General features: G+C 48.2%; 2 non-coding genes across 2 annotated transcripts; both read left to right on the top strand.

The window, feature by feature from the left end:
- Positions 1–40,477: 40,477 nt before the first annotated feature.
- On the top strand, positions 40,478–40,549 carry Trnaw-cca. The gene has a single exon. It is a non-coding gene; the product is annotated as a tRNA-Trp (tRNA).
- Positions 40,550–55,789: 15,240 nt separating this feature from the next.
- On the top strand, positions 55,790–55,861 carry Trnaw-cca. Its single transcript has one exon. It is a non-coding gene; the product is annotated as a tRNA-Trp (tRNA).
- Positions 55,862–72,089: the final 16,228 nt, after the last annotated feature.

Below are 72,089 nucleotides of genomic sequence, written 5' to 3'. Positions count from 1 at the left end.
ATATACTTTTCATGGTCTCTGAGATATTCTGCACCATCACATATCCATACTCCTAGATACTTGTATTTACTAGCTCTCTCAACTGTAATATTCTGTATCTTCAGCCTCTCAACTTCATCCTCGTTAAAAATCATGACTGCCGATTTTTCGCTACTGAATTCTAAACCTAATTCCTCTCCTTCCCTACCACAGATGCTCATTAATTCCTGCAACTCTGTCCTGTTGTTAGCCATTAGTACAATATCGTCCGCATACATCAATCCCGGTAAGGATTGCTGAATTTTTTGGCCTAGCTTACTGTAAGAAAGGTTGAACCCAAGCCCACTCTTCTCTAGTCTATCCTCCAATCCTCTCAGATACAACATAAACAGCAAAGGCGATAACGGGCACCCCTGCCTAAGGCCTCGTCTTATCTCTATTTTCCCTGTCGCCTTTCCTTCCCATGTTATAATCACCTTGTTATCTTTGTAAATGTTCCTTAATAGTGCTGTTAGTCCTTCATCTAGGTTTAAGTTCTCCATTATGTCCCACAGGTTTCTTTGGTTCACATTGTCATAGGCACCCTTGATATCCAGAAATGCCAGCCAGAGCTGTCTGTTTTCTTTTTGCGCTATTTCTATACACTGTGTTAGAGAAAATAAGTTGTCCTCCAACCTTCTTTGTTTTCGAAACCCGTTCTGTAACTCGCCCAGTATGCCCTCGCAATCTACCCATTCCTCCAGTCTGTTCTTTATAATCTGCATTACCAACCTGTAAATAACCGGTGTCACGGTTATAGGACGATAATTCCTAATATCAGACTTATCTCCCTTTCCCTTATATATCATACTCATCCTACTAAGCCTCCATTCATCTGGAATATTTCCTTTTGTTATCATGGTACTCACTACCTCCCTTAGTTTTGCCTTAGATTTAGGACCCAAATTCTTCACCAGCTTGATAGGGATACCATCTGTGCCTGTCGACGTGCCACTAGGGACTCTTCGTTCCGCCTTTTCCCATTCTCTTTGTCCAAAATCCGCGATGTCACAAACTGGACTGCTACTTCCTTCGGTTCTCCTATCTTCCACATGTACCCGTTCCCGAAATTTCTCCTCCATCACTGCTCCTATATATTGTATCGCATCATCTCCCTCTAATTGATCTCCCTGATGAGAGAGTATAAACCTCTGTCTAGCTTGCGTTGTTTCACCGAGTGAGTTCAAGTGCTCCCAAAACTTCTTGGCAGCATTTCTATCTTTCTTACTTACATTACCCATCCATTCCTCACCCTTTCTCTGAATTTTCGCATTGATCAAACTGGATGCCTCTCGGCGACATGTTACAAAATTGTCCCATTTTCTTTTTACTTCCGTTTCGGACTCCCCACTACGCTTGGAATACCTGTGTTCTCTAGAGGCTTCCTGACGTTTTTGTATCGCTTGCTTCACTTCTTTGTCCCACCAACTTTTTGGTCTATGTCCTTGCTTCCCCTTTCGTTTACTCTTAACTTTGTCTAGTTCTAGAGCAAAAAGCCTAGTTAGGCTCTCATAGGTCCAATCTGTATGCCGTTGCCCTGAAACTGCTGCCTCTATTCTTTCAACAACAATTTCCAACTCTTTGTCGCTGCAGAAAGTTTGCTTTGAATTATGTTGTCTAGTTTCAGGATTTACTTCTCTGGCAAAATTCAGCTTAATACGTTTGTGATCACTACCAAGACTTTTGGAACCTTCTTCATCTATTTTCATTACTTGTAACTTACCATATATTTTGTGTGACATGAGTACGTAATCTATAGTTGAATGCAGATTGCCGGTTTCCCAAGTTATGTGCCCGTCACACTTCTGACTGGTATTACATAAAACTAAGTCATGTTTTTCCACCAGTTCTAGTAATATGCTTCCAGTTGAGTCCGTATACCCATCCAGACCCTCAATATGGGCATTCATGTCTCCCATAATAATTATTTCGGAGCCTTCCCCTAGTTCACTAATGTCTCTTGATATGCAATCAATCATTTTTCTGTTTTCCTCTTTAGCACCTGTCCCTGTCCATAAGTAAACCACTCCAAGGACTGTTGATTCCCCAGCGACTTTTCCTTTCAGCCACAAATGTTCGGCGCACTCCTTTCTGATCCTTTGAAAGTTCATATTCTTCTTAATGAATGCACCAATTCCACCTCCCTTCCTCGTTCCCTCCATTCTGTTGCATTCTTCCCACACATAGTCAGGGTTGCAAGGTGGCTGCTCCATGTCTCTGAGATGTGTTTCCACAAACCCATACACCATTAAATCCTCCTTTCTTAGTTGCTCCTCTACCTCTTCCCATTTTAACCTATTTCTACCACCCTGCATGTTAATATATCCAATGTCTGATTGTGCTGATTTTTTATACCTGTTCTTACGTTTTCTCCTCTTTTTAACCCTGGGTGCCTCTCCTGACTTTGTTGGGTTTTCAGTTACTTCAGTGCCCCCAGGGCCCTCGGTCCCCCCAAAAAAGCAGTCACCGTGCGGCCCATCCTATCCCCCACCCTGTAACCCGTGGCCTCACTGTAGTGAATGCCATCTGCAAAAGGGCGGGAGCCAGCCTCGTACACTTCTCTGTTTACTTCCATTACGTCGTACCGAAGCTGTCGACTCATACCCTTAATTACTCCGTTGGCTTCGACAACCCTCCTCTCCGTTAACCCGGACTGCCCCCGAACTTCTGGAATGGTGCACACAACCACATGCACATTCTCAGACACGTCCCTCAGCTTACGTATTCCCACGTTTAGCTGCTTTCCGAGGTTCTGGCTCCTACCCTTCAGCACATCATTAAGCCCCGCGTGAACTATTACTAGGTTCCTTCCCTCCCGGTTATCCCACACCCCCTCACGTGCTGCGGTCATAGCATCCACCATACACTTCCCTGGCTGGACCTCTACGGTTACCCTCTGGTCTCCCTTCACCCTGTTATGTACACCCCTCCTAACCCGTGCTACGTTAGAGCTCCCCACTACCAGTACCCTAGATCCCCCTGGTGCCTGCGCGCCTTTGTCCTGCGACTTATCTCCTGTCACCTGACAGGAGAGTCATGTAACGGGCGCCCCGCTGCGGCGAGACGCAGAAACACACTATACTTTTCTTTCTCCTCTTGGCGAGGGTATACATGGAACGCCACCCCTTCCCTGTTCCTCCGTTTCGGTTTCGTCTGTTTCGTTCGCGCTCACAATTGTGCGGCAAACTGCCAGGGCTGATTGATTACAGATTACAGATATTGATACACGGGAACAGCGTCGAAAGGTCAGTAGCAAGATGACGACGGCGACGTTGAGAGGATGACACACCGGGCGACGGCGGTGCCTCAATCTGAGCCCTGGGCCTCAGTTTCTCGGAGGCGGCAGCTTCTACTTTGGCTGGGCTACATCCTTGGAGTCTGATGCTTCGACCCCAGTGGACCCCAGTGAGCAACAGCGCCATCATTTTCCTGGGCTTCTTCATGCACCATTTGAACAGCGTGCCAGATCCCAATGGCTCGCTGCTGACCCGCCCAACCCACCTCCACGATATCTGGACTTCTGCGAATCGGACTAGCTGCCATCCTCCCCAATACCAACAACCCATGTCGTCGTCATCTTGCATGTATATACTCATCACATAATCATGTTCAGTATACGCAGCACCGCGGGCCTCCATAGTACGGGCTGCTGCTTTTCCGCGGTGCCTCGGCTCTCCAGGGCCAAAAAATAAAGACTAAAACTATCACATGCTTGGCGTTTTCGGCGGTCCATGCGCCATGGGGCACACAACTGTCAAGACAACGCATATGGTCCTGAGGACATCCTTAGCTGGTCGAGACATCTTCGTCCCGGCGACGTCTTTGTCGGGACGTCCAGAACTAGTCGGGACATTCTGGTCCTTGCATAGACGTCTTGATAACGTTTTTAGGTTTCCTTACTTAGGAAGACCAAAAGAGTCTTCTCCCGAATGATTTACAATAGTACAAAATGTTTCCATGCCGGGAAGTGAAAACGAAACCAGAATGAGTAAAAAAATAAGAATGCGTTAAAGGATATTGCCGTGCGCGCAGCTGGCCAAGTAGGCAGCGTGCGCGTGGCCTAACGGTTATCGTGCCTGCCTCCCACGCGAAAAGCCAAGGTTCGATTCCTGGGAGCGACGCATCTTTTGTTATTCCTGCAATTTAGTTTTCTGGTAAATTTGAAAATCCTGTTGCTTGTTCGAGATCCGAATGTTCTACGCGTCGACCATTCTACGCCGACTATTCCAAAAGCTCACGCATGTACAATCGGCACGAAATGAAACCCGAACGCCGGAACGCGTGGCCATCGAGACAGGCTGCTCCACCTGGTGGGCCCTGAGAACTAATGAAAATGCGCCTGGAGTTCGAGGGTGCGGGTCCTATTAAGATGTGCTCGACCCTCGCGCGGCGCGTCTGGGACTTCCTCGTTTCGCCGGTGGCGCGCTGTGAGCGCCGTCACTCAGGGTGATTCTTTTTTTGGGTGACTCAAGTCACCCAAAAGGTCAAGAGCGCACCACTGAAGTTGTGCGATACTCTTGACTTCACCAAATTACGAAAATATATAAAGAATAGTAAGGAAGACCACCTAAAAGTTTTCTTTTCCGTTAAAACTCATAAGGTGGACTCACCCTTCCGGGCCGTTGTAACGGAAAGGGGGGCGTGGTAGAAACCGGTTAGCCAGTTTCTCCTGTGTCATCTTAGTACCCTAGAGCTCCGGGATCCCTTTTTAGTCAGAAATTCACGGGTGATTGTAAAATATCTTAGTGCAGGCGAACACGCAGACGCAGCGGCATTCTCTATGGATGTGGAGGACCTTTTCTACTCCGTATACCTCACTAGGGGCTTTTTATGTCGGTGCGGGAATGTATTGATGAAAACGGTGTCATCGGGTTTCAAAATGAGTGTGGTGTAGGAGTCGATAGTTTTATGGAACTACTGAAGTTTTATTTGCAGTCGACATTAATCATGTACGACGACGGCTACTATGTACAAAAAGAAGAAAATTGCATTGGCTCTTGTGTAGCGCCGGTACTTTCTGACATTTTTTTGGCTAAATGTGATCGGGAAATCAATGAAAACTAAGATGAGGAGTGTGTTAACAAAGTTTTTAGATACGTCGACGATTATCTAGTAGTCACAAGAAGGTCTGAAGGTGCCCCTGAGGACAGGACTGTAAAAGCAGTGTTGGATGTGTTCACTCAACATTCTGGGGGGCTAAGGTTTATCCATGAACTACAGGATGGGACACACCTCCAATTTTTAGACCTTAGACTATATTTTGAAAAAAGTCACGTGTGTTGGCTTTACCAACCACGCTCTAAGAAGGGACTTCTCCCTTATGATTCCGCCCACTCTAAACTAGTAAAAAGGAGCATTGCGCCCTCGTGCCTCCAGACCGCATTAAAAAGTCCTGCTACCATTCAAAGTCAGAAAGTTCTAAGATGCAGGTACAGCGGCGGACAGATGCCGCCTTCCCAGCGTCAGTTATTCTGGCCGTGGCGCAGACGTTGCTAAAAAAGATTAAGGGAGGGTCAAGTCAGAAAAAAGAGAGACACACAACCAGACCCCAGGTACTCCCTTACATGCACAAACTCTCGCACAATTTGAAAAAGGTAGCTAGGCGGTTTGACGTCCCTGTTGTTTTTTCGGCACCTCGAAAGTTGGCGCAACTCTGCCCTAGAATTGCGGATAAGACTGGGGGCGAGAGCCAATGTGCCGTAAGGCACAGGAACAAGTATTTTGATTGTGTGGTTGGGGTGGTATACAGGATACCACTAAGCTGCGGAAGAGTGTACATCGGCCAAACTAGCCGCTGCATTAATGACAGGGCACGTGAACATGACTGGACACTCCGGTCGACCGCTGGGGGTCACTTGCCTCTGCATTGTGCTGCCTGTAAATGCCAGCCCCACTTCCATAACATCACCATCATCGGGAGGAACACAGATAAAACTACCAGAGAATTATTGCAAGCGTATGCAATAACAAAAGAGGGGCAAGATGCAAGGGTCAGCCAAACATCGGGTTTTCTTCACAAAAAAGAAATTGCCTATCTTGACACGTGCTGAAGCGATAGTGCGGTTTACTTCGTTGTTCTTTCAATAAATGTTTAGTGGTAAGTTCAGCGCTTGGGTGTCGTTCGCACCTTCCTTTCGCCCTTGTGTATTTTTTGCGCGCTGTTTATTTCCGTTTACCATGAACCAACTCGCCTACATCACGACACTAAGCAAGTTCAAGAAATGCTGAACGACGACATAATTCAACCTTCAAGCGGTCCTTGGGCCTCTCCAGTCGTGCTGGTTAAGAAGAAGGACGGAACGCTTAGGTTCTGCGTGGACTACCGGCAGCTGAACGCAGTGACAAAGAAAGACATCTTTTCACTCCCACGCATCGACGACACGTTAGACCGGCTGCGCCATTCTCGATACTTTTCATCGATGGATCTGAAGAGCGGCTACTGGCAGATCGAAGTCGACGAATGGGACCGAGAGAAGACAGCCTTCGTCACACCGGACGGGCTCTACGAGTTTAGGGTGATGCCCTTCGGACTATGCACGGCTCCAGCAACTTTCCAGCGTGTGATGGACACAGTACTGGCAGGACTGAAGTGGCAGAGCTGCCTCGTCTACCTCGACGACGTCGTAGTGTTTTCCGACGACTTCGACGAGCACTTGCGACGACTCCGAGCTGTTCTCCAAGCAATACGGACTACCGGACTCACCCTCAAGCCGTCAAAGTGTCGGTTCGCTTATGACAAACTGAAGTTCCTAGGTCACGTGGTTAGTAACGAAGGCATTCGCCCAGACCCAGAGAAGACTCGCGCCGTCGCAGCCTTTCCAGCGCCAAGAGACAAGAAGGACGTGCGAAGGTTCCTAGGGGCTATGTGCCTACTATCGGCGCTTCGTTCGAGATTTCGCAAGGATTTCCGCACCGCTCACAAACCTCACGAAGAACGCCGAGAAGTTCAAATGGGCCGAAGGGCAGCAGCAGGCATTCGACAAGCTGAAGCGACGACTGCAGACTCCTCCTGTTCTTGGACATTTCGACCAAGATGCGGACACCGAGATTCACACGGACGCAAGTAATGCAGGACTTGGCGCGGTACTGGTTCAAGTACAAGAAGGCACCGAGCGAGTCATCGCCTACGCAAGTCGGACATTGTCCAAGGCGGAGAGAAAATTACTCCACGATATAGAAAGAGTGCCTTGCGGTTGTCTGGGCAGTTACGAAGTTTCGTCCATACTTATACGGGAGCCCGTTCCGCGTAGTCACGGACCATCACTCGCTCTGCTGGCTTGCGAACCTCAAGGACACGCCAGGGCGCCTCGCGCGATGGAATCTTTGACTACAAGAGTTCAACATGACCGTGGTCTACAAGTCAGGCCGTAAGCACAGCGACGCCGACTGCCTGTCCAGAGCTCCCGCACCTTCCGGCGGCAGCGACGACGATGACGACGAGTATTTCCTGGGCGCAGTAAACACCGACGACATGGCCCGTCATCAACGAGACGATCCTGAGCTGCGCGCACTAATAGAGCACCTGGAAGGGCGCGGGAGTGCAATGCCACGTGTTTTTTCACGAGCCCTGCCGACCTTCGCCATTAGACAAGGTGTACTCTACAAAAAGAACTTCGAGAACAACAACTCGCCGTGGCTGCTGGTAATCCCTACCGACCTTCGGGAGGAGATCTTTCAAGCCTGCCACGACGACCCGACGTCCGGACACCTTGGTTACAGCCGGACAGTGGCCCGTATTCGTGAAAAGTATTACTGGCCCAAGCTCCCCAAAACCGCTAGGATATCGGACAGGGGGCTAGGATATCGGACCAGTGTCCGATATCCTAGCCCCCAGCGATAAAAATGGGAAACAATAATTTCAAACGCAGGCTCTATAGACCTATAGACCAGTGTCCGATATCCTAGCCCCCAGCGATAAAAATGGGAAACAATAATTTCAAACGCAGGCTCTTGTATAAAGAGGGGGGGGGGGGGGGGGGGGGGCTGCGCATAAAACAATATTTTTGCTTTTTACAACGCTCTTGGCGTCGGTGCGGTTCTTGGAGCTTTGTGACTGTGCATTTCTTACCTTCTTGCACTATACTTCGTTTCACCTTATGTCCGAACGCGGACGATGTTATGAGCCGAAGGGCCAATCAAACAGCGCAAAAAGCGAACGTCATGGCGTGCTCCCTGCGCTTGATAGGACTAGCCGGCAGAGGAGCATGCAAAGAGGGACGGCGAATACCGGCTATTCCTATCAACTGCAGAGAGCACACCATGACGTTGTGCCTTTTTCGCTATTTGATTGGCCCTTCGGCTCATAACATCGGCCGCGCTCGGGCCTAGGCTGAAACGAAGTATACGATATGGGCAAAGGTTTCTAAAAGAAACTGAGCCTTTCAAATAACGCAGCCCCCCTTCTGTGTCATGACGTCAGCATAAACGAACATGGCGGCGCCCATGGAACAGAGCAGACACGATCATGCCATGAATGCCAGCGACGAAAGAAACCTCCAACGAGGCCGGCCGGATTCTTGCAGTCAATTCCTCCGCCAACAGCACCCTTCCAGCAGATCGGAATGGATATATACTTGGCCCTTTTCCGCCGTCGATGTCGGGAAATCACTGGATCATTGTCGCCACAGATTATTATTATTATTATTATTATTATTATTATTATTATTATTATAATAATACATTTATTTTCGTGGACTATACTCATGAAGCTGTCAGGTTCGTCAAAGCCGACATGGGCTTGTGTGACTGAACCCTTTTAGGTAGAATTGGTAACATAATCGGTCAAAAAGAAGAAAAAAAAACGTTAAGACACTAGAAGACCACAGCAAATGTCCACTTCAGCGGTACTAATCAATATAAATTATTTGAAAAAAATAGGAGAAAAAAAGAGTTAAAATTGGTTTGTCCGTCTGGTCACAGGACATTAAAAGAAAATCGACACAAAACTTTGAGGCACAGAACTTCGGGATGAGGAGTCTAGCAGAATGAACAAAAAAGGGCGTACTCACAGGGCACATCTGTTCACAGCACATTCAAAGATCGACACAAATTATGAGGGACAGAACTTCCAGGTGATGAGTCTCTCGGAGTCACAGAAACATACACCACAGAAATGTGAAAAAAAAAAGACAGTTATCCTTTTTCTTTTAGTATATCCATATGACGGAGGCGCTTTTCTAGTTTTTTCTCTGACGTAAGGTTCCAGAGATCTGATGGTAATTGATTAAAAATGTCTGGAACGTAGAATGAACGCATAGTTTTGCCATACCGTGTGTAGCATTTCGGGACGAGATATTTGGAAACGTTCTGTAGTTGCCGTGAGACAAGACGAGGAGATTTAAAGTCGTCAGACCAGTAGTGATTGATCACAACTGTTCTTAAAAAAAGAGATCTAAAGTTCGCCATTGACAATGTCTCAAGAAGGTCTAAATGAGAATAATTGAGGTTATACCACACGTTTTTCAAAATCCCCTTTAAAGGGATACTGAACCGAAATTTGGATTTCGCAAAGTAAGGCTGCAGATGTGTTGAACCGAACGCTACGAACCCCAAAACATCACTCGTACATCGATAACTCAAACGGATGGCCGTACTTTTGGAAAAGAAGGGCGCTATCAAGCGAGTTCTTTGACGTAACTGTCCTCCGGGAGAATTTGAGATTGAGGAGAAGCGGCCTCGCTTCTCTCCTCCTCGCTTCGGTTCACCAGCTTGACGGGACGTAGCAAGGAGGAGAGAGAATGGGAATCGTGACGTGTCTTGCCTTGTCGGCCCCGTCGGCCGGGTTCAATCGCCGCACTTCTTTTCCAAAAGAATACGGCGGTCCGTTAGATATATCGCCGTATGAGTGATATTTTTTAGTTTTGCAGCTTCCCGCCTATCCGCCCGGCCTTGTTTAGTGAGCTCGAAATTTCGGTTCATTAAGATATTGTCTATTTTCGTTTGCCATAAATTCGAGCATGAACCGAAAACAGTTATACCATAGCGCAGGTGACTATAGGCTAACGAATAGGCAACGCGTTTGCGTAAGCCGAGGGGCATGAAAGTTTTGATGTTCTAAAGCAAACAAGAAACGCTTCTCAACTTCGAACATATTTTCGTTAAATGAGAATTCCACGAAAGGTCGGAGTCGAGGTGTATACCAAGGTATTTTACAGAGTCGGAATACGGCACTTCAGCACAGTGGCACGAGCTACAGTTTGATGTGTGTAGCAAAAAAGGAATATTTAAGGACACTACTTTCAAGAGATTGCGAAAGCAGACGAGTTTTGTTTTCGACATATTTATAGAAATCAAGTTCCGAGAAAACCAGTCCATGACTTTGTTGGAGGATTGCTGGGGCATCTGAAGCGCTTCTGGGTAGGAAGTATGACGTGTTAATAAAAGGGTGTCGTCTGCATATTGGTAAATAATGCAGTTTGAAACCACGCTATATAAGTAGTTGACATAGATGTTAAACAATAGTGGAGAAAGAACGGACCCTTGCGGAACGCCAGATTTTAAACTATAGCTGTGGAACTTTGCACAATGTTCACCGAAACCAACTGTGTGCGCCCAAGCAGAAAATTTCCTAAAAGTGACAAGAAAGGTCCACGAAATCCTATGGCTGAAATTTTGCTATGTAGTATAGAGTGATTAACAGTATCAAACGCTTTTGACACGTCAAGGAAGCATGCGCAAGTGAACAAGTTATTCTCAAAGCCATAATTTAAGTCATCAGAAAACGTGTCCAAGAGAGGTTGTGTTCCTCGACCAGCTATAAAGCCATACTGACTCGGAGACATAACCTTATATTTATCAATAAAGGATGCCATCGTCATATAAATATATTTTTCTAATATTTGTGCCAGACATGGCAAAATCGATATTGGGCGATAGTTTTCTACCTTACTTCTCTGACCTTCCTTAAATAGGGGTTTGACAACAGCAGTTTTTAATGCACGGGCTATGACACCAGTCTCGATTATCATGTTGAAAAGTAAAAGGAGTGTATCCTTAATGTAAGTGAAATTTCTTCGAAGATCACTAAGGCGTATTTTATCTATTCCATGGGATTTGTTCAATTTGAGGCTCAGTATTATAGATTCTAAGTCGCTTGCTGTCATGTAAGGGAGAAAAGCGGAAACAGGGTTCGAGTTAGGAATAGATGAACACATTGAGCTTTTTTTGGCTGCTCCGGAAAAAGAAGCAAAGAAATCGTTAAAACGATTTGCAGCAGCAAGTGAGTTAATACCAAAGGTGTCTTTTATAATGCTTCCTTGCACGCGCGGGGAGACACCGCGCAATTCGTTGATCCATGACCAGGTTTTAACAGCGTTGCTACGAGATTCAGAAAACTGCTTTTGAAAATAAGCCCGTTTACCAGAGCGAATGAGTGCGCCAACTCTGTTGCGGATAGATCTCAATCCTACATGCAGGCTTTGGTTGTGTGGTGAACGCCGGCAGCGTTTCCAAGCAATTTGTTTAAGTTTAATTGCAGCTAATATGTCACTGTTAAGCCAGCGTAAATTGGAGTTCCTCTGCTTTAAAAAAATTACTTTTTTTGATGCGTTAGCAAACTTCTGGAAGAGTTCAACAAAGGAAGAATATATTTCTGAAGGACATACTGACCGTTGGCATGTTACCCAGTCATAATCGGAAACATGCTTGTCAAATCTCTGACGGTCAACTATTTCAATCTGGCGGATTTGAGTATTGGGCACAGCACCCACTACACCGGGAAATTCCAACTGACATGCTATAAAGTAGTGGTCTGATAGTTTCTGGGCTATAACGGCTGATTTTATTGTTGAGAAAGGTGCCCTAAGGTTAATGTGATCAATGGATGAGCTGACAGGTCTTGTGTTTAGATATTCTTCTCTTGTCGGGGATTGAATAGATGGTTCTATTCCGCAGTCGGCCAATAGAGTGAGGTATTCACAGACTATAGATTTGGAAGGCTTTAAGAGGTCAATGTTAATGTCTCCTGTAAGACAAGGAGGTGCAGTGAGTGGCAACGACTGTATACAGCAGCGAAGTTCGGAGAGAAAGTCAGGAATGCTATCCGAAGGGGGTCTATACACCAACTCATGTTTACAAACAAACCGGAGCGCCCCTAGCGGACGCCACCGGCGCCGCGCATGCGCGATGGGGGTGTGGGCAAGAAGCTCGCCGTCGCCCATAAACAAACCATTGGGATGCGATGTTGTCGGCGTCGGTGGGAGTCCCCCTGCCCTTTTTCGCATTCGAATTGTTGATTCTACGTCTTCCTGACGATGTCTGACTACTTGAGCGGCATCAGCGAAATTATTGAGGCTCGCTACACCGCGAAACTTCGCTTGAATAATGTGACATGTGGCGATTCATTCCGCGTAGACGCCGCAGTATGTACGCTAAAGCATGATTCGCATGATGCGATTTCGCTCGCAATTTTCAGTCGCGACGCCGCTCGGGCTGCAAAAGCGTGAACCGTAGCTGAGATAGTCGACGTCGATACTGAAAATACCAAGCACAATCGGACCAAGTGAATTAGGGATAACAAGTCGGTGATGGTCACTGGTAACAATGATCAACATGTCCTTGTATCTACTGTTTACATCGAGCCTGCTTACCAACCTTCAAATTTAACTCTTTTGAGGCCTGCACTCACTTCTTATTGCAAGTACCGGGCCAACATTAGGTCTACGAACCGGCGGCGTCTAAGAAAGCAGACGACGAGCAGAAGCGTTTGAAAGAGCAGACGACAGTTCGAACGATCAGGCGGCCGTTTGAACTTGAAGACGCACTGAACGTAGTCCGCAGGTGGTCCGCAGAACTTGACGGTTTTCTGGCGTTCATGTTGGAACAAAACAAATAAATCTGATGGCCACCAGTATCCGTGAATTCAACCCAAAGTGCTTCCCGCCCAAGCAATCGTTGTCCGACAGCGTCTGCTTTTCCCTTTTTACGGCACATATCCAGATTCTCGGACGAACCCAGCACGTGAAAACTGACCTTCAAACCTTTCTCGACACTTTTGGTACGGCCCCAGTCGCGGCGTTTTGACGAGAAGGCAGGTTTTTGTCTGGTTCCTTTCAAAACAACGCAGAAATACACGTCCGGCATGGGGACTTCTGCCCACAGCCCCAGACCGGAAGTGCGACCGACACGTCACCACCGCGCCGTGACGTCACAGAGTTGAGTTCGTGTATAAATTGCCAGTAGGTAGAGTTCATATGTAGAAGTAAAGACACGTAACACCAGTGACTCACACGATGGGAATGATACAGAAATTTCCGAATAAAACAATGTGGATTTGAGAAAAACAGCAATACCACCACCGCGCTTTTTATCGCGAGTATAAAAGAAATTGTTGAATCCGGGTGTCAAACACTGTCCAATGTCGTCACTAAGGATATTAATCTCTGTGAGAATGAGCACATCAGCTATCGGAAGCACGCTATCTACGGTTAATCTAAACTCATCCCAGTGCTTGCGCAAGCTCCTTATATTGACATGGAATAACGTAAAAGATGTCCCTGGGTTCACATTAAAGTGTTCAGAGCAAGACTTGAGGTCCTTAAACTGAGAAAATTGAGCCATTAAGGTCTACACTGCACTTAAAGTAAAAAAAAAAAATGCGCCATTAGAGTCTACACTATTTGCTCCGAATCAACAACATTCATAATGCGAAGCAAAGTTGATCCTTCGCATTTTTTGGCAAAAATGTGTCCATGTCGAACCCACACAAACTTATAGCCCTTTTCCTTTCCTCTGGTTCTCGCCATCCAGAAGAGTTTTTTGTTGAAGTCGGTAAGATTGTCATTGAAATAGATTCGAGGCTGTGAGTCTCCGGAAGGAATGGAACTCAAGCGGCCACGACTCATCATCCAGCGTTCTTTTAGTGGAGACGATGAAAAACGAACCAGTATGGGGGGCACGGCATCACGTCTAGCAGGCAGGCGATGTGCTTTCTCGACATGTGCTGGCTGAAAGCCTTCAATGCTCAACTGCTCTGCAAGGTTAGTGAGAATGCCTCCAAGATTCTCATTTGGTTGAAAGGGAATGCCATGTATTTCAAGGTTGGACGTACGATTGGATTGATCGGCGTCCGTACAGCTCTCAGTTGCTGTATTTCAAGCGCCTGGTCCGATATTAATGACCTCAAGGCCTTGGTTTCTGTCTGAAGCTTTTTGACAGCTTTTTCATGGGCTTGCGTCAAATTCACCAGCGAATCATACTGAGAAGAAACAAAATTCAGGGATGCTTGCATCTCATTAATGGTGTTGCGCATAGTATCGATCGTGAGTTTCAATGACAACAAGGCATCACTTTTTGGGTGCATTTCTTGAAGATTATCCACGGCGTTTTAGAGAGAAAGTAGGCGATCAAGTTTCTGGTGCACCGTCGATAGCTGATCCAAGAAACCAGGTGGCTCCACTCGCGAGGACGGGGAGTTGGTGCTTAAGTTGGGTTTTGCTTGTCCTTCACGGCATGCGAGGCATCGCCACTTTTCAAGTTTGGCTGCGCTCATACCTTTAAACGTGCCGTCGGCAATGCCAGAACATTTTTTACCTAAATGATAGTGGCTAGAACAGTCACTGCACTTCATGTTTCTGCCGTCGGTTGTCATAGGATCGGAGCAAGCACCACACACTGCAGGATTGGCCATGACCACAAAACAGCGACGACAGAGAAGTGGCACGACGCGGTGCAACGCAAATACGATTAAGAAGGACAATCCAATATAAAAAAATTCCAGGCTCACCCGCGAAATTAAATGCACCTTGGCGGCTTTGCACGTGAAGCACCGGCGTCTGTCGCAGCTGAGCACCCTCTGCAGACAGTGCAGGAAACGTTCTGAATGTCCGCGGGTTTCTTTTCGAAGCCGTCGAACTCAGATGGTCCCGATGAGGCTCAACCACGGCGCTACAGCTTTCGTTGACAAGAGCTGGGTCTGATGTGGTTTGGTGGTGAGCCTTGAGAGATTATGTTGCGCCCGGGCACACGAAAGCGGTCTTAAAAAAAAAAAGAAAAAAAGAAAAAAAAGACGGCCGTTGAATAATCAAGGCGACCATGCAGGTGAGCGAGGGATCACCATAGACCATTTCTCTGCCTTGCACATAACGGAAGGGTGTTGAGCGACTTCCATAGGCGCTGTCTTCGTCTTGGGTTGATAGAAGGACGTCGAAAAAGGTCTTCAATCGGCGAAATCATTAAACTTTTCGAAAATGCCGCGCCACGGTAAAAACCAACATCCGACCCGGATGTTGGTTTTTAATAATAATAATAATAATAATAATTATTATTATTATTATTATTATTATTATTATTATTATTATTATTATTATTATTATTATTATTATTATTATTATTATTATTATTATTATTATTATTATTATTATTATTATTAATGATAGATTTATCTACCATGTATAAGCATGGTGGGGGCTGAGGAAAAAAGCTGTCCAAGCAGCTTGACTGGTCTCACGCGGTACGCCGAAACAAAAGCCCTTCCTTCCGGAACTGCTGTGGAAGTTGCCGAGTTTTTCATTGAATCCATCGTCCTCCGGCACGGCGCTCCCGAAGTCCTGATCTCAGACCGCGGATCCTCGTTCATGGCCCAGCTGACAGAAGTGCTTCGTCTCAGCCACACCAGCCATCGGCACACCACGGCGTACCACCCGCAGACCAACGGGCTGACGGAAAGACTCAAGACCATCGCCGACATGATAGCCATGTACGTCGACGTGGAGCACAAGACATGGGACGAGGTGTTGCCGTACGTCACCTTTGCTTACAACACGGCCGTGCAAAAGACCACCGGGGTTACACCCTTTCAACTGGTTCATGGTCGCAAAGTGACGACAATGCTGGACGCGATGTTACCCCACGAATCGGCTGTCGAAGGAAGCGACGACGCCCAGGTGGTTGCCAAACGGGCAGAAGAAGTCCGTCAGCTTGCCAGACTCCGGATTCAAGCCCAACAACGTGTCGACACTGGCCGCTACAGCTTTCGTCGTCGGGACGTCCACTTCCAGCCCGGAGACCGGGTATGGGTCTGGACACCGATTCGCCGTCGTGGTCTCAGCGAGAAACTCCTGAAACGGTATTTCGGACCCTACAAGGTACTTCGTCAACTTAGAGATCTGAACTACCAGGTGATGTCCGACGGAGCAGGAACATCATCACGCCGCCCACCACGACCTGAAGTCGTCCACGTCGTGCGCCTGAAGCCGCACTACGCTCGATAGGACATGTGGACCTTATGTGTTCCAAATTACTCTTTAGTTCATCGTGCTTCTTATTTGCTGTGTTTTGTGTTGCATCGGGACGATGCACTTTTTAAAGGGGGGAGTAATGCCGCGCGCGCAGCTGGCCAAGTAGGCAGCGTGCGCGCGGCCTAACGGTTATCGTGCCTGCCTCCCACGCGAAAAGCCAGGGTCCGATTTCTGGGAGCGACGCATCTTTTGTTATTTCTGCAATTTAGTTTTCTGGTAAATTCGAGAATCGTTTTGCTTGTTCGAGGCCCGAATGTTTTACGCGTCCAACATTCTACGCCGATTATTCCAGAATCTCATGCATGTACATAAGGGGCTCCGCATGGCCAGCCGCAGTCGGTTTCGCCGACATCGACGCCTGCGACGCTCTCCTGCTTTCTTCTGTTATCTTTTCCTTTTATTAATTTGGACACAAGTTCGCCCCATTAAACGTCATTTCTTTTTAGAGCTTTCAGGATTTTATCTGTGTTCTACTGCTGTTAGCATCAGTGGACAGTTCTTTATACAAAAATCTGGTGTTTGAATTGGTTCTTCCGTTGCCCCTGTTTTGTGTAACATTTTTTTAGCATCGTTGGACAAGTGAATCTCTGAAGGTCTTGCACAATTACATACATGATATAGTAAAGGCGTATAAGTATGTTGACGATTTCCTTGTAATTTTAAATACTGATCTTAATTTGGATAAAGTTGTTGTGAAAATTGTCATAGCCTTCACAGAGGCATCAGGAGGTCTAAAGTTCACTTCGGAGATGCCAGATGGCAAGCGTATCCAATTCTTAGATCTTAAGATAAGATTTTCTGGAGACCATTTCTGTTGGATGAATAAACCGCGGTCAAAGAAAAGCCTAGTGTCGTTTGACAGTGCTCAGTCTATAACCTGCCTCCAGGCAGCATTCGCAAAAAGTTGTAATCACCAAATGTCGACTAGCTTTGATATACAGATAAAAAGGCTACGGAATGCAGGGTTCCCTTCATGGCTGATTTCTAGTGTCTGTGAAAGCCTGCTTCAAAAAATCAAACAAAAGAATAAGCAAAATAATAATACCCCCCCCCCCCCCCCCAAAAAAAAAAAAAAAAAGAGTACATGTCATTCCGTACATACACCGAGTTTCACGCAACATAAAAAATATTGCCGAAAGATACAATGTTAACATTGTTTTTTCTGCGCCCTGCAAACTGGCTAAGTTTTGTCCGATGATGACTAGAAAAAAAAAAGTTCTGTGCTTCAAGAAGCATGTAAGCCAATATACTGATTGTGTCACTTACGTCATTTATGAAATACCGCTTAGTTGCGGGAAACTTCATATAGGACAAACAGGACGTTGTTTCAATGACAGGACAACAGAACACAAACTATCTGTACGCAACGATTCGGGGGGTCACCTGTCTGAGCATTGTAAGCGTTGTGGCTGTGGACCGCTTTTAGAGTCAATGACATTCTTGAAAAAAGCGATAGAAAAAACAAAGCGGAAGATTATAGAGGCTCTCTTTGTTAAAAAGAAGAATGACAAGGGCAACCTCGCGCCATCTGTTAGCCTATAGATAAAGTGACTTACCTAGATGGGTGTCTGTAAAGTGTTTTTATTGCCTGTTGGCGCTGTTTGAAATGTAAACGGTAGATGAGATGTCTTTATAAACGTCGAACGGTCTTGTAATAAATCATTTGAGAGTAGCGCCTTGTTCCTGTCGTTTGTTATTTTCTATTGTCCCTGTCTGTTTGCGCTTTTAAACCTTATACCTTTAGGTGCCCGTTTCCGGCTTGAGCGGCGTAACCGTGACGTTAGGTGACCCCCGTGAAGTCACGTGACCCCGGTGACGTCACGTGACCCCTAGTTTTCAATGCCACGAATTCCAAAGAAATACCCTCTAACTGGCACATATTTTTGTACATCCGATTGTAAAACGTTCCAAGCTTATTATTCTGTCAACACTCAGCAGAATTTTCTCTTATAACCGAGCGCGAAGAGAAAACACATTTGTGTTTTCCCATAGGAATACATTACCGGAAGTCAAAATTAGACTGCTTGCTCTCTGCTTCAAAATGCAAAAGCACACTAGCGCCACCTGAACCTCTAGCGTTTATTGTAATAACACTATGGATTGGTGAGAGTCGCTGATGACGAATTTCCACAGAAGAAAACAAAGCTCACTTTTTCTGTTTTCTTCGGCGGAAATTCGTCAGTCACTCTCACACATCAACATCTAATCTGCGTTTGCTACGTTGTTGAAGTCAGTTCTTTCTCCCTAATCGCCGTGGGAGTCAAAAAAGCGCAACACAGGACCCCAGGAGTGCGGGCTAGCTCGTGCTTGCAACATTGGAAGCAGTCTCAGCTTAAAGCGAACGGAGTATAATAGGGACTTTTAGTCGACCGTACGGTAGAGCTTTTTTACTAGCGAGAGTTCGTGCGGTCACTTCGAAGCATGGAGATGAGCAAGCGCCCGTTGGGCCCTCTTTTCTCAGGGTACGATCTACCAAAACTCTCTAATAAGACAACCCGTCACACGTTCTACTAGGTCACCCACCCGCATCAGGATCTCTCCCGGGAAGGCGATGTACATGAGCTGCCTCCCGGTCCACTCCCTGACGTGGAGGGCTGCCCCGAGAGTGAGTCCCAGGATGACGGTGATGGTACCCAGAGCGCTCTCCCTGTGCCGCCGCTTCCGGAAGCGGTGCAGCAGGCCGGACATGTTCATGGACGCCGTCCCCGGCATCCTCGTCCTTGGGTGCAGTGAGTTCCGTGCAGAGGCGTTCTTCCACGGGACGGACAGCCGCGAACGGTTCTCTACCAGTTTTTCGGCAAGAATGAAAGGCTTCGGCTGTGCACGCGGTCTTCGTCTTCTTTACATCTTGTTTCATTTACTTTAGTCTCCACCAAGTAGTTAGGGTGACCACCCGTCCCGCGACTCGCGGGAATGTCCCGCATAGGGGGCCCGTGTCCAGCGTCCCGCAAGAAATTCTAAAATCTTCAAAATGTCCCGCATTTCATACTGTAGTAAAATTAACTCTGCAACTCATGGCGCTGCCGAACAACGGGGCACGGGGAAGCGTGTATGTCGCTGGTAATCGTGTGAATCGCAATGGTACACCATTTGCTATCCAAGCATTGTGGGAACCAACCGCAGTGATGTGATTGGCCTAAGCCGTTTTGGAGCAGCTTTTGGAGCAGCCAAAACAGTGTTTTGGAGCAGTAAAAGTGACCTTTGGAGCAGCCAGAATAGTGTTTTGGAGCAGCAAATGTGGCTTTTGGAGCAGCCAAAACAGTGTTTCGGAGGACAAAAAGTGGCTTTTGGAGCAAATATTGTTAGAAAAATAAAAATATTTTTTTTAATTGCTGGACAAACAAAGGGCACTTTGTGCTGTGTTATGACGGAACTCGCTGTTTCTGGTTTTACTAGCGAGACATCCCACAAGTGTACAGTGCTGTAGGCATTGCCGAGCGATTCCGAAAAGTACGCTCGCCACCATTTTACTGGTTCCTGGTTCCCGACGTGCCAGATTTTCGTTAAAAGTAAGCGAACGCAAAAAAATGGATTGCAAGCGCCCCGGCTGGTGCTCTGTCGTGCCGTCATGTTCACAAGCACGTGAGGCCAAATTCAGCAAGCTTGAGTGGCACGTGCTTCGTCGCGCGAGCAGAGACAACGGCTGTTAAACCGAAACAATGCCACTCCGCTGCGTCGCCAACTGGATCCCAAAACAGTATGCAAAATAAAACTGTCCAGCATTCGACAAAAAAAAAAAAAAAAAAGTCCAGCGGCGCGTGTTTGCCAGGTCGGCAGACGAGGTACAAGATAAACAGAAAGAAAAACAGAACCTAAGCGCATCGATGCATAACATCGCGAGCCAGGGTCAAAAGTTTTTTGGAGCGCTCTGAGCAAGGACTGAACTCGAGACAAACAAGCGCGCTGTGTGGGTTCAGCGTGCAGACATTGCCTTCTTTACTTCAGCTCACTTCTTTTCACCAACGTTTTTTTTTTTTTTTTTTTTTTGCGGTAGACTTTTCACGTGGTGGGGCGCGCCGAGAGAAATCTAGGTAATAAATATTTTGACGAGCAGTCCTTGAGTTAAAGAGGGATTTTTGAGAAGAAGAGGAATGTCGATGAACAAGTTTAGAAATAAGACCAAGAAGAAGACTCGGGCATCTACAACAATCCCACCAACGCCAAACCAAGGACCTCCTCGCAAGCCCGCTACCTCTACAGATGAGCTCAAAGCTACAGACGTATCTTCCCGCACGGCCAACAGGCGCACATACAACGACGTTGTCAAAGCTCATAAGCGTCCCCAGCAACCTGCACCTTCCGTATTCTGCTCCATGACAATTGGCGATATCATCTGCCTTGTCTTCTCTGCCCTACGAAGTTTCACGACTAGATGGAACAGCGCGGAACATAGGACAGAAAGAACAGGACAACACGAGCGCTGTCCTATGTTCCGCGCTGTTCCATCTAGTCATGAACCAACTAGCCCATCAAAGCACACTGCTGAAGTTTCACGGCACAACTACCACCATGTGCCTTCAAAAGCATTCTGCAAGGAATCCTAGTATTCGAACCCGCAGTTATCGCGATGGCAGGAAATTCGCATCAGAATAATGGTTGACGTTTCGTCATTCCAAGAGAGTCTTAAAAATGCGACCGTTTTTCAGTGGAACGCGAGAGGACTTCGTCCTCGGCTTTCCGACTTCCGACAGCTTATGTTCAAATATCACTTTCCTATCTTAGCTATCAGCGAATCACGCGTTCCATCCGACTTTCGACTTTCGGGATATGAAATATTTCAGTCGGTTCGTCCTAATGGCATTAGTAGAGTTTTTCTTGCGCTCCGGAAAGACCTAACCTATGTGTCACATGATATCACCCCTCATCCGGACAATGAGTATGTGAGTGTCACAGTTCGAAAGGGGAAAGTTACATTCACCGTTATTGCTGTATACATAGCTCCGGCCTGCGGCTTCGATATCTCGAGATTAGATAATATTATTCGACAATGCAAATCCCACATTTTGTTAGTGGGTGATTTCAATGCCCATAATGTGGCGTGGGGCAGTGTAAGGACGACGCCACGGGGACGAGAGCTACTCGATCTGGCGGACTCTTACGACCTATGTCTCCTGAATGATGGCTCACCAACGTTCATTCGAGGTAGTCGCTGCAGTAGTTGTTTAGATGTTGCGTTCATGTCGCGCGAGCTCCTGTCCCAAAACTCCTGGCTTGTTGATATAGAGACTCATGGCAGTGACCATATGCCTACCTACATAACGGTCAGAGGGTTCCAAGCAAATTATTATAATTATGTTCTCACTTCATATATAGATTGGCCATGTTTTCGAGACAATGTGGAACTGCGCCTGCAAGGAACAAGCACTTACGAGAAGTTTGTCTCAACGATAGAGCTATCAGCGACGGAAGCGACCAGGACTGTCCGTCTCCCAGCCTCGCGCACCGTTGTGGATGCGGAATACGAAAAACTTCGAGCGATTCGTCGACGGGCAGAGCGTCGCGCTCGACGAACCAAAATAGCTGCTGACGTAAGAGTAGACAGGCGCACTCAAAAACATATCCGCCGTCACTTGGATAAACTAGGTCGGAAGAAGTGGAGAAGAACATGTGCTTCCTCATTTGATCCCCGTGCTCCACTGTCAAAAATATGGCACGTTGCTCGCGGACTAAGATCCAAACCGCAACAAAAAACGCCTTTTCTTGCGTTATCACTCCACACAGGTCGCTCGCCACGTGACATCGCTGAAGAGTTTTGCGCTTCACTCGTTCTACCAGCCTTAAACGACGATGTTTCACTGCATTTAAGCGCTGAACATACTTCTTTTTCAGCTCCCATGAATGCCATCTTCAGTGCGCCAGAACTAGATGAAGTTTTAGCCTCCCTTGATCACTCTTCTTCGCCTGGTCCAGATAAAATCACTTACGGTACACTTGCCCACCTAGGACCAGCAGCTCGCCAGCTGCTGCTTCAGATATATAATGACTCATGGACAAACTGTCGTGTTCCACAAGCGTGGAAAATTGCGAACATCGTTCCTGTACTCAAAGCGGGTAAGTCTCCTCTTGATTTGAAGTCTTACCGGCCAATTTCTTTAACTAGCTGCGTCGGCAAATGCATGGAGCGGTTAATTCTGTCACGGCTGGAGTGGTTCCTCAAATCAAGCTCAGCATATCCAGCTACAATGACGGGGTTCAGGCAAAGCCGTAGCTCGATTGACAACGTCATCGATCTTGTAGCCCATGTTGAAGACCAGAAGCTTCGGGGAAAGTTTACTATAGCAGTGTTTCTCGATGTACGTGGAGCTTTCGACAATATCCGACATTCAGCCGTTCTACAAGGACTCCAATCCGTTGGAATTAGTGGGCGACTGTTTGACTGGGTTGCTGACTACCTCCATAATCGAACAATCTACATGCACACCAAAGAAGGCGACACCTCATATCATGTTTTAGCGAAGGGCGTACCCCAAGGGGGCGTTCTTAGTCCGGTTCTTTTTAACATCGCACTTATCGGGCTTACGAAGGCTGTACCAGATTCCGTGCACCTTACACTTTATGCCGACGACATCTGCCTATGGGCAACCGCTGCCTCTCTTAAGCAGGTACATGCTCAACTACAGAAGGCACTTTTTCAAGTATCCCAATTTCTTTACGATCGGGGGCTTGAAATTGCTCTAACAAAATCAGCAGCTGTAGCTTTCACGAGGATGAAAATGAGCCGTTACCCTCTTTCCCTCCATGGTACAGATATTCCTTACACTCCAAATCATCTTTTTCTCGGAGTTTATATAGACAAGGGCCTAACATGGAATCCGCAACTAAAACATCTTAAGACGAAGCTTTCAGCATTTATTAGTTTAGGGAGGTTTATAAGCGGCACAACCTGGGGGACATCCGTAGCTGGACTTCTGCGTTTATATAACAGCTTATTCGTTGGCGTTCTCCGCTACAGCTTGCCAGTTATGCATGGTTTAAGCCCCACAAACATGAAAAAGCTTGAATCTCTTCAAGCACAGGCGCTCAGAGTATGCCTTGGGGTACCTCGTTCAACCTCGACCATTGATACAATAGCTGAAACTCACTGCCTACCTATCAGAGCCATTCGCGTTCAGGAGACTCTACGAAATCACATAACGCACCTTACACGGCATGACTCGCACCACCTAGCGGACATACCGGAGAGGTGTTTCTACAGCCGCATTGCACAGGCCATTATTGATCACAAAGAGAACATTCCAGATGCATATCAGGACTCTCTCATCCTCGCTACGCCTCCTTGGTTGTTGCCCCCTCTTGTGCTCCACACAGACATCCCAGGAATAATTTAAAAAATCAGCGCTCCCTCCAGTTGTTCTTCGTCAGCTTTCTTTGTCTGTTTTATATACGCGGCACTCTTCCTCCTGCCATTTATACACAGATGCATCGACTACACCTGAAGGATCATCGATTGGATTGGCGTCCCCGGCGCTCTGTCTGAGCGCGGGCCACAAGTTGTCTCACAGAATGTGCTCCACTGCGGCAGAGTTGGTAGCCATTCGTGAGGCGCTTTCTTACATATTAGATGTGTCTCCTCGCACTTGGACAGTTATTACTGACTCTAAGTCAGCTCTCCAATCGCTGCAGTCTCCACGTAGAAAGAGTCCAAATAGGCAATTAGTTCTACAAATTCTGAAAGTTCATGCAGATGCTAACCTTTTAGGACATTCAATTTCTTTCCAATGGATACCTAGCCACTGTGGCCTACAAGGAAAGGAAATGGCTGATGCTATGGCTGCACGTGGCCATGACCACGTTCAGCAAGTTATGGCTCCATTTACAAGATCAGACATTCGTGCAGCTGTGGCACTCCTGGGGAGGTCTACTGCAGCGCGTCATTGGAAAGCGGTCGCCCACCAGAGCTCGTCCTTAAAAATAATTGACCCAAATTTAACGTTCCAAGTTCCACGCGGTCTCAAGAGGCGACGGGAGGCAGTCCTTCATAGAATGCGCCTAAAAGTGTCTTACACAAACTACTACCTTCATCTCATCGGAAAGCTCGAATCACCCAACTGTCCCCTATGCGGAACCATTGAAGACATCAAACACGTATTACTTGAATGCCCTAAGTATACTGATAATCGGCACCAGCTCTACGAAGACATTCATCAGACAACTGGATCAGCCCTCACTCTTCAACATCTTCTCGGACCATGGGATGACGAAAGCCACGCTGCGAAGTCAACGAATGCCCTTCTAAAGTTTCTGTCAGCAACAGGCCTTGACAAAAGACTCTGACCTAAGGTCGCAAACGTTGACCGCCTTTTTTTTTTTTTTTTCTAATTTATGTACTGCGCGTGCGTGTAAGTGTGTGTGTGGGCCTGAGATGGAACGCCTTCTTTTCATACTTATATCTTTCATTCCCTAACTCCCCTCCCCACTCAGAGTAGCCAGTCAGGAGATCAACTCCGGGCTAACATCTCTGATTTCCTTTCTCTACATCAAATAAAAAAATAAAAAAAAGTTTAGAAAGCGCCATATCTGCAGCGACGTGGGGACGGTAACACCCGACGTCGCACGACCACGGTGACCCAGTGGTCGCGCGAGCGTTTCAGCTCACAAAGTAACTCTCGCCGCGCAAAAACGTGGTTTTGTCTCACAGCATGATGGCATAGCTGGCACCCGGCACACTAGCGACGGAGTGTCCGCACATCAAGAAATGTAAAACGAAGACGCGAGACGAGATTCCCGTGACGACGAGGGCAGCGAGGGCGCGAAACGCGAGACGGCGGCAAAAACCATGCATGCAAGACCGGATGGACGATTGATGCCGGGTACTTTGTGTCGGCCGGCCGCTTGCGCCACCTATAGCTCACGCATGCTCAATTACGGTTCTCAGTTGAGTTTCGGTTTTGAAAGGCGACCGAAATTGGACCTTTGGCGTAGGCTTGGCGCAAATTAGCCATATTTTGGCAAAATGTAGCAAGATGTAGCAGGGTTAGCCCCTTGGCGCAGTTTGGCGCAATTGGCGCAGCAATCACATCACTGCAACCGTCGTTCTTGCAGGAAAAACGACGTGCATGCTCCGTTGTGCTTCTTCCCTTGGCAAAATATTCTAAGAAGAGTTGCTCATCAAGAGTTTGAATATAAAATATTGTAATTATTTTGAAATCACTGTGTCAACGCGACAAGGTTGCTGTGGATTTTTGTTTTAGTGAAGACAGCCATACAAGAGAAAAAGCCTATACCACTCGCAACGGTCGAAAAAGAATATAATGTTAAAAGTTTGTTTAGGACCATGTTGATAAAAGTAAGCGTTGACAGGAAACAATAACCCGAAAAAGATTTACTGTTTCTTATTTCCAGTTGATGCATTGAGTTCTGCTACCTCGATTTTTATAATTTCAACTTCGACATATTAATAACACATTTAGCATAAACGATATATCACTGAGTGAAAATTAATTTAGCTTAATAGGCGCAATACAATTAGCGGATGTATTAACAGCACAGGATATTAAATGTGTTAACGGAGCCTGGGTTCGTGGTGCATGTGTTTATAAATTTCCTCGAACCCCCCCTTGCCTGTCCCGCATTTCGCTGGCAGGTAGGTGGTCACTCTACAAGTAGTTCTGGTAGTGGCAAGAGCGGCGGCCACCGCGTGAAGATTTTGCGCGTAGACGACACCGTAGCACTGCTGTTCTGAGCCCTAGAAACTGTGGCAAGAGGCTTGAATAAAGAAGAACGAAGCGCCGGCGACACACGCGGTTCATGTCTAGAGCCCAGCTAGCCCAGCGGACATGGCCTCCTCGTCGTCGGCGCTGCTCGGCGTGCACTACTGTGGTTCGACTGGAGCTTTTCGCGACGCAGAACAATCGCTAATGTGAAAAATTATGGGTTTTCCTTTGCACTAATGCCTCTAAAGTGTGTGCTATCCTCTACTTTTATTATTCGCGTGTTTTTGATGGAGATCATTTGATTAATATCGACCCCCTTCCCTTTCCCAGTACTGACAGGTCGTTCAGCAACGCTATCACTTGGGCTGCACGCATAATAGCTGCGAAAGACACCACGCGATACTGATAAAATAAGAAAAAATAGACAAATAAATCTCAATAAATTTCTCTCTTTTAATGGTGAGAGGAACACTAAACTGGTGTATGGTTTTTGGTCATCGTGTTGCTGATGCGGGGACCAGCGTTGTGTAAAGGCCCGTTCACTCTCTTGCAACCGAGTACGACCGAGAGAGACCAAACCGGTTGTTAAGCCTTTTGCGACTCCTTAGGACCGGATGCGCTGCAGCGCGGAGCTGGTCCTAAAAGATCGCAAGAGGCTTAAAAACCGGTCTGGTCTCCCTCGGTCGTTCTCGGTCGCAAGAATGTGAACGGGCCTTTAGGTGCAAGACTGTTGTGTATTTAATCTTTACATAATATATACATTACAGCATACAGCGGGCACAACCGACCGGGTTGGGGCCAGAGCAGTCGAACGTCTCGTGCATGCGCGCGTGCACTAGTTCACCGGCATCCCTGGATATCCTCGGTTGCCAACACACAACATCCCTCCCCCCTAGGTCACATAGTCCTTTAGGTAGTCGGGACGTCGCCGTTGTCGCTGGGGACGATTTGACTGTTCTAGCGCAGGCGCTGAAGTTGGCAACACTGTTTGGTGCCTCGGTTCATGGGGTGAAGCAGGTGAACGTTGTGGGGAAGCTGGAGGTGTTGCCACTGGGTTTGACTCCTCAGGGAAGTCCGCTTGACTCGTAGATGGTGGGCACTCTTCCACCGATTCATTCCTAAGCGATGGCTCGCTTGGTAAGGAGAGCTGCTGAGGTGACAGCTCTGTCGTAGGCTCCTCCTCGTCCAGGTATGTGCTCCACTCCCGTCTCCGGATTTGGTCGACGCGCCGCTTCCAGAAACGACCGTCGATGGTGCGAACCTTGTAAGACACCGGACCGGTGATCTCAGTGATGATACCGGGTAGCCACTTGGGGCCTGCTAAATAATTGCGGATTAAGACTGGTTCTCGCGGCTCGAATTCGCGTACACCTTGTCTTCCCCGCAGCGCTTGTTCCTCTTGCTTGTCCACCATCTCTGCTTGTAGGTCTGGGTGAAGCCGGTCCAGTGCAGTACGGAGTCTCCGACCCATCAACAATTCCGCCGGACTCTTTCCGGTCGTTGAGTGCGGGAGAATATGCTGACTCAAAAGAAATCGGGCCAACTTGGTGGCCATGTCGCCTCCTTCCATGCGCCTGAGGACTTGTTTAGTTTCTTGGACCATGCGCTCCACTTGGCCATTTGACGATGGATGATATGGCGCCACCTTAACGTGCCGGATCTGGTTTCTCTGCAAAAATTCTTCAAATTCTTGTGAGACGAACGCTGTCCCATTGTCCGAGACTATAGTGTCGGGAACACCGTGTGTTGCGAACAGCACTCGCAGCCTTTGACAAACTGCTGCTGACGACATGGATGCTATCTGGATGACTTCCAGCCATTTCGAATGCGCATCCACCACCAGAAGAAAAACCTTTCCTTGGAAGGGTCCTGCAAAATCGATGTGGATTCGGGACCATGGGTTTCTGGCAAATTCCCACGGATGCAGTCTTGCACGTGCAGGTTGCGGCCTTGTCTCCTGGCAGGGCAGGCAGGTTCGGACCTTCCTTTCGATATCTTGGTCGATACCCGGCCACCAAACTGTGCTTCTGGCAAGCGCCTTCATGCGGACGATCCCGGGATGCGTGGTATGCAGCAGTTCCAAAACCTGGTCTCTCGCTTGCTCTGGAATGATGACTCTACATCCCCACAGCAGGCATCCCCGATACTCCGACAACTCGTGCTGCCGTCGAACAAATGGCTTGAACTCGTCCGGCAGCCTGCCTCGAGGCCATCCAACCCCCGTCCAATGTCGAACTCTGGACGAGGTTGGGTCGTTCCGGGTGCATCGGGCAATCTTCTGGGCATCCCACGGAATCTCCGGCGCAGTCTCCAGCATCCGGACTTCAAAAAGTTTCTCGTCAGTTGAGCTGTCTTCCACAGTTAGAGGCAGTCGACTCAGTGCATCCGCGTTCCTGAGCTGATGAGCAGGCCTGTACTCCAGCTCGTAGTCGTAAGCCGACAACATTAACGACCATCGCAACATCCTCGGCGACAGCACTTGAGGCATCGGTTTTGCGTGATGCAAGAGTCCCAGTAGAGGTTTGTGATCGGTCACGATCCGAAAATGCCGACCGTAGATGAACTTGTGGAACTTTCGTATTCCAAAACCTATCGCCAGAGCTTCCCGGTCTGTCTGTGCGTAGTTCCTTTCGGCAGCTGTCATAGTTCGAGAGCCATAGGCTACCGGTACCTCCCGGCCTTCGCTATCAACGTGGCTGAGTACCACCCCAAGTCCGTACGGAGAGGCATCACATGCCATGACTAGTGGCTGGTGGACACTGTAATGGGCAAGGACGTCCGAAGACTGCAGTAGCTGCTTGGCCCGCAGAAAAGCCTCTGCTTCCTGCGTAGTCCATCTCCACTTATGGCCGTTGTCGAGCAGCCTGTACAAGGGCTCCAAATTGTGTGCCGCTCCCCGTAGGAACCTGTTGTAGAAGTTGAGTGCCCCTAGGAACGCTTGCAACTCCTTGCATTTTGGCTCGGGTGCCCCATGGATAGCCTTGACCCTGTCGTCTGTCGGCTGTATTCCTGCCTTGCTGACCTTGTATCTGTGACAAGCATGTAGCGCCCTCTCCCGTCCACCCGCCGATGGCCGCCAGCCTCGGTGGGCAACATTCTTCACCACACGAATAAACACCGTTGAGCGCACGCCGCCAGCCGAATGCAGCTCCGGAGTTCCCGGGTGGGCCGATAGGGGCGCCGCATCGCTGGCTTCTCTCTTGTACGTCCATCCAAAGAGCAGATTCGTAGGTCTACCCAGCCGACTCCGACCAAACTGTTATGCTCATATTCACCGCTATGATTTTGAGCGCAGGCGACGTGTATATGATCTTCGCTACCGAAAGCGAAGCACTCTGGGCTCTTCCGACCAATCAGTAAGAGCGAAGGGAAACGACCGTTTTTGTCTTTTTTGTTTTGTTTGCGCTCGCTCGTCACTCCAAGCCATTTGTTTGTTTTTGGGGTGTCCTAGCCAATCCTAGCTTTCAAACCGTTCCGCGCGTGCTAAAATCGAAAGTGCGGATTTTACGGCAAGTACGGTGCGACGCTGCTGCGCGCTTATAATAATTAGAGATGTACGTCTCTAATTTGACAGAGATTCTGCCGAGTGTTTTGCTTGCCTCATGACGGCGTTTTACGGAGTCTACAGCGCGGCGAAGTAACTCGGAGTGCTCATTCTTCCGCTTTCCAACAGACGACAGGAGCGTTTGAAATTCGATTTTTCCATCAGTGCATCGAAATGGATTGCGTATGCAAATCGCCAGGACTTTGGAAGCCTGCCCGGCTTGCCGACGAGCAAGCTGCGCCAGCGTTGTTTGTGCAGCGAGCGCTTCGGCGCTACCGTGTTTGCAAGTTGTAGGAAGATTCGTTTGTGGAAAAACGCGTGCCCCACCGTTCTTGTTACGAATCCGTTGCTGCAAGGACTTGCTCCTCTGGGTGAGTTGCTGTCAGAGCAATTTTCAGTTAATTTGACAGCTTTGTGTTTATATGTTAGGATAGAGTACCGATAAAGCACCTACAGTCAGAGATGTAGTCACTCCAAAACAGTAGTTGTTTTCTTTCTTTCTTAATTGCATTGCCTATTAGCGAGTTTGTTTATGGTTTATTTATCGTTTATTCTTATGAAGCTCACCTGCAAGCCTTTTCCTTTATTTCGGGGTTGATTTGTTTGTTTGGGTATTCAGAAGTTCAGTTTGTGGGAGTTGTTTATAGAGCCATTTAGATAATTCGATGATAAGTGCTTTTCTCTTAGTTTGTACGTTGAAGTAATTAATTTCGTTTTACATATTTGACAACTTTACTGTGTTTAGTGCCTACTACAGTTCTTGATTCCCCTTTGAGGGCGGTGGACTGCCAACGGAGTTTGTATAGATACGGGTTTGAAATACCGCAACTCATTTGAATGGGGTTCAATAAAAAAATGCATTTCAATGAACGTGCTGTTTCTGTTTGATTGCACTGGTATTATCACGTGAAGCGCAGTTGTTGTGAAGTGTATCGCGCGCGGCTCGTCTGCTAGACCGGTGCCGTGCTGGCCGCTCACAGCGGCCGGCGCGGCACCAGTCTAGCAAACAAACCAGAAAAAAAAAAAAAAAAAGAAACCGGGGGAGAGGGGGGGAGGAGGAGGAGGAGGAGGACGCACGGCGCACGCCAACGGCAGTGGTGGCGCCATCTGGCAGTCTTTCGAGTCCAATTTTAATCTCCGACCAGACGTATGTTCGCCTTCCTGCCACTAGCGCCTCGTGGCGCTAGTTTTTCCTTACCATGGTGGAGGCTACAGCTGCACTCGGCTGACGCCGCTCCGGTCAGTCATCGTCCACCCTCAACCAGGCTGCGTGTCGTCTCTTCTCGGCGGGTGCTTCGGCCCCCTTCGTCCACGTTCCAGAAAGTTCGTGACACTGGCGACGAGGAACCGTGGCACTGGAGGCCACCAACGTGCACGGTTCGGCCCACGCCGCCGAGAGAGTCGCAACACCGCCGCCCGCTCCTGTCGCCATGCCGCTCTACGGGAGGCTCGAGCCGTTCGACGGAGATGGGTCCGCCTGGCCAGTCTACGAAGAACAAGTCCACGTGTTCTTCCGGGCGAATGACACGCCCGAGGGGAAACAACGGGACATCTTCCTGGCCAGCTGCGGGACCCGTGTCTTCAGCCTCCTGCTCGACCTCCTCAAGCCGGCCACGCCGCACGTCAAAACGCTGGGTGAGCTGCCCGCCACGCTGCGCTCGCACTTCAGCCCGGCGCCGTCCACGCTTATGGAGCGGTTCCGCTTTAACAACCGGAGCCGCCAGGACGGGGAGACCCTCGGGCAGTTCGTCGCTGCGCTACGAGGGTTAGCGAGCACCTGCGCCTTCGGCGACCAGTTGGACTCGCTACTCCGGGACCGGTTCGTCTGCGGCATCAACAACTCCGCCATGCAGACGAGACTCCTGGAGCTCCCCGACCCCTCCCTGGACGACGCGGTGAAGGCAGCGCTGGCGATGGAAGCAGCAGCGAAAGACGCCAGCGAGATAGCGCGTGCGGCCGGCTCACCGTCGACGGAAGCGGCGGTGAACAAGATGGCGGCAAGGAGCGGTGCCTGCAGCCGCTGCGGTGCTGCCCACTCCCCCTCACAGTGCCAGTTCGTCCAAGCACAATGCTTCACGTGCGGGAGAACTGGGCACCTCGCACGTGTCTGCCGAGGGGGGAGGACGAGCGGCGGCCAGCAGCAGCAGCCTGGTTCAAGCCCGGGTTCCAGCCAAGCCCGCGGCCAGGGTGGTCGTCGCAAGAGAACGCGGCGGGGACGAGCGGCACCAGGCCCGGGTTCGTCGTCAGCTAGGGTCCACGTCGTGGCCGACGAGCCGCAGATCTTCGACGTGTGGCATTTGAATAAACTTTCGTCTGTGCCACCTTACTTGGTGTCTGTTGAGATCTGCGGCCACCCCATCACCATGGAGCTGGACACGGGGGCCAGCGTGTCGGTCATGCCCGGGAAGCTGTTCAAGCGGACCTTCCCCGGCGTGTCCATCGAGGCGTCTGACGTCATGCTGCGCAGCTACTCCGGGCAGCTTTCCCAGGTCCAGGGTCGGGCCCAAGTCAGCGTTCGCCTTGGCGACAGGGAGGCAATCCTTCCCCTTTACTTAACCAAGGGGTCGTCGCCGACGCTGCTGGGCCGAAACTGGATTCACTCGCTGGGTGTTCGGCTGCCGGAGTACCAAGAAGCTGCGCTGCAAGACGTCCCGAGCCTCCTGACCGACTTCCAGTCCCTGTTCCAGCCGGGGGTGGGCACCTTCGCCGGCACGACGGTCGGCATCCACATACCCGAGGGAACCCGGCCTCGATTCTTCAAGCCGCGTCCGCTGCCGTTTGCCCTGAAGGACGGGGTCACCCAGGAGCTGCAACGGCTGCAGCGAGAGGGTATCCTGGTGCCCGTCAAGTCTTCCGAGTGGGCTGCACCGATTGTTCCAGTCCTCAAGCGAGACGGCCGCGTCAGGATCTGCGAGGACTTCAAGGTCACCATCAACCCCGTCGCTACCGTCGAGAAGTACCCGCTGCCTCGGGTAGAAGATCTCTGGTCGGCTCTGTCCGGGGGACAGAAGTTCACCAAGCTCGACCTCCGAGATGCCTACCAGCAGCTGGTGCTCCAGGATGCCGCCCGGAAGTATGTCACCATTTCGACTACCATGGGACTCTTCCAGTACACACGCCTACCGTTCGGCGTGGCCTCAGCCCCAGCCATCTTCCAGAGAGAGATGGACAACCTCTTCAGGGGCATGAGGCACGTGGCGGTGTACTTGGACGACATCCTGGTTACCGGTACCGACGACGGGGACCACCTGCAGAACCTGCGCAAAGTCCTGACACGACTACAGGACGCCGGTCTCAAGCTGAGGCTGGACAAGTGCGTGTTCCTGACCCCCAGCGTGGAGTACCTGGGACACATCATCTCCCAGGCTGGCCTGGCCCCGGCACCCCGCAAGATTGAGGCCGTGCTCAAGGCACCGAAGCCCAAGAGCAAGAAGGAGCTTCAGAGCTACCTCGGCCTCATCAACTTCTACAGGAGGTTCCTGCCCAACCTTTCGACGCATCTGGAGCCGCTGCATCGACTGCTTCGTGACGGTCAGCAGTGGGCCTGGAAGAAGGAGCAGGACTTGGCCTTCCAGCACAGCAAGGAGCTGGTCGTTAAGGCTCCAGTGCTGGTGCACTTCGACCCGGCCAAGCCTGTAGTCCTCACCGTGGATGCGTCGCCGTTTGGGGTAGGAGCCGTCCTGTCGCACCGGGGTCAGGATGGTCAGGAACACCCTGTGGCGTTTGCTTCTCGTCGGCTTCATGCGGCGGAGCAACGCTACAGCCAGCTCGACAAGGAAGGCTTGGCCCTCATCTTCGGGGTCCAGCGCTTCCATCAGTACCTGTGGGGCCGGCAGTTCGAGGCAGTCACGGACCACAAGCCGCTGCTGGGGCTGCTGGGACCTGACAAGGCGGTCCCAGTGCAAGCATTGCCTCGTGTGGTACGCTGGGCCTTGACGCTGGCAGCCTACAGGTACAAGCTGGTCTACCGCCCTGGAAAGGACTTGGGACCTGCTGACGCTCTGAGCCGCGTGCCCCTGCCGGAGGTGCCTGCTGCCGTTCCAGAGCCAGCTGACGTTTTCCTGCTGGAGCGGGCCTACCCGGGGGTGCTCACCAGGACTGCGGTGGCGCAGGCGACCAGCCGGGACCCGGTCCTGTCTCAGGTGGTCAAGGCGGTTGCCCGAGGGGAGGAGCTGCGTCACCAGGCGTACAGCCACAAGACCGCCGAGCTGAGCTTGGAGCAAGGCTGCCTCCTGTGGGGTTCCAGGGTGGTGATTCCACAAAGTCTGCGGGCCAAGGTGCTGCAGCTGCTGCACGCGGGGCATCCTGGCATTGAAAAGACAAAGATGGTGGCACGGTCGCACGTTTGGTGGCCTGGCTTGGACCAGGACATCGTGCACCAGGTGCAAGGCTGCCAGGTCTGCCAGGAGAACCAGCGAGCCTCGCGCCACGTGGAAATCACCCCCTGGCCGTTCCCACAGAGGCCGTGGTCCCGCTTGCATGTGGACTATGCGGGACCCTTCAAGGGCCACTACTTCCTGGTGGTAGTGGACGCCTTCTCCAAGTGGGTGGAGGCACTGCCAGTCACCAGTCCCTCGGCAAGCGCGACCATTGCGGCTCTGCGGCAGGTCTTCGCGGCGCAGGGATTGCCGGACATCGTTGTGTCCGACAATGGTCCCGCTTTCGCTAGCGCCGAGTACCTCGACTGGCTGCAGAGGAATGGGATCCGCCGGATGCTGGTTCCGCCGTACCACCCCGCTTCAAATTGTGCAGCAGAGCGGGTGGTACAGACCCTCAAGAACAAGCTCAAGAGGAGCCAGCCCGGGGATTTCCGGACGCAGGTGGCCCGGGTACTGTTCCAGTACCGGACCACACCGCATGAGGTCACTGGCCGTGCCCCCTGCGAGCTTCTGCTGGGCCGGATGGTCAAGACCCCCCTGGACGTCTTGCATCCAGACCTCCGGTCCACGGCGCTCCTTAAGCAGCTGAAGCAGAAGCTGGCTGCTGACCGAGGGTGCCGTCCCGGGCCTTTGCCGGAGCCGGGAGCGTCGGTGTACGCCAGGAACTTCCGTCCTGGCCCACCATGGTCTGCCGGGCGTGTGGTTTCACCAGCGAGTGCCTCGTCGCTGCTCGTCCGCATGCCCGACGGGACCACCTGGCACCGGCACGCCGATCATGTCAGGCCTCGCCTCGGAACCTGGCTTCCACCCTCGGCAGTCGCTTCTGAGGACCAGCCTGCAGGGGGCCCAACAGCACCAGTCGTGGCCAGCGGAGCGCCACCCACCCCGGAGGCGACAAGCGTCGCCACTCCTCAGGCACCCGTTGGACCGGTGCCAATCCCTTATCCGGTCCCTGCAGCTCCACCGGGTGGAGCGCGACCGGTACAGGCAGCGCCCGGCGTTGCCCCACCTGGCCCATCGACTCCAGTGCCCAGGCGGAGTACGCGGCAGCGAAGGCCACCTGACCGCTACTCGCCTGGGTGATCTTCGCCGTCGACCAGCCAGGACTTGGTACGAGCAGACGCCGAGTTGGTGTCGGCGGTGTGTTTTTTTTATATATTTTGTTTTAGGAAAAACAAACTGGGGGGGAGGGATGTGACAAGCATGTAGCGCCCTCTCCCGTCCACCCGCCGATGGCCGCCAGCCTCGGTGGGAAACATTGTTCACCACACGAATAAACACCGTTGAGCGCACGCCGCTCCGGTCAGTCATCGTCCACCCTCAACCAGGCTGCGTGTCGTCTCTTCTCGGCGGGTGCTTCGGCCCCCTTCGTCCACGTTCCAGAAAGTTTGTGACAGTATCCTAGGAATACAACTTCATCCACTCCAAAAACGCACTTGTCCCTTTTTAGCCGGACACCGTCGTCTTGAATTCTTTGAAGCACAGCTTGCAGACGGGTGTTGTGCTCGGCTTCATCTTTACCGCCTACCAGGATGTCATCGAGAAAAACTTGCACCCCTTCCAGCCCTTGCAGCAGCTCTTCCATGTACCTCTGAAAAATAGCGACTGCAACAGCTACTCCGAACTGTAGGCGCGTGACACGGAAAAGTCCACGGTGTGTGGTGATGGTGAGAAGGTCAGCTGTCTCACTGTCAACTGTCAGCTGCAGGTACGCTTGGTCTAAATCAAGCATGGAAAACCTTGCACAGCCTGCCAGCTTCGCGAAAAGTTCCTCAGGTGTGGGTAGGGGGTAGCTTTCCCAACGGACCACAGGGTTTACCGTACTCTTGTACTCGCCACAGATTCGCACTGTGCCATCTTTTTTTACCACAGGTACTATTGGAGTCGCCCAACTGGAATGTCGGACCGGTTCCAAAATGCCTTGCCTGATGAGCTTGTCCAAGGCTTCATCCACTTTTGGTAGTAAGGCAAAGGGAACTGGACGCGGTTTGAAAAACTTGGGCTGGGCAGTCGGTTCCACTTCGACTCGAACTGGTGGTCCCTTGCTCTTGCCTAGACCTGGTTGGAAAACGTCGGCGTGACGACTCAGCACTGCTGCGCTGGACGGGCTCTGATTGTTCGTTGCTTCTTCCAGCTGATTGACTCTCAGCTCAATCCCAAGAGCCTTGAACCAGTCTCGGCCAAGCAAGCCTACGCCTGCTCCCTTGATCACGACGAGACGCAGTCGTTTTTGACGCCCTTTATAGGTGACTTGGACCATCACGGAGCCTAGCACTTTCAATTCCTGCTGGTTGTACGTGCGAAGACGTAGTCACACGGTCGCAGCTTGTGCTTGGACAACCGCAGCTGACGCATAGTTCTCTCGTTGATCACGGAGCACACCGCTCCTGAGTCGACTTCCATCTCGAGAGGGTTCCCGTTCACTTCTACGACCACGCGGATAGCAGGTTCCTCGGCAGTCATTTGGAAGATGCCAAAAACATCCGCTGTTTCAATGTCGCGCCGCCGGCCGTTCTGGCTGCTGCCACCTGTAGGCCTAGGCGTCGGTGAGGACTGTTTCGCTTTTCGTCGACAAACTTTCACGATATGGCCCCGCTGCTTGCAAAAGTGGCACTGTGCGTGTCGAAAACGACACTCGTCTGGTGCGTGTGACCCTCCACAGCGAAAACACTTGCCAGCGTCTTGCTGTGACTTCGACGCAGTCCTTTCTCTTGCTGCCTCGGCATTAGGCTTAGCTCTCGGAGCCATTTGCTTACCAACACGACACACATCGCTGCTCTCTGCGGACGCCCCCCTGATCTTTTCTGTCTGGTGGTGGGCGTACTCTGCTGCTATCGCCTTCTCTTTGGCCACCGCGAAGGTTAGTTCCGGCTCGGAGAGAAGCCGTCGCTGAAGGGACTCTTCCCGGAGGCCGCAGACTAACCTGTCTCGGAGCATGTCGTCCAACGTTGCTCCGAAAGCGCAGTGCTCCGACAGCCGACAAAGCTCGGCGATGTAGTCGGCGATACTTTCTCCTTGACGCTGGTCGCGCTTCCCGAACTGGAAACGCTGAACAATGGCGGACGGCCTCGGGTTGAAGTGGGCCGCCAGTCGCGAGACGATGTCGTCGTAGCTCGTCTCGGAAGGTAGAGCCGGTGAGCAGAGTGAACGAATGATGGCGTACGTTGCCGCCCCGCAGACCGTGCACAGGATTGCACGCTTCTTCTCGGCTGACTTGATCTCATTTGCGATAAAGTAGAACTCAAGTCTTTCGTGGTACAGTGGCCATGTTGCACCGGTGCTCGGTGCGAACTCTTCGATGCCGCCGAATGCCGGCGCCGCTGATGCCTTTGCTTCTGCCATGGCGCCGTGAACGGCGCTCTAGAAGGTCTTCCGCCGCAGGTTGATCCCATCCTCGTCGCCAATGTTGTGTATTTAATCTTTACATAATATATACATTACAGCATACAGCGGGCACAACCGACCGGGTTGGGACCAGAGCAGTCGAACGTCTCGTGCATGCGCGCGTGCACCAGTTCACCGGCATCCCTGGATATCCTCGGTTGCCAACACACAACAAAGACCAAGCGCGTTTGGGAACGGCCAAGGTGCCACTGCAACTGGCGAACGTATACAGCAAATTGTCTTTTGTAGAAGGCAGTCTGTGAAAAAATACCTCAATTGGGAGTACATGAAGCATTAAAATACAATATGAACATAAACTTCAATCACCCCTAATATAAAAAAAAATTATTCTCAACTCACTGCTTTATGACTCCTCAAAAGTGGTAATACACTTCATCGACATACACAGCAAGCACATGACAGATACTATCCAGCAACATCTTACGCAAAAGGACTACAAAAAATAGTCATAATATATTGCAGCATACAATCCTAACCTCTTCGCCATTGACGATGTGCACGTAGTCCCGAAGGATAAGGCGCGGTTCAAAATGACTCTTGCACACCGCTGATGTCTCGGCCAGTCGTTTATCTTCTCGATTAAGATCTTTTTCCCACTGTAGTCTTTGGTTGCGGTTGCGAACGCGGATCCGCTTCCAGTGTGAATGAGCGGTAAGAGCTGCGCTCTAAAAACTGGTCGCGCGACGGGTATGTCGAGCAATAGACATCGGGCATATTTTCACTTTTTAAGGCCGTTACAAGGAACATGAGCACATGCTCCAAAAAGAAAGAATATGCATACTAGCTTTCAGGTAATTACAAAGGCAAATAATAAAATACTAGAAGCATTTTAAGTGCGTCTGTGTTAGCCAACCGTTCACGACAAGAGCGACGGGCAGTTTTTGCAAGGCGGGTCGCAACGTTGCAAATTACATGGTACAAAAAATGCACGGTATATTAAAATATTCATTTTGATTGAGTAATAAATAAAACCAGTAAACACGCTGATGACGTCAAGCAGTTTCAGTATAGCGTTACCACACGGCTACCGTGGGCAAGTGGGCTGAAATTTATGCTTCCGTGGGCTGAAATTTATGCTTTATAGGCGCAGCGCGAGCTTCCAGTTGCAACGATTCACGTACGGTAGCCTGCGGTCACGCTATCCTAAAACTTTCTATCAATGACCATAGCGCAGTTTGATCACGTGTTGCAGTGCATTTAAACCGCGACGGGTGAGCAGCAGAGCACAGAAACCACAATATTTTCATACACTCAAAAATATTTTTCCACAAAAAGTGACAGCGGCCGGTGCGCAAACCGCGCTCGGCCTCCCCAAATATTCGCAAGTTGATGCTTCCGCAAATTGAAAATATCAACATGCTCATTTTCCTAACGTACATAAACATCTCCGTCACCTGTAATATGCTCCTGCCCTGACCGCTTCGCATTTGTAGACAAATAAACTATTTTTATCGCACTAACCAGCCTCAGCGAGCAGGCGTGCGGGAAATCCTGGAGAATCTATCCCCGTCTTTTCCGCCATCTTGGAACTATCGCCCCGCCACCTATAGGGCGTTGGAGTTACAAGTGCTACGGCAAAACGTCGATGTTTCTTTTCTTTTTGCCGTCAGTCCTGCAGTTGTTCTCGCGAACACTGTGTGTAGGCGAACATTGACAAGCAGAGGACCATGAAAGGAAACTAACTACGAGCAGGATGACCTCTCAAAATGCCAACGTCTCCCAAAGTTGAGTGCCTTTCTGAATGCAACCAACTTGGAGAAGGTGCGATGAGTGCCGCGGTTATTATGTTGGCTCTCTTTGTTGTCCATTCACTCACTTCCGTATCCCAAGTTCGTTTATAGTGAACTCGCCATATAGGGAATATGGATTGTAGTTCAACGATGCGTCTAAGGTCCGCCGCAGGACGTGATATTCAGTTATCTCATTATTCACAAATTTCAGCGATGGTGGTGCTACGGTGTGAGAATCGCGCTCCCTAGCTCCTGGATGATCGGCTTCATAAGAGCGGTGCTTGCCCACACCTTCCTGGCGGGAAAAAATAAGCAAAAGGCTGCTCGTATAAAGCAAAACTAGAATTATGCGTCGCAGACCCCGCCTGCTACTGCTGTTTTACGACGATCATCCAGATGACAGCCATTGCGAATAGCTAAAGCGACCTCTTTTTGTCCCAGAAATGTTTTGTAACATGTATCAATGATATTCTGCTCCTTATGATTGGACTGCATAAACAACGTTTTCGTTTGTTTCTTTGTTTTCCGTTTTGTGTGCTAATAAACCATTCTGGTAAACCAGATTTTCGGAAATGTATAATTGTGTTTGTCACTGACGTCAATACAAATTACGCAATGCGGAAGTATCTTCAAAAGTAGTTGAATTACATTTCTAAGTATTTGTACTCTACTCAAGATACTTTACAGTGAAAGTAACTTGAGTAGTATTTTAAATACTTTAAGAAGCAGGTATTTGGTAACTTAACTTAAATAATTTTACCGAGTATTTTGTCCAACACTGCTCCCGCCTCTTTTCACGCCAGCAGAGCAAATGCTGGGGAGGAGGTCGCCTCCTCTCTAGCGTTTGCTCTGTCAAAGGGGAGAGAGGTGGGCTGAGCCTCCACTTTGCTCCTAAGCGAGAAAACCAGGCTGCTTCGCCGCAATGCTTTGGTTTAAAGTGGCGAAGCTTGACACCAGCATGCCGGGTGAAGTGGTGATGCTTTCTCTGAGGGCGCTGGCGCAAAGCGCAGTATTGGCCACTCAAGGATGCTGGAAACTTCTGTATATATTTTTTAATGGTGTATGTATTCAACTCACACTTTTGTGTTTTCATTCCAACTCTTTCAGCCCTCGATGATGGTGGAAACACGGTCGGATTGTCTGCTCACCGTGGAGCGGATTGCCACAACACAGATGAAGCGGGCCACCAGCCTCTGCTTAGATTCCGCCCAGCGAAGAACTACGAATCCTCAAAGAACAACAGCAAGAGATCATGCCAATACTCGTGGTTCGAAAGGTTTTCCTGGCTTCAATAAATCGAAGACTGCAATGTTGTTTGTCAGAAATGCATCCAAGCATTTAGAGAGGATCTCTGCAGTCATTGAACCCAGTTTCATGAAAACTGGATTTTCAAACTGGAGGAAGGCACTCGAAAGATTCCGCGGTCATGAAAAGAGTCACTACTATGTCGTCATTCTTGTACAGTGCCAACAGCACTGCATCATCGCTCCACAACATGGGACAACATTTGAGAGGCCCGGTGGCGCAACGGTAGCGCGTCTGACTCCAGATCAGAAGGTTGCGTGTTCAAATCACGTCCGGGTCAGGTTTCTTTTTTTATTCTAGTAATCGAATTGTGATCTTCAAGATTGATGCACCATTTCTTTTCTTTTCAAACTCTCCAAAAGCGTCCGACATGACCCTCAAACAATTCAATCGCGAGAAAGAAAAACTGTTTATTCGAGTGAGCATGGGAGCCACGACTTGCGTCCTTCTCCCCCTGTCCCAATTCCTTCTCTTTTTTTGTGTGTGTGTGTTTGTGATGAATTAGGTGAAAACATTTTTCTCATATTTAGAAAGGTCACAAGTTACATGTGTCTAACAATTGGTAATGACATTCATCAAAAATGTTGTCTTACGACCAGTGCAAACGCACACACCGCTGACGTGTTTGTGAAGGTGCTTGTGGAGGTGGTTGTGACAAGGGTGGCATTCAAAACGCCGAAGGTCAAAATGCCGAATTATCGGAATGCCAAAATTTAAAACACCGAAAATACAAAAAGCCGAAAATCTAAAAAGTCGAAGCTTCGAGAAACCAAAAAGCCAAAACATCGAAACTTCAAAATGCCGAAACATCACCTAGTTATAAAGACATATAAAGTTCCTTGGCAGGATCAATTTTCTTGGCAATGTGATCAAAGTTAGGGGAGAGCTTCCGCCGGCCGATGTGCGCGCTTTCGCCCTTTTTTCTAATAGCCATGAAAGGTTGTCCCCGAGTGTAGCTTCCCTCGCATGGTTCAAGCCTTTAAAAAAGGAAAAATATATTACTGCATATCCCCTCGCATAGCAGAGCGATTCCTTGTTTGTTGCATTTCAGACAGATAAGTTTTGTGCAATTCCTTGGAGAAAGCTCAGAACGTCGACATTGTCCCGGTTGCCCAGAGCAGCTGCCAAACAAATTTCGCGCAACTTTTGCTTCTTGCTTTGAGAGCGGCAGGGTTGGCCTCTGATCGCTCCATCCATGTCGTCTTCGACTCTATCTTGCGTCATTTTCATGGTGGTGATGAGCCGGAAGACGCTTACGTGGTGTCCACCAACCAATACCTCCCATCAGGGCCGTACCCAGAAAAAAATTTCGGTGGGGGGGGGGGGGGGGGGGGGAGTTTCGAGGACAACGGCGGCCATTTTGTCTTATTTTCGCCTATAAATCATGTGCATCGGTGGCATATAATGGAGAGTTATAGCAAACCGAAGAACCGGTCCCGGTTTGGTACCCGGTAGCCGACCGGTGCCACTGCGCGTGCGCAGAGGTGGAGATTAAAATCGGCTGGCTGCAAGTGCACCGACCAGGGCCGTACCCAGAAAAAAATTTCGGGGGGGGGGGGGGGTCAGAACCCCCTAACCCCCCCCCCCCCCCCCCCCTGGTTACGGCCCTGCCTCCCATCGTCGGTGCCATGCCTCAACGGCGTTGTTGCCCCTTGTAAATTCGTTCTCAGCGAGGGCAAGCACATTCCAGAGGGATGGCGGGAATACCGGTGGGCTTCGTGTGATCACGACGGTGTTATCCCGGCAGCACGGCGGGGTGACTTCCCAAGCAGGTAGTTGTCCTCCCACCATCGCGACAGGTCAGAGGTATTTGCGGGAAGAGTGGTTTCAACTTTAAAGGACGCATAGGCATCTCGTACTTCTTCGGTGCGCAAGAACGAAAGGGCTGTAAGCTGCCTCATTTTGATAGGGAAGCCACCTACATCATTTTTGTAGAGCACTGCCGGTCCTAGGTGCTGCAGACTGCTCTATACTGATTATCACAAATAGAACAGACAACCATGCACATACGGCGACGGGAGCAACGACCGAATACCGTTGATTGCTGCCAATTCGAAGTCTGTACTCACAGTTCTTGGATTTAGTGCAAGTCCCATATCTGCTACGAAATTGAGCACTTCAAAAAGCGCCTCGTACGCCATCCCGAGCATGGCTTGCGTGGGCCTTCGAGATGATCTTGTGAGTACCCTCTAGAGGAATGTAGGTAATCATTATGGCGTTGCATTCGCCTCGCTTCTCGCTCCTCCAATAGTGTCTAGAACCTACTTTCTTGTCAAGCACGTAAGTCTTTACAGCTAACTTTTACTTTTTTTCTTCTGGGAGCACACCACAACTGCGTCTTCGTCCATTTCCCTCCAAATCGATGAAATCATTACTGCCGCACATTGCTGCTGCTCTTGTACTCTGAACACTAAACAGCGCTGTTTTTTTGTTTTTTTTTGCTGATCATTTAGAGCTGTTTTGTCCGACTGATATGCCTAGCTTTACGACAGATAGAAGGATACGGAATTTTACATCCATTTTTTTTTCTACAGAAACTGGTGTCTTGGCAGAACGAGTTAAACAGGCTCGTGTCAGTGGAAAGTGTTCTGCCGGAAAACAAGCAAGTGGTAGTCACAAACCACATCCTTTTTTTTTTTTTTTTGACATGATTTCCGGCTTTATCTTTTTTTGGCATTTCAATTTTTTGGTATCTCAATTTTTCGGCATTTCAATTTTTCGGCGTACTGACGTTCGGCTTCTTGATTTTCGAGGTATTGATAGGGACCCCCTCGCAGGTGAGGAGACCCGATGCCAGATTTTGCTGGACAAAGACGTGGTCCAGCCGGCTCGACGACACACCCGCAACCACGCGGGATCGTACGCAGTGCCGTGTAGTTTGACCCAGATGTCGCGCAGGTCCAGAAGCCCGAGAAGCCGAACAAGCCCCTGGGCGCCAGAAGTGTTCCGCCACGACCAGGCCCGCGAACGTCTCGCGAGGAGTCTGTTACACAGTTGAAGTCTCCGCAGAGTAAAAAAAAAAAAAAAAAAATCGTCCGCGGGAACATACAGTTGAAAGCTTTTAAAAGGTCCCCAGTTAGCGCGTGACCGTGGCGAACATCAGCGTAGACACTTATCGCCCGAAACTTGACATGACCGACAAAAAACACTGTACACAAGGACGCGACCGTCCGGTTCGCACCGTAAAAAAGCACCTTGAAGAAACAAAGTGCACTCCAAGAAAAAAGGGTGTAGTCGGGTGTACCAGGCGCACATGCACCCTTTTCCTGAAAGATGCACCCTCCGTTGCCCAGCCAGTGTACTTGTACATCAAAAAAGAGCATCCTCCTCTCCCTTAAAAACCTCTAGGTGTATCAGTGCACCGCCACGCAAGCCACGCGCCCGATCAGCTTGTGCTTGGATTCCCCCTTCGGGGTCACTTTTGGGTTGGGCAGTTTCTTAGGAAGTATGGAGCTTATGGTGGCTGCCGCCACACTGACTGCGCCGGCAGAGGGCAAGGCGCCCGACGGCAGCGCCACGCGACGGCAGGGCGCAGCTGGGGGGAGGCGCAGGGGCATTCGGGGTCGAGACGAGGAATAAAGAAGACGTAAGAAACCCTTCCTCGTTCTTACGTGTTCTTCCGGGGTGGATCGCACGGACGAGAACCCCGGGCTTCCAGGCTGTGGGCAGAGAAACCTACAAGCTATCCTGTTCACTTGGTATTGACAGTAGAGTAGACGCTATGCTTGTTTTAGGCCAATCATGTCTCCGGTAGGATCACGAGACTACTGTCTCCGAGCTAGAGATAAGGCAGAGCACGGCACCTGCCTGAAGGCGAAGACCACGGGTAGCATCCACTGCACTAATAACGCTGGGTCGAACTTTCAAGAGGATATAAGGAACAAATCCTCAAGTTGTGTTCTTTGTTGCGATGCCCCTGAAGATAAGCCTTTGCAAGGGCACCCTCTTTCGGCCTTGAAGGATCTGCTAATTTCCTACTCCTTTCTTTTTCTTTCTCTCCCTGAGCTGAAAGCGTGCAAGAAGGTCCGCAGTCGCCGGACCAATGAACCGGAGGCTTTTTTATCCTTGACTCCGCGGTCTGGGCGCTGGTAACGGCAGGAGCGCGATCATGTGGTAAAGGTTTCACGGATGACGTAGTTGCTCTTTCCGATTCCGGAATCTCTGAGTCCCGGCCTGGTTTCTTGTGTGCTGTGCCGGGACCAGCGGGGCTGCCGGAGATTTCGTCCGGGACAACGTATTCGGGTGTACCAAGGCTTCCAGTGTTTGAAAATTCCTACGCGTACATCGGCAACGAGCGATTTCTTCAAAGAAGTCAAGGCATTCATGTGATACGTTTAGTGTTCGGTTTGGAAAATCACTGCTTCTGCCACATCATGCTGAATCTTCACAGACCCCTTTCTTTTCGTTTTTGTTTGTGTGGTTGTTCAGCAGTGCCCGTGTCGACATATATCTCGGATTAGATATTTAGTGTCCGGTATTTTCATCCTAAGTGTGCTGCTGCCTAAGCCTTTGCAGCGATTGACCGCCCCCACAGCAATTACCGGCCCTACCACAGCACCTCTAAAACTGGGCAGTGTATTTCCTAGCAGCCGGAAAAATAATTTCCCCGAAATTCTATCTGCAGTCGCCTGCCATTAGCTGTCTACAATCATGTGATAACTGCAGGTACAATACTGGCTTTCTTATTCTCGCGGCGTTTTGTGAAAACGTGCTTCATGAACAACTTGTCGTTGATACATGTTTTGTAGACACGTTTCGTCGACACTAAAGTTTCATCGTCTATCGTTACGCGAAATGCACGCTGTAGGGACATTTCGTCGCGCGTGTGTCTCTGAGGCGCGTGCTGACCGGCCCAGGCAACTTGTTCACGTCGCTTCGTGGCGATAGTCAGCGGCGGCTCATTACAAAAATTTTACCCCACCTGTGCCACCCGTACATGTCACTTCGCGCATACAGTCTGGGGCGGCTCATTGCAAACAAAAAACAGAGAAACTAATATAGGAAAGCTAATCTGAGCTGTCTATGAAACATCGCGTGTCGATGAAACGTCGTTCAATGAAGTAAATATATCGGCAATGAGTGGCGACTGACGGCAAAACTTCGAGTAAATATTTCTGCCGGCTGCTAAGACACTACCTAAGAATCACCCTGATTCTTGTTTGCTCAGTAATCTTAGCTGTGTAACAGCTTCGCTGTACATCTTCACATATCACGGATTGCTTACAGGTTTCTACTTTTTTACAGAATAGAAATTTTACAGAAATAAACTTCTTGGAGATTTGAAAACAATCCCTTGGGTCTTTTTACCTGCCTTTTTGAAACCACCTGGGCGCGTACATTTTTTACAGGTTTCCTTAAGGTGGGTGCACAAAGAGGTGAAATGGTACACCAATGAATGAGGTGTATCTATGTTCCCTATGAGCGAGGTGGGTGTAAAAACGGTGTAATTGTAAACACAGTAGGCGGGTGTATCTCTGTTCCCTATGAGCGGGGTGAGTGTAAACAACGGTTATGAGTAAACACTGTTGGCGGGCGTATCGTTACTCCCAAAACATTGCGTTTCTGTACAGAAGAAAATACGTGTACACCTTAAATTGGGCTGTACCTGCACACCGAAACGACACTGAAGGTGTAAGAAACATGTAGTGACACCCCAATATTAGGTGTATCTGTGCACCCCTGAATTCTGAAGGTGTATCAAAGGGTGCACATATGCACCCATACAAAGGGCGTATCTACGCACCTAGTCTTGGGTGTATTGTACACCACGAGTGTCGTATATGCGGCAGCACTTACACCCCCTGTGGGTGTGCCCGCTACACCCTTTTTTGAGTCTGCGGAATATTAAAATGCAAAACACCATGCGCGCAAGACGTTGCGAAAAAAAAACAAGGAATCGAAAAACGCGCCTTAAAGGCCGGCCCGCAAGCAGAGAGAAGGAACCCGACCCTCACTTTCCTTCTCGCCACTGTGAAAGGAGGAAATCGCCTCTCGTTTGCTCCTCGCCATTTTCCGATTTTTTTTTTTTTTTTTTGCTAGCTGCCTGTTTTTTTTGTTTTTTGTTTTTTTTTCTTTTTTCGACAAGTTTGGGGTGGAAGGAATGAAAGCTTCTAGGATTTGAAAAGATTATCCAGAAGCCAGCCGGCACACCTGCGACAAGGAGCTGAACCAACCGAGTAGCTGTTTTGAGCGAGCTTGGCACTTGCTCTTCCCAACGAGTTGCATTGGCTCTTTTTTAGCATTGGTTTGGAGGACGATTCTTGCTGTTGTGAGAGCACAAATACCTTGTTCTGCTCAAAGAAGTAGTGATTGAAGTATCAATTTTAATATAAATATCTGATTTGGCATCTTTCGTTGTCGGATTCATGGCGACAACGGGAATTACGAGCGGCGTTTTCTGTATATCAGGGATGGCGCTCCATAGACCAGTGGTTCTGAATCATTATGGTTCGTAAACCGGCAGAGGTGACGGAGGACCCCATCCGTTGTGGGTCTAGCACTTTTCGGCGTAGAGCGTTTTGCTGTAAAGCATTTCGGTGCGGACTTTTTGGTGCACAGATATTTCAGTGTACGGACTTTTGCTGCAAAGACTTTTTGGTGTGGGACTTTTCGGTGCGCGGATATTGCGGTGCACAGACACTTTGATGCATGGACATTTTGATGCATGGACATTTGACATTCGACGCTATGGTTTGCTCGCCAGTATCTCTTTTCCAACGTACGCAGACACGCTTCACATCGTGTTTGCGCGTTGAGTTGATAGAGATAGTCTCCTCTATAAGGTTTTGGCTTTATTATTGGTCCTACGTGTAGGAAAGGACCCAAACAGCAAGACGTTTGAGGTTGTTTGTGTATTCAGAACAATTTTGAATATCTTCAAATGCGCCTCCTCCGCGTAATCACACGCTCCGATTGTTAATAATAAATTGTGATGACCTCGCGCGACAAAAAAACAATGTAATTATCACTTGTAACTCATTAGGGAATAAAGGAGGCGTGTGCGGGTACAAAATAAGTGTAATAAAATCAAATATCGATTCGAATAAAGTAAAACAAGTCGAATTTGGTGAATGCTCAATCTATTTTATTTGGTATCAAATGTTTACTCATTCTCGTACGAAAAAAAAAAACAGTGACCACAGATCATACACAGCGTATGATATGTGGTCAACGTCTCCTTCCATGCCGTACTGATGTCGCCGGACGTAAAGAACTGCCTTACAATCGTGCTTATACAGGGAGATTTTTTTGAACGACTAGACATTTTTCTAAAAAAAGACGACCGAGTTACGCAATTTCGGTTTGTGCCTTATCTGTAGTCATCAAAAACACCAAATCATTCATTTTTAAAGAGATTTAGTGCACGTGAAGTGGTTCACGGCGTCCTGCAAAGCCTAATTTGGACGCGAATCGTGTTACCGCAATCTTTTCGGCCGCTGCACTCCTCGCCCCTTCTACAGTGGCGTTGTCACAGCGATGCGCATGATTTCTCGCTTTGGCTTCATGGCGTTAGGCTGTGCCACGCGGAGATGGAGCCCATATAAAATCAAAACTATATTTTCGCGCCCCAATTAGGAGCACGCCGTATCAGGACGCCGTATAATAGTGTACGCGCGTTACATCTTTTTAAGAATGGACGGTTTGGTGGCTTGCGATTATGGTCAAAAACTTTCTAAATACACGATGTCGTTTTTCTTTTCTAACTAAAAGGTTAATTAGCGAATTTTAGGCAATCGGTCGGTTTTAGTTGCGTTCTTTCTTGAAGCTAATCCTCGCCTGGCCGTATAGCTCACCTACAGAAACCGCAATGGCGCTAATTTTCACTGGACAATTTGGTGGCTTTCGATTATGCCCAACAACTTTATAAATCAACTATCCCGTTTTCTTTTGTAATCAAAAAGTTCATTAACAAATGTTACGTAATCAGTCGGTTTTTGTTGCGTTCTTTCTTGAACCCAATCTTCACCTGGCCGTATAGCTCACATCCACAAAACGTTAATTTGCACGTTTTTTCTAATGAAATGAAAAAAAAAAACAAAAAAATCAACGCTGTATATAAAACAGAGGGCAGTTCTTTTCTGATATAGATAAAGCGTGAGGCACGCGTCTTGCATGCATCTCTTTTTTTTCGGCCTATAAAAACGAATCCTGGGATATTCGAAATTGAGTTTATGATGGCGCGGGCGCTTTATCACGGGGTATTTTGTCATGTTTCATAAGCTTTAATACAGGTCAGAAGGCAGCCACGCGAGCCGTATCACGTTGCAAACAGCTAATTCGGGTGTTTCTCAAGGAGCTCTAGAAATTTCCAATTGACATTTCGGTTCTTAATACATTTAAAAAAGTTTGGTACTTAGTCCTAAACATTTAATTTATGAGGCATAATTAAAAATACTGCAACTCTCGCAAGACGTCTGCCCAAAACATAAAGTTGGTTTCATTGGCGTAAAGTGGCTGCGCTCTAATTTCGCGTTACAGAGATTTGTAAGCGTCTTTCAGTTTTATGCTTGGTCTTTAAAGATTCGTGAAAAGCATTCGCAACCTTATCTGTCAAGTCGCGTACGCCGACAGCGCGGCCTCCTCAGCAAGTTGTTCCCTCATCGAAGACGACAATGAATTAAAGGTACGATCAAAATCTTAATTCCTGAAGAAAGCGCAAGTTTAAAATAATTCTAAGAGCGTCAGTTGATTTTATTTTTACTATATTCAAATTTCAACACTCGTCGCAGGCAGCCTGAAAGAAAGCACTGCACTCTTGGCGCAAACCAGTGCCCAGTCATCGGTCCTACACTCAAACACGCATCACCACCCGACCTGTTTGAGAAATAAATAATTTCCAGTAGTTTTGGTAGAAAAGGCGAATTTTCTACTAAGCGTGATATTTTGTAAACCCAAAATTCCTGTAGCCGAGATCGGTAGTTCATAGCTTCAGGGAGACAAAGAACGACGGATTCATTATTTCCCGCGGAAGTACTGTTTTGACGTTGAATTCCACATAAATTGTATTTGCACCAATTGGTGGCACGATACCGAACTCGCTTGATTACATTTCCTTTAGAGACAACATAATCAGGCATAATCTACAGATATATCAGAATTTATTTTAATTCGCGTACAGCGCGAAAGACAAGTATGGACATAAAGACCACAATAGAGCTCTGCATTTCTACTGCATTTATTTCAGTACTTGTGGACAGTTAGTCCGCATGACTATATTCAAAATTTGCAAAATCGTTTAAGCCTTCCCCTTTTTATAGTTTTGTTTTTTCATAGATGAATTGTGGCGAATCCCGGCTGGGTTCGGGTAAAGATTGGCATGATTTCCCGCTTGGTGACAACGTTGAGCTGGCCGCTGTTCCGCTTCTTTTCTAACTCGGCCGGCCAACGCCAGACGCCTAAATTAGCCAAGCAGCCCCAAAACTTGCGGTAGTACACCTTCCGAACTCCTGGGTTTTTTTTTGGAGATGGTCGCTGGCCTTCGCCCACACTGACAGAGCCCCGAACAATTATGATGCAAGGGCTGCAGAGGCTATCTGCGCATTCCATTTCTTAATCAGAGAACAGATGGGAACAGAAGAGAATGAAAACTTCGTCCTACCTCCTGTCTTTTAATAAATGGCATAATATGCTACTATTGCTAGTTGCACTATTTTATGCGAAGAAAATTGTGATATTGCAGTTCAATCTCCGTGTTTCCCGTTCTCTTTGCTGATACGCAAGATATTTGTCGGCTGTCGAGTTTTCAGTTACATTTGTTGACAAAAACTAAATGCACGTTTGGCCACGAAGAAATTTTTTTCAAAGGCTGAAGATAGATTAAATATACCATAAACCATTTCACTTTTTATGGAAGTTTGTTTTTACTCTTCTTAGCAGCTTCAACGAGGCGGCCGTCACACTAGAAAACACCTGTAGTACGAACCTATATATTATGCCTCAGAAATGGTCAGACTGTGTCCCTCTGACTGCAATATCTTTGACTTGTAATTACTCATGATTATTACTTTGTACAAAAAACAGAAGAAGAAAAACACAATAGTGATAGTTCTAGCAACGGCACACTCTTCAGTGTGCCGTTGTTAGAACGACCAATTTTCAACACTCTGGGTAGAGCTCAAAGTTCAGATAAAAATACCCATCTTTTTTTCCTTCTGCTGTGATGTTCAAGTTCCGTTCACTCGAGATAAATACACCGTATACGGTGTTGTAGCGTATGTGGCCGCACGCAAAAGTATCTGAATGTAAAAGAACTTGTTGTTGGGCTAGTTGGTGTTGACTATCTGAGTTGTTTTAGAGCTGCAGAAAAAGAGTAAAAAAAAAGTGAAAGCCGTTTACAACTCCCTGTAACGCCGAATTAGAGCGCAGCTCTTGAGGAGGAGGAGGGAAGGGTACTGGGGGGGGGGGGGGTCAAGTGACCTTGGGTGGGGGTCCCGTGCCCTAGAGGGGTCACGTGACGATGACGATGCCGATGACGTCATCAGTAACGATGACGATGCGGATACCGATTACGTCATCAGTGACGTCACTGATGACGTCATCAGTGATGATGACAATGCCGGTGACGTCATCAGTGATGATGACGATGACGATGCGGATGCCGGTGACGTCTTCAGTGACGTCACTGATGACGTCATTAGCGATGATGACGATGCGGATGGTGATGATGACGATGACGATGCGGATGCCGGTGACGTCATCAGTGACGTCACTGATAACGTCATCAGCGATGATGACGATGACGATGTGGATGGTGATGATGACGATGACGATGCGGATGCAGGTGACGTCATCAGTGATGATGACGATGCGGATGCCGGTGACGTCATCAGTGACGTCACTGATGACGTCATCAGTGATGATGACGATGACGATGCGGATGCCGGTGACGTCATCAGTGACGTCACTGATGACGTCATCAGCGATGATGACGATGACGATGCGGATGGTGATGATGACGATGACGATGCGGATGCCGGTGACGTCATCAGTGATGATGACAATGACGATGCGATGCCGGTGACGTCATCAGTGATGATGACGATGACGATGCGGATGCCGGTGACGTCACTGATGACGTCAGTATTGATGATGACGCTGACGATGCAGATGCCGGTGACGTCGTCAGTGACGTCACTGATGACGTCATCAGGGGTCACGTGACCCCGGGGGTCACGTGACTTGGGGGTCACGTGACTTTAGGTGTCACGTGACCTTGGGGGTCACGTGACCCTGGGGGAGGGGTAACGTGACCTTGGGGTGACCTTGGGGAGTCACGTGACCTTGGGAGTCACGTGACCTTGGGGTCACGTGACCCTTGGGGAGGGGTCACGTGACCTTGGGGTGACCTTGGGGTCACGTGACCTTGGGATGACCTTGGGGGTCAAGTGACCTTGGGATGACCTTGGTTACGCCGACGGCGACGGCGACGGCGACGGCGACGGCGACGCCGCTCAAGCCGGGAACGGGCCCCTAAGAGCTGCGCTCTAAAAAATTTAAAAAAAGGGGAAAAGCGAGCCAGCCCGAACCCTTCCGAGCTCATATGCAGGCTGCCTAACTAATCCCTGATGTTTGGGATTGAAGCAGAGAACCTTGAAGGGCTACAAAGATTTTGTAAGCCCATTAGCACTCGTGCGAGAAGGCCGTAAAAAAGCGAGGAGGAAAATGGAGGAGGAAAGGGGAGGAGGAAAAAAAGAAAAGAGGGGGAATTTCTGCCACGCTGAAGAAAATTTTGAGCGCCCGCCTTTAAGTTCCGCCACGTCCCGGGCAGAAAAAGACAACAAAACCTTCTCTCTAAAAGAAGGTTTTGTTGTGATTCGACTGGGCGAAATGAATCACCTCGCGCAGCTTGCACATTTAACCCCGCACATTTAACGTCAAAATGTGTAGGCCCATGAAAAAGAAAGGCAAAACATGGCAGACAGTCGGTTAAAATAAGTGATTCCGCATAGTCAAAATTACCCAGGCTAAGGAGCTACTTCTTGACTGACGAGGCGCGAGCCGCGTCTGAGCCGACGCCAGCAGGCGAGAAAACGCGTTCGGCTTCCGAGCCGTCGTCTGGCATGGCATCGTCTTCACGAGACGCTGACTGCGGAGGACTCACGCTGTCGTCGAAGCTTCTGGCGGGGAGGGCGGATGTCCCTGGCCTGGAGTCACGTCGCCTTCTTCAGCGACGAAAAAACGGTTTGAATCGTTGCTCGGCGTCGAGGTCAGTGCCACGAGATCCGAGGGTGGCGGCCGCGTTTGACGAAGCGTCCGAGGCTTGACTGTCGTGGGTACCGGCCGCGCTTGAAAGAACGTGCGAGGCTTGGCTGCCGGGGATGGCGGCTGCGATCCATGGAATGTCCGAGGTTTGGCTGCCGGTACCGCAGGCGTTGGACAAAGTGTCAGAGTCCAAGACCACGGGGGGAGGTAGGGGAGGCCGCGGGTGGATGGACGGGTCCGAGTCCTCACCGGAAAGCTCGGGGCTGGAAGGGCGACGTGGGCGACAACTCGCTGCGGGGGGCGTGGATGAGTCTCCCTGGGTTGCTGGGCGGCGGTGGCGTAGGACTTAACGCTCGACGCAATCCGTCGTCGCGTGGCCGTGACCGCACCGCTGGCAAGAGGACGCGTGCAACGTGCCGTCGCATGCCCAAAACCCCCGCATCGGTCGCAACGCAACCGTCCGCATCTTACCCGCGGGTCCTATGTGGCCCTCCAGCCCGCACCGACTGCACATGCGGCACAAACCATGGTAGTCGACCATCACCAGGTGTCCCTGGGTATAAACGAAGTTGCAGACCGGCTTCTACATCTCTATCCTGACCACCCGGGCGCCGGTTCCGACGTCTGGGCGGTCTCGAAACGTGGTGGGGTTATTCGCCTTCACTTTGCCGTAGTGTGCGAGGACTTTCATCACTGCTTCCTTTGACACGTACGGGAGAAGGCGGTACACAGGCACAAACACAACGTGGGCTCCCACTGGCTCTAAGGGGACTTCCACGTTTCCAAGCGACAAGAATACTTGCGGTATAAGACGTTGAGCGGTGGCCATGGTGCTGATCGCCGCCATGAACCTTGCTCCACCGTGGTGTTGCGGGTATGACAGGCCATCCCTGCCGGCGACGGCCTGAATGCAATCTATGATAACCGCCAGAGTGTCCGCCGGAACCCCGGGACCAAGATCAAATTGAGGTCCCTTGGACCACGGAAAACGGAACAAACGCTTCACACAAACGCGCGACCGCAACCGGCTGCTGTGGCAATCGCCATTTCGGCCCCTTCATATCTTCGAAGCTTTGAGAGGGTCGTCCCAATCAGTCGCACCAATATCGCTATGGGGTATCATCGTACTGAAGGCGTTTCTCGCCAGTATAACCGTCTTTGGCACTGTGTATGCAATCAACTTCTCAATACTGACCATCTTCATGGATGTCTTACACTGAAATTGTTCTTGTTGCCTATCTCAAGACAAAACAAAATATTTACAGCGAAGCTGTCTATGGCCAGATCCTGGCGGATCGTCTCCGGCGACAGACCAAGCGTACACCAACAATCTTCAAACGAAACGATGTAGGCCCCACTTTATACTCCTCTCCACCGCCGCCGCCTCTTTCTCGAGTCGTGAATACTCCTCGCCACGCGCGATGTCTCTCTCGCCCCTGACATTGCGGAATGCCGCGCGCTCTTCGGCGGCCACATGTGCGGCGCACCACAGACTGCGCCGTGATTGGCGTAGCCGCGCTATAAAGAAACGCCTCTCTACCCCCTGACATTGCGCAATGCTGCCAGCTCTTCGGCGGCCACCTTGGCGGCGCACTAGAGCCTGCGTCGTGATTGCCGCGCTATAATAACACGCCATTGTCTCTACCACAGCGCCTCTAAGAAGGGCCGGTAATTGCATGGTGGATAAAAGGATGTAGACGTGCAGCCTGACAAAGCTTAGAACCTCCCCCCCCCCCCCGACCCCTTCCCCTTTGCCACCTCAAAAACCACGCCAAAACAAAGAAGTCTTCCCATGACAGCTAGACAGGACAATTATACAAATATTGCGATTATACATGCAAGATTTTATGCCTCATCGCTGTAAGGGCGTCCGAAATCCTTGCGCAACCAGTAAGTGAAGCCGGCGAATATGACCGCTGCCTTGACGACATCAAGATTTTTGTCAGTGTGTATCGTAGATATTTTTTCCTATATTCAAAGGTTTTGAAGCGTAGCATATGTCCAACAAAATTCCTAATATACAAAAATGCGTAAATCATTCGTTATAAGTATTATGAAAAATCAATAAAAAGCATTATGAAAGAGAAAGAGAAAAAGGTCGATTTAATACAAAGACGAACAGGTGCTGAGCTAAATGGGATTCCTTAAAAATAGATATCGCAACCAAGAACTACACCACAGTTTTGCGGCGCGTGAGGAGGACGCCTCTGTGATGAGAGCAAAAAATAATCAACGGTGCGCGCGATGTGCAAACCCGCCTTTTAAATAGCAGTTCAATATTTAATTAACTTTGCGCAAATACTGCTTAGAATGAATCCCTGACATTTATTAATGAGAAGTTATAAAATGCGGGTTAGCTTTCCTCCCCACACAATGCTAGTTGCAGAAAAAATCAAACAAAAACGAGCGGCGTTCAGACCCTCCTCTCGAAGCCAGAAGAAGCGGCCACGTGATAGAGCCGATTTTACTCGGATAATCTTTATCATCGCTAAGCGCTGAAGTTGGCAAAGCAGATGCGCTGAGTTACAGCTATTTTTATGTTTCGGTTCGTCCTGACAGCGATTAGATACGAGCCACTACTCAAATGCTTTTCGAGCTATTGATTATCTCGAGCCTAAATCGAGAGCCCACGGATTGTTCAGGTCCAAGCTATTAACCACATTAAAATATCTTCACTCGGGGGAAGAGACCTACACTGACCTCTGAGGAGAGATCAGACAAGAATGACGAAAATAATCCCTGGAGAAGGGGAGCCAGAGGGACAAAGGACAAACACAGATCTCCAAACACAGCTAGGTGACTGGTGCGCGACCCTCTTGCTCCCCTTCTCCAGGGATTACTTTGTCCCTCTTGCTCCCCTTCTCCAGGGATCACTTCGTCCCTCTTGCTCCCCTTCTCCAGGGATTACCTTGCCTCTCTTGCTCCCTTTCTCCAGCCATTATTTTCGTCATTCTTGTCCAGCTCGCTTGTACGTTTGCATTCAATTGCATTATAGTAATAACCATAAAATGCGAGCTTCACCCCTGTAGGTGTTAGACTGGTGGCGGCTGATAAAACCCATTTGCTCTACTGACGTCTAACCCCTGGTCAGCTCAGTTGGTAGAGCGCTCCACTTGGTAGAGCGCTCCACCAATCCGGCTGGTTCGATTCCCGAACCAGGCGGATTTTTGGGTCGCGCACCAGTCACCTAGTTGTGTTCGGAGATTTGTGTTTGTCCTTTGTCCCTCTTGCGCCCCTTCTCCAGGGATTATTTTCGTCATTCTTGTGCAGTGCCAACAGCACTGCATCATCGCTCCGCTACATGGGACAACATTTGAGAGGCCCGGTGACGCAACGGTAGCGCGTCTGACTCCAGATCAGAAGGTTGCGTGTTCAAATCACGTCCGGGTCAGGTTTCTTTTTTTACTCTAGTAATCGAATTGTGATCTTCAAGATTGATGCACCATTTCTTTTCTTTTCAAACTCTCCAAAAGCGTCCGACATGACCCTCAAACAATTCAATCGCGAAAAAGTAAATCTGTTTATTCGAGTGAGCATGGGAGCCACGACTTGCGTCCTTCTCCCCCTGTCCCAATTCCTTCTCTTTTTTTGTGTGTGTGTGTTTGTGATGAATTAGGTGAAAACATTTTTCTCATATTTAGAAAGGTCACAAGTTACATGTGTCTAACAATTGGTAATGACATTCATCAAAAATGTTGTCTTACGACCAGTGCAAACGCACACACCGCTGACGTGTTTGTGAAGGTGCTTGTGGAGGTGGTTGTGACAAGGGTGGCATTCAAAACGCCGAAGGTCAAAATGCCGAATTATCGGAATGCCAAAATTTAAAACACCGAAAATACAAAAAGCCGAAAATCCAAAAAGTCGAAGCTTCGAGAAACCAAAAAGCCAAAACATCGAAACTTCAAAATGCCGAAACATCACCTAGTTATAAAGACATATAAAGTTCCTTGGCAGGATCAATTTTCTTGGCAATGTGATCAAAGTTAGGGGAGAGCTTCCGCCGGCCGATGTGCGCGCTTTCGCCCTTTTTTCTAATAGCCATGAAAGGTTGTCCCCGAGTGTAGCTTCCCTCGCATGGTTCAAGCCTTTAAAAAAGGAAAAATATATTACTGCATATCCCCTCGCATAGCAGAGCGATTCCTTGCTTGTTGCATTTCAGACAGATAAGTTTTGTGCAATTCCTTGGAGAAAGCTCAGAACGTCGACATTGTCCCGGTTGCCCAGAGCAGCTGCCAAACAAATTTCGCGCAACTTTTGCTTCTTGCTTTGAGAGCGGCAGGGTTGGCCTCTGATCGCTCCATCTATGTCGTCTTCGACTCTATCTTGCGTCATTTTCATGGTGGTCATGAGCCGGAAGACGCTTGCGTGGTGTCCACCAACCAATAACTCCCATCGTCGGTGCCATGCCTCAACGGCGTTGTTGCCCCTTGTAAATTCGTTCTCAGCGAGGGCAAGCACATTCCAGAGGGATGGCGGGAATACCGGTGGGCTTCGTGTGATCACGACGGTGTTATCCCGGCAGCACGGCGGGGTGACTTCCCAAGCAGGTAGTTGTCCTCTCACCATCGCGACAGGTCAGAGGTATTTGCGGGAAGAGTGGTTTCAACTTTGAAGGACGCATAGGCATCTCGTACTTCTTCGGTGCGCAAGAACGAAAGGGCTGTAAGCTGCCTCATTTTGATAGTGAAGCCACCTACATCATTTTTGTAGAGCACTGCCGGTCCTAGGTGCTGCAGTCTGCTCTATACTGAATGTCACAAATAGAACAGACAACCATGCACATACGGCGACGGGAGCAACGACCGAATACCGTTGATTGCTGCCGATTCGAAGTCTGTACTCACAGTTCTTGGATTTAGTGCAAGTCCCATATCTGCAGCGAAATTTAGCACTTCAAAAAGCGCCTCGTACGCCATCCCGAGCATGGCTTGCGTAGGTCTTCGAGATGATCTTGTGAGTACCCTCTAGAGGAATGTAGGTAATCATTATGGCGTTGCATTCGCCTCGCTTCTCGCTCCTCCAATAGTGTCTAGAACCTACTTTCTTGTCAAGCACGTAAGTCTTTACAGCTAACTTTTACTTTTTTTCTTCTGGGAGCACACCACAACTGCGTCTTCGTCCATTTCCCTCCGAATCGATGAAATCATTACTGCCGCACATTGCTGCTGCTCTTGTACTCTGAACACTAAACAGCGCTGTTTTTTTTTTTTTTTTTTGCTGATCATTTAGAGCTGTTTTGTCCGACTGATATGCCTAGCTTTACGACAGATAGAAGAATACGGAATTTTACATCCATTTTTTTTTCTACAGAAACTGGTGTCTTGGCAGAACGAGTTTAACATGCTCGTGTCATTGGAAAGTGTTGTGCTGGAAAACGAACAGGTGGTAGTCACAAACCGCGTCCTTTCTTTTTCACATGATTTTCGGCGTTATCTCTTTTTGGGAATTTTGATTATTCGGCATTTTAATTATTCGGCATTTAAATTTTTTGGCATTTCAAGTTTTCCTCTTTTCGTAATTCGGCCTCTTGATATTCGGCGTTTTGATAGGAGACCTTGTGACAAAGCATCGGCCGGCACCTGTTTCTGTTCCCCTCTTTACCCTCCGAATATCGTGTCGCTAGGTGGTTGTGCAGCGGGCGCTTAGAGAAATGGGGACGATTGGGAAGTCCGCGATGACTCGGACTACCACTTTTTTACCTTATATGGGACAAGAGAGCAAAGGACACGGACAAGTAGAAGTACAGGACAGGACAGGACAAAGCGCTACTATCAACTGGCTTTTTTTTTTAATGTGAAAGAAAGAAATGAACCTGGAGATTTCTTTAGAGATAAAAAAGAAATAAGAAGGCTGCTGTTAAAGCAAAAAAACTGAAGGAAGGAAAAAACAATTATGTAAAGCTATAAAGAAAACAGGACTGGGCAAATGAGACTAGAAAAAGAAAATAAGAAAGAACAATAAGGAACAAAAGTTAGACAAAAAAAAGAAGTTTAAAGAAAATCTGAAAGAGAAATAAAAAATGAAAAAATTGTTGCGTTTTAAGAAAACAAAATGAGGTATAAGAGTTCTCCGTCAGATAAGGCTACTGACGGTGCCCTAATGCGAGCGTCCTTTCTGGCTTTGAGTCAGATAAATAGTCTTATTTGACAGAGAACTCCAATGCCTCAATTTGTTTTCTTAAAACGCTACAATATTTTTTTTTAATTTTTTTTTTAATTTCTTTTTTTGTTCTAAGGTTTGTTCTTTATTGTTTTTCTTCTTTTCTTTCTCTAGTCTCAATTCCCCAGTCGTGTTTTTCTTTATAGCTTTTCATCTAAAAAATATTATTTTCGTCCCTTTTTTTGCTTTGACAGCAACGTTCGTCTTCCTTTTCTATCACTAAAAAATCTTCAGGTTCGTTTTTTTTTTTCTTTTACATTAAAAACGCCAGTTGATAGTAGCGCCAAATACCATGGAAGCCAATACTGGCAACTCCCGCGGAAAACGGGCGAAAAGTGATCGCAGCGCCCCTGGCGAGCTCGGAGTCTCCGCTGGCAGACAAATTCTCCGAAATGCATTGGTTTTGCCTATTTCTGTGCGAGGTGACCAACGAAAAAAATTTGTCACGGACATTCGCTGCTTTGAAAGTTAAAAAATGGGTGCCAGCTCATGAGTGAAGGACATTCTCTTCGCGTGGGAAAGATGTTACAGCTTTCTGGGAGCAATTTCGGAGTTCTCCCGAAGAAAACATTCTGTCACAACTTATGTAAGCCAAGCAAAACACGAATGGATGCCTTCGCGCTGTTTCGTGAAAAAGGGAAATGTACAAACATTTCAGAACATAGCTTCGTTTCAACTTTATTGTTCTTATCAGTCAATTCGTTTTGTCGTTGCAATTCCCATTTCTCATGAGTGTCTTGCTTATAACCGTTTCGTCGAACAAGCGAGCTGGCTAATCCCGTTAAGATCGTCTCCGGATGAAGAAGCAGAAGTCAATTTCGAACCACGTACGTTACGGCGATGTCAGTATGCTCCGAAAGAAGGCGTTGTGCATATGCAAATCTGACGCGATTATAGATTAACAAAAGCGGAGTTACGAAAAAAGCAGACTTCTCGCGCTTGCAAAGAAAGAAGGGGAGAGCGTCGTAGCCCCGCGAAAAAAGATGATTTCAGTCACGTTATTTACAGCGCACAAATTCCGATTGTTAGCGCGGGGACGACCAACATCTTCTGCTTCGCTGCTTCTTTACTTTATACGATAAAGGCCGACAGCCGTTGAACCGTCTCCACTCTTTCCATTTTTCAGTCTTCTTTCTTTTATATTTTTGAGGCGACGCCACTCTGCCGCGTTATTTCTTCCTCCTGATTATATGTTGCTGTGTATAGTTTTTGTTTGCTTTTTTTTCTTTTTTTTTTTCCCCGATGCGTAAACAATCGCATATCCTTGCTTTGTTTGGCTTAGTTTTTACTCCCTTTCCTTCGCTTCGGCGCTTACTACCCCCGGTTCGTCTGCGCTAGGCCCGGGCATTTTGAGGGCCGTCTGCAACTTTGCTCGTGTTGTTGTTGTTTTCTGCCACTGTCGTCTGCGATAACCTTCTATTTTCGCCTTCGATTGAGTTTCTAATCCAAAATCGTCATACGTGCTTTTTGATATTTATTAAATATATTAAGAAGTGTAAACTCGTTCCCCATTTTTATTCGAATTTTATTTGTGTACTCCGGCCGGCACGTCTGCTACGGGTCATCGTTTGTTGATCAACCGGCCGCATTCAAGAACAAGTTTGTGCGATGTCGTGTAAAATCTTTCTTCTGCTTCCTACGTCAACCTACGGACACCTACGTCAACAAGTACCTGAATGCACTTTTAAACTGCTTCGTCAAGCGGGCGAACGAACAACCCGCCAAAGACACTGGAAAAAGAAATTCGAAAGCAAAAAAAGGTTACTCACTGCTAGCACATATAGAAGATTGCTGCCTGCGACCAAAACATTTCTGCGACTCTTTTTTACCGGGCAGTGTGTGCTGCACTACGTTATTTATTTCCCCTGTTTTGTTTTTAGTTCGTACCTACGCCGCGAAAGCAAATGAAGAAATGTACAACAAGCAGCTGAAAAAAAAAAGGTTCTTTTTTCATTAGTTTCGTCTGTTGCTTCCGCTTTGTTTGTCGTGAACTCAACACCGGTGGCGACCACCAGCTATGCATTTGCTGCTTTCCATTTTTCTTTCTTTTTTTCTATAAGCGCCGCAACGATCGTCGTCGTTGAAATAGTTTTTTGCTAGCTTCTTTGTTTTATTCGCCGTTGTTCGCTTCTTTTTCCCGTTTCTTCTTATTTTCGTCGGGAATGGCGACACCATTTTTTCTGCAAAGTTCGGTAAGTGTTTGCACGTTCATTTTTATCCTTACTTTTTGTTTTGTTTTTATGCTCCAGCAGCTCGTGCGCTTGCTCTGGTAATATTAACGCGTCGTTTTTGCATGTTTTAACGATTACGACGTAGTTCGAGTAGCTAAACGCCTTTTTTCCGCTTCCCAGATGCATTTCAAACGCGTGTGATCCCCTGAGGGGCGTTTGAGACCGCTAAACAAACTGCTGTATCTTTGTTTATGCGCGCGTTGTTATTCGATTGTCGTTGCAGTTGCGATCAGTGGATTCCGCTTTGCAAGCGAACTGACCGTAATAAATTGTTTCTGCTGTTAGGGTGACGAAACGGGGCTCGTAAAGCTCGAGGACGTCGCGGAGCCTATACTTTTCCATTGCGACGACTGCTTCCGTAGACTCCGAGTCCGCTAGAGGCGCCACTGTCACGTTCGCCGCCGCTCCTATGTGTTTTCGGAGGAGTTTCCAGTATTGGCGAAGCTATATTGTATTTGGTAGCGCTTTGTCCTGAACTGTCCTGTTCTTCTACTTGTCCGTGTCTTTTGCGCTCTTCTCCTCAATAATGCATTACCAACTAGGCCAGCAGTTAATTCGGATACATTTTACTCTTACTTCCATATTGATGCTGCTTTCCATAGGTATATGGTGCATCTTCGGTAGCTTGTCTGAACTCGCCCCTTTGTTCGCCCCGTGGGATTTACACGAAGCTTGTCAACCAAAAGTTGTCAATATGAACAAATCGAGTGATGCGCAGCGTGTACGTATAATGGAGACAGAAGGAACAGAGACTCACAATGTTTCTGTATACCAGTTGGTTAGTGAGCTCACCGGCGTAAGCGAGCAGGGGTGGGGATTTGAGCAAAACATTCCTGCGTTCTGCAGGGCAAACTTTCGCTTTACGTGTTCCAAGCCGAAGTGCGCTAATGCAGTACAGCGTGAAAACATTAACGGAAAAGAAACAAAGTACGCACCTTTGGAGGCTTATAAAAGTATTTTTTTGGCTTTTTAGATTTTTCTTGTTTTCTTTCCCACATGTATTGTATGTGTTCAACGTGAGCAAGCGTTCCAATGTTCACAAACTCACAGCCCAGCGTGCAATCTTCACACAGCTCAGCCCGCGCGCCTCCGTAACTTCGGAAATTGTGTAAAGCACGCGTCATATATACGCACGAACGCTGAAAATACCACAGAAAGACAATTTCTTTTTGTTCAAAAAGACACCAATACATCGCACTTGACGGATGTTCCCGAATGTCGTTACGTCAAACTTCCCGTAAAAGCAGCGCCGCTCTGCGAAAGTACGGCGGCAGGCTGCGAGCGAGCGAGCCCGTCAAACTGTGCCGAACCGAATTGCTTTTTTCTCCCGCGCCTACTCTTACAAAAATTATCACTGAGTTTCAATTGATCTTTTAATGTATTCTAAAAGACTACATTAGAAAATCAATTGGAACGCACCGATAATTTTTGTAACGGTATGCGGAGCTGAAGCTCGTCTGCTTCATTTGCAGGGGATGTGGTGAGGTCAGAACGCCGACCTCTGATTGGCTATGGTTAAAGGATAGGGGGTAGACCCCAAGGAATGCTACCATGAGGCCTACCCACTATCTTTCAATCAGAGCCAATCAGAGCCCTGCGTTCTGACGTCACCACAACCCCTGCAAAAGAAGCAGACGAACTGCGCTCCGCATTTTGCACGCCGCGCTCAAAGCAGTACTCGCGCGCTCTTTACTTCTGAAATGCCGCACAAAGTTGTCCCCGAGTAGAAACTTTTTCGGAAAAGGGCTGTAAATCGGTGCCATTTTCAGCGTTCGTGCGTATATGGCGCGTGCTTTACACAATTTCTGAAGTTACGGAGGCGCGCCAGCTCAGCTGTGAAGATTTCACGCTGGAGTGTGGATTTGTCAACATTGGAACGCTTGCTCACTTTGAACACATACATGTGGGAAAGAAAACAAAACAAAAAATCTAAAAAGCAAGAAAAAATTTTCATAAAGCTCCAAAGGTGCGTACTTTGTTTCTTTTTTGTTAATGTTTTCACGCTATATTGCATTAGCGCACTTCGGCTGGGAACACGTAAAGCGAAAGCTCGCCCTGCAGAACGCAGGAATCCTTTGCTCAAATCCCCACCCCTCCTCGCTTACGCCGGGGAGTCTCTGTTCCCTCTGCCTCAATTATACGTACACGCTGCACATCACTCGATTTGTTCGTATTGACAACTTTTGGTTGAGCTTCCTCCTCCCCGGCTTGTCTTACCCTCGCCCTACCTTCTTGAGTGACACGTCAAGAATGGAGTGGAAGCTTCTCCTACCCCCTACCACTTCAGCGGAACGACCGGTGAAGATGAGGTCACCTCCTTGGCGTCCTCTCCAGCGTTCGCTCAACTGAAGTGAAAAAAGGTGGGAGGAGCTTCCACTTCTTCACCTGTAACCTGTAACCGAGTATTGGGGAGGAGATGAAACAGCGGCGCTGACTAGCGGTCGCCGCTCGTGAAAGGTATATGGATAATATTTACCTGCTCGAAAAGCATCTGCGTAGGGGTAGCATAGTCCCTGCTTGTCTCACCTCGCTTTAAATGTCGCCGCTATTCGCGACTCCAACTATAGGTGGCGCCACTCATTTTCCCAAATGGCAATTATAGTTGGGGTCGGAGATGCGTGCCGGCTGTTGAGCCTGTCTAGTGTGCTCGCTTTCCTGAGCGACACAAAATATTTCTGGTAATACGAGGAAGCTAGGCTGTTATGAGCGCAGGTCACCTGTTTAGCTTGAAAACAAGAACGGTGTTTAGCGTAATATTTACGCCAGGATGAGCGTTTTAATTCTGGAGCGAAACCAAAATTAACCCCTATTTTGGATTTAATTTCGCGGTATAGGTCTTAATTTCTGATTCTTTCATGACTCGAGATGTGTCTCACATCGTAATTATTTAATTAGAGAAGTTGTTCGCGCAAACTTTACTTTGTGACATACGTGTTTGATCCAGGCTGATATTTGTAGTTATTGTAGTTGTTGAAAAAATCAGTGCTGATATTTGTGCGTTCTCGCTGCCTTTTCTCGCTCAGATAATTGTCATGGGAAATCATGAGCTGCGGGCCTTTTAATGGAAATTTTGGTATTAAATTATTAATTGGTTTAACATTATTCCCAGCGCAAGAATAAGAGAATAATTGCAATTTTTACAATATGTCCACAAAACGTATAAAATAATAAACGCTGTTCTCACTGCAACAACCAAAAGACGGAATTCGAGTCACACAGCAGAAATGTGTGTGTTCTTTTAAAGCAACGCGTTACGCATATGACTTTATATTAAATCCAGTGTTTGACTGTTTGTGTATCTTAATAACAATGTCAAAGTTTTTCATATGCTAAAAAGAAAACAAAATTATACCTTTCTGGAAAGACTATTATGGTTAAATGACGTATTTTCGTGATCTTGACATTACTTGGGGGCACTCATTGCCGCGATTTGTATTAATATTTATAATATTGAAATTCAAATATTTTAATACGGAATTTTTTAAGCTGTAATATGATTTGTTGCTTATGATCTGATTTCAAACACGCGAACAAATATGACAATCAAAAGTGTGCTATGTATCACCAATGGTGTCAATTGTAGCATTTTGAATTACCAAGTAACAAAATAAAAATAGTCTAAAAGCAATGAAAACATTCTAGCTAATGTGAGAAATCCATGTAAAATTACAATAATTGTGGGTAAACTATAATTTGCTGCCAATGTCGCGACTTTTGACAATAGGCAAAACGTCCAAAGTCGCCGCCAATATCCTTCACGACCAAATGTCCATAAGTAAAAAAAAAAAATTAAAGAAAACATATTTTTTTTTAATTATTAATCTTTTCATAACGCTTAGATGCACTTAGTTACTTTGATCTTTATGCTCCGTCGTTTTGCCAATCTCAGCCTTTCCAGTTCGAAGAAACGCCTACCTGCTTGCACTTCTGCTCACTGCAGCACGTTTTTTTGGCGTTGGAAGCCGGTAAAGCAGTAGTGAGTTTTAGTATTGCGTATACGAGGGAACGTAAGCGCTGTGTGCTGGCGTTAGCTTTGCGTGTTTCATACTGCGCGTGCGTAAAGCCCGAAATTGCGGTCTTGGATGGCGCATGGCGATGAGGCGCAGGCACAACGTGGGTCACGCAACTCTATCCCAAAGCAGTCTAGAGGTTTTTTGCGCGACACAAGGGGCAATCACAAGCAAGTATACACGGACAAGCGCATTTTCCGTGTCTACTCACTTGTGATTGTCCCTTGTGTCGCGCAAAAAAAAAACTCTAGACTGCACCATGAACGAACTAGGCCAACAACACGCTTTAATTGTCTACCCCAAAGGCACACCGCTGGCGTTTGCTTCTATGTGCATTCTATGCGGAATACTAAAACTTTCCAGTGAGGTACAATCCCATACCGGCTGCAGCGCTACGTTGGGATCGTGAATAGTGTTGTTTGCATTCGGAAGCCACGATCGCGAGCAGTTCCGCCGTGCCCGCTGAGCAGGAGAATCGGGGGACCCTCACTAGAGCGCTTCCCGTTTGAAACCAACCCACGTGTAGGCGCTCGCAAACTGCCGCGTCGCTCCGGCCGCGCGCTCCAGGGCCGGTTTTCTCGAAGCGATGGTAAACCGATTTTGGTAAACCACGGTGCCTAGAAAGGGAAAAGTACCTAGGTACTGTAATAAACGGCTGGATATAGAACAACAATAATTATTTTTGATTGGGCAATAAGATACGCCATGTAGCGGTGAAACAAGCCAGTCATTTTGTTTATCCTCTTTTTCCGCTGGTTGTCATCGATCTAGTATGGTATTTTCAGGGTGTCGAACCGGAACCGAACCGAACCGAAAACCGGAACCGAACCGGTATTTTTTCCGGAACTGAACCCGAACCCGAACCGTTATATTGTTATCGTGATGAACCCGAACCGGAACTGAACCGGAAAAAATAACGGTTACCGGCTCATGTCAAAACGATTCGGCCACGCGCTGTTGACAATGAATGTGCTATCAATGCCATTTGTTTTTTAAGTGCCGTCAACTGACACAGACCTCGCTTACATATTTTTCTTCTCCACTCAGTCTTAGGAATATAAACGCTGCATCCATGAATCTTGACAAACGCTGCATCCATGAATCTTGACATAGGAACCAGCATTGCGCTGGTCGCGGCTTGCACGGAAGAAAAAAAATTGAAAAACTGTGCAAAAAAAAAAAAAACGCGTCACGGGATTTTATTTTCCTACAGTCTCGTAAATCCTAAATGCTGTTGTGTGCTCATTTCATAACACATTTCTAGAACGCGCGAGTTCTTGAAGCTTGCTTCCATCGGAATGAGAAAAGAAGAGGCTGTGGGGTTTGATAATAATGCATCCGGTTTCGTATAGGCACTTAGAAACTAACTTATTTGTGAGACAGCGAACTCTTCTATTTTAATATTTATCCTATTACGTCCTTCTGGCGTTGCGTTCGGTGAAGTGTTTTTCACATTCCGTATCTTGTTTAATGAAAACTTCTTTAAGGGTCTAATTTGAGTTACCGAAGGCTAGTTCAAATAAGGAAAGCTGTATTTTCTCCCCACTGTTCCTTCAATTGCTTACACGCTGAGGTGGCGGGATAGTTAGCGAGTTCTACTTGTAAGTGGGTTTGTAAGGAGGTCGCGGATTTTAGAGCTACTGCGTCGGAACCAATTAGATGAAGTCCGAATGCGTAAACGTCGGTGAGGTACCCTTTGAGTGCACTTAAAGAAACCATTCCCGGTAGAAATCCCTGAGCCTTACACTACGATGTATGCCGTTTCGAATGTGCTGATTTCAGATGTTTTATTTGTAATTTATTTTGATGTTGCAATTTGTCACTTATAATTTCCGAACCGGTTCGCGAACCGGTTCAGCGCCCCGAACCGGTTCGCGGATCGAATTAATCGAACCGGAACTGAACCGGAACAAAATAAATTTACCTGAACCTGAACCGAAACCGAACCCGTATTTTTTTCGGTTCGACACACTGGGTATTTTAAGTTAAAATATAGTAATGTTGTACTTGAAGACCAATATATTTGCTTCCGATGGTACGAAGAAATTTTAGCTACTATGCTAGAGTTTGTCGACGAATATTCGAAAATGTAGGAAACATTTCCTTTAATATGTTTCGCCATAAACAACATATAACTTTCCCGTGTTTCTTCCAGTCTGGCAACGCCGGTGCTGTAGTCTCGTTTTCGTTCCTTGCGACGCACGTTTCTGCAATTCCTGCTGATCTCAACTGTTTGCCCTCTCTTCCGTTTGCCCAACCGATTCACCGGTGACGAGAAGCTAAGCTTCTCGTCACCGTTGAATTGCTGGGCACCGGGGATATCTAGAAACCTCAATGCAGTCGGCATACTGTCGGCGCACTGTGAACAAAAAAAAAAACAGTACAATGTCTCAGCTGTTCACCCGGAACGAATACTTTATTGAGGATAACCCCCTTTCTCCGCAAAGTAATCGCTGCTCACGAGTTGGCGTGCATAGTGTAACAAATTAAACGTCTTAGTATAAATATGTACCAACACTCGTTCGCAAAACATTTTTTTTTTACTCACCATAAAAATACTTGCAAGGCTTATGTACCGTCATATGTCTTGGATCCCGGACTGCTGAAGAGTGATGCGTTCGCGGAATGCTGCCGTCGGTTAGTTTAGTAGTCCCTCTGAACTACCGCTTCGCTTGACGTGGTAATAGGTTGATGGTGAGTCATTAACATACAGCCAGATCGAAATGAATGTTCAGCAGAACCAAGCAGAACTCTTAGCCCTCTTTAATTGACGCCGCGGCCATTTTGCTTCTAGGTACTGCTCCTCCCTCGGCGACCCTGCTCTTCCAGTCACGTGACCTGAACTTCCCCCCCTAGGGACAATAGTTAACTTTAATCCACGGTTCGCGTTCGAGAAAACCGGCCCAGGTCGTACGTGACTGACGTGGTGTGGCGATGTTTGTGCGCTTCCTAGGGTGGAGAAACCGTACTCACGAAACACACGCATCGCTTTTCAGTGTCCCTGTCACTTGCACCGATAATCAGCCACATCGGCGGGAGCAAGAGGTGCCTCGCTGAAGGCGAGGACGCATTGAAATGCGATCATGTGATCGAGTGCAGCGTCGCCCCGGAGCCGACGGCTGACACCGTCTGCATCGTCGGATACGCGCTCCAGTCCCCCGCTCTGCACAGCGATCCGCATCTGACTCTGAACAAAGGGGATATTGTCTCTCTGGGCTGCACGTGCCCTGCAGGGTAAGAACGCACGTTCCCACTGCATGTTAACTGGTGTAAGCAAATGGCGACCTCTGCGTTTACTTCATTTCGCATTTCCAATGTATGGGTTTTTTTACCTTTTTTTTTTTATTGGAGGGGTCAGGTGATAAACCACGTTTTATTAGACGACATCAGTTCTTTCATACTTATCTTTTAATCTGCAAGGTAGTTTTGTTGTAAAATGTTGCACTGCCTAGCCATTCCGTAGTTAAGAAGAACTGATTTAAGTGAGGAAATCTACGAGGGTGTTGTAGAAGTGTTATAGAATGCAAGAGATATAACAGATGTGTGTTTGTGTTGCCCCCAGAAAGTCAAGCAAATGCAAGCACTGCATTGCTGTCCTGCTGAAAACCAACAGGATGCAAGAGCTTCAGCAGTTGTCAAGCACAGACTTGCCACAGGCTTGGGGCCCGCATGCGAAGGATGTCGTCAAGACCAAGTATGCACCGAGGTCTCTCATGGAGATCCCCTTCTGCCCGAAGGTGAGGGCTGTGCACAGCGAATATCTGCCTATTATTTTGAAGTCACATTATCTTGAAATGCCAGTGCAGGTTTATAACATCTATACTCTGCTATAGGTAGACACAATGCTTGTTTAAAACTGATGGTAGCCTTCAATAGTGTATGCATGCCATTATAACAAGTGCATTGCTAGTCGGATTGAAGGTGCATGATTGCCGTACAGTTCAGTTACGGCAATCATGCAGCTGGCTGGGCGCGTTCTGGCCTGGGGCCAGAACGCGCCCAGCCAGCTGGCGACAGCCTAGACTGGCACTTGGAAAGTACGCCTGAAACTTGGACTTGGCTGCCATGTTCAGGACTTTGCAATGAGCTGGAGCAGGGGTTTCCCCAGGCTTCTAATCAAGGGGGGGTGTCCCAAAGGCTTGGGGGGGGGGGGGGGGGGAGGGGAGGGAGGCGAGGCGAGGCTAGATAAAATATAAAACTGTTTCTTTTTTAGTCCACTAGCTAAATTACAGACGTCAATTAACCAAATGCTCATACCCGTCATGTATGTTTCCCTTTCCCTATATATACACCTGAGAGGTGGTGTTTTCTACTTAATCTGAAAAAAAAGAATTTTATTCTATTTTTTCCTTTTTTTTTAGATTCAAGGGGGGTGTCCAGGAAAACTAGGGGGGGGTCTCAACCCTCCCTAGGGGGGGTCTAGGGAAATCCCTGAGCTGGAGCTAGCTGCTGAAGATCCCGGAAAATTCTAAGTTGCTGGAGACAAGTCGCTCACAACAAAAGGGACCTTCTATCATACGAAAGGCAGAAAAATAGCCCTGTAGATCGCTTCCCGATACTCCACTGTCCACCTTTATTGCAAACCTGTCTCGGACAACATCAGGGCTAGACAAAGGTAACAATGCCAGTCAGAGTCCGCATAATGAACCAGACAACTACCCTGACCGCTATTCCAGCCAGGGTGGTTGTGTCCAAGCAGCATTTAAGTTGAGGGTAGAATGTGGGGTGCGGTTGCTCAGAGAAACCTCTAGGTACTCTAAAACAGAGACCCATTTAGAGACCACTAACTTGTCTCCGGAAATGTTGGTGAGCAACTTCCGTTGTCTTGGCAGCCGGCGCCCAGTTCTGGTATAGGCCTTTCTCCAAAAGCCTTGTCCTGGCTGCTGGTCTCTCATGTTCCACAGACAAATAACAGAAAGCTACGTGCATTAGGGTACCAATGGAGTCTGTTTTTTTTTTTTTTGTTTTTTTTTAATTTTTTGTGTTAATTATGTTAGGCTGGTTTAAATATTGTGCTGACCTTCAACTGCAGTGAACGTAGCGACACATAGCAAAAGTAGTTTCCTGAGATGTGCATTGCTTGGAAACAAATTGTTCGGAATAATGAACTTCACTAAACCAAGCAAACAGGATCCCTTCGTGATGAAAGATGCCAGCTTGGCGTAGCTAATTGGTAGTAGAAAAGTGGCTGGTCAATTGGCTACATGTTTCCCTGCAAACTGTGGCCGTAGGCGGCTGTCGTCTGCTAGCCACTGCGCCCTGCGCCTGTACAGTGTATTCCACCGCTGAGTGGCAGATATGTCGATAAAGCGTTGCCATTGTTTTTTTTTTAAAGAGTTTTTTTACATCTTTGACGAATCGCAATCTCTGATGCCATCAGCCATATGAGTTTAACATTAACCTGGATGGGGGTGTTTATGGCTCGTCGAATTAAAACATAATGTGCTAATATTTGGTGAATTACTAATTGTTCTTTGGATCTCAAGAGTCACAAAGGTGAACAACACACTTAATTAAATGTGGTTGCAAACTAGTACAGTTCAAGCGACCTGCCTTCCCTGCCGTCGAGCCTGACGTCCTGGACTGGCTTATGGAAGGCCTTCCACACATCTGTCCTGTCCCTATTCATAAAAGGAAGATAACCCGAAAAGGTAAATCTCAGTTTCTTTGCAAGGGCTTTTCTCCTAATCTTTTGTTTGAACACACCTCAATTCATTACGAGGTGTAGTCTTGCCATCTTCTATGGCGAAACTAGTGAAGGTTATCCCCGTTGTGATCTTGTGACTCCAGGCACTGTTCCACAATGGTGCTATGGTAGGCTAATGCCCACCAATATACTATTATAGCTCCTGTGCCATATGTTATGTGCCCTATTTCAGAGACAACTGGAGCCGGCACTTCAGCTGCCTTGACCCCGAAGCCTGCTTGAAGCGCTTCAGGACCTGCCTGAGGAGGAGACCGAAAACCTGCTGGAGCAACTCAAGCACATAATGACGCGAGAGGCTATTGCGGAAATTGAGCGCCTGACAAGGGCACAAGCCTCATAATGTGATTGGATGCTGTATAGGAGAGGTATGGCCACTGCATCCATATGCCGCGGGTTCTTTACCCGCGCTAAGTCACTAAAGACTCAACCACGGCCGCACAACCTGTGAGGGTCTCCTTGAGAAGGTGTGGCAAGTCAGCACATTTCAGTCAGCGTCGATGAAGAGGGGCAGCAGAAGTAGGGAACTTCGAAAGAGAAATACCTTTCAAAGCTGGTGAAGGAATGACATTGTCCAAGAACTGAGAACAGTGGGGTCATAATATGGGAGCAAATGCCCATTATGGGGGGTTCGCACGATGGGATCGTGGTTTGAGTGTGAATGTTGCCAGAGGAAGTGGGTGCTCCTGGAAGTCAAATACCCAGACGTCGTCCAGAATTCATTCTGTCAAAAAACTGGAGAGTCCCAGTACGTCTACTACACGCAGATGCAGGTTTGCATGGGTATCACTGCACTCACAAGTTGCGACTTTTTTTTTTTATGTCTCAGAAACAGACTACAGGCTAGTTGAAGCGAAGTATAATCATGCTCACTTCGAGGAATGTGTGCAGGTTGTACGGTCAATATATGTGGACTATCTTTGTCCTGGGCTAAGGGGTGCATTTAGCTAGCTTCCTCTTTTGTTTTTATCCAAGGTGTGCTGCAGTACTGTGCGCTATGGGAGCCGTGCAAAACGACTACCGTGCAGCCCTCTCGGGAGAATCAGGCATATAAATAATGAGGCACAGTTGAAACGAACTTCTTTATTTCTCGTTTTTAGCGCACCTTCAGCATGGACATAGCTTCGCATCATAGCTAATACGCCGTCATCAAGATTACCCATGCACCCATCAAGACTAGGCACTCTGATGTCCAGTGTATTTGTCGTGAGCCAATTCATATTAACTGGAGGCTTATTTCTCCAGCTATTTACTCATTTATTTAGCATAGGTGCAATCTAGTTGAGGTACTGTCCCATCATTTTCATATCTTGATGACAGCGCGTAAATGACGTAAGGCCAAGCAAAAACCTCCTGCAATATTCATTGCTGACTACCGCGCCCGATATTGCAGCTACTACGACATATTAGTTCCAAGGCAAGCGGTGCTCGCTCGCAAAGGCACCGCCATGTTTCCCTGCCGTCCTTAATCTGCCGGCCACGTGACCTAAAATTCCCCCTCGTAGGGAAATG

Source organism: Ixodes scapularis, unplaced genomic scaffold (genome assembly GCF_016920785.2).
Source record: "Ixodes scapularis isolate PalLabHiFi unplaced genomic scaffold, ASM1692078v2 PGA_scaffold25__3_contigs__length_428684, whole genome shotgun sequence".
NCBI lineage: Eukaryota > Metazoa > Arthropoda > Arachnida > Ixodida > Ixodidae > Ixodes > Ixodes scapularis.
The sequence above is the reverse complement of the archived record's forward strand: the minus strand, read 5'-3'. Positions and strand labels throughout refer to the sequence as shown.